The sequence below is a fragment of the Macaca mulatta genome, chromosome 6 (genome assembly GCF_049350105.2).
Source record: "Macaca mulatta isolate MMU2019108-1 chromosome 6, T2T-MMU8v2.0, whole genome shotgun sequence".
Classification (NCBI taxonomy): Eukaryota; Metazoa; Chordata; class Mammalia; order Primates; family Cercopithecidae; genus Macaca; species Macaca mulatta.
In genome coordinates this window covers 49200119-49272207 of record NC_133411.1, presented here as the reverse complement: position 1 = coordinate 49272207, position 72089 = coordinate 49200119, and positions in this window count along the sequence as shown.

The following is a 72089-nucleotide window of genomic DNA, read 5'->3' as shown; positions in this document are numbered from 1 at the left end:
TTAGCGAAAGGCTTCTTGAGGGGAAAGCTGTAACTCTGTGAGATGTTTTCACAGAACACAAAGAAGTTTCTCAGAAAGCTTCTTTCTCTTTGTTATCGGAGGATATTTCCTTTGGCCCTATAGACTTCAAAGGGATCCGAAATAACTGTTCTCAGATTCCACAGAAATAAGGCTAGCAAAGAGATCCACGAAATACAGATGTTACACTGTGAGTGGAAGTCACACATCATAGAGCAGTTTCTCAGAAAGCTTCTTTCCAGATTTCATATGAGGATATTTCCTTTTTCACCATAGCCCTCTAGGGGATTCCAAATATCACTTGGCCAATTCCACAAGAACTGTCTTAGTGAAAGGCTTCTTGAGGGAAAAGCTGTAACTCTGTGAGATGATTTCACAGAACGCAAAGAAGTTTCTCAGAAAGCTTCTTTTTTTGTTATCGGTGGATATTCCCTTTGGACCTATAGACTTCAAAGGGATCCGAAATAACTGTTCTCAGATTCCACAGAAATAAGGCTAGCAAAGAGATCCACGAAATACAGATGTAACTCTGTGAGTGGAAGTCACACATCACAGAGCAGTTTCTCAGAAAACTTCTTTCCAGATTTCATCTGAGGATATTTCCTTTTTCACCATAGCCCTCTATGGGCTTCAAAATATCACTTTGCCAATTCCACAAGAACTGTCTTAGTGAAAGGCTTCTTGAGGGGAAAGCTGTAACTCTGTGAGATGATTTCAGAGAACACAAAGACGTTTCTGAGAAAGCTTCTTTCTCTTTGATATCGCGGGATATTTCCATTGACCCAATAGTCTACAAAGGGATCCGAAATATCTGTTCTCAGATTGAACAGAAATAAGGCTAGCAAAGAGATCCACGAAATACAGATGTAACTCTGTGAGATGAATTAACAGAATACTAAGCAGTTCCTCAGAAAACTTCTTTCCAGATTTCATCTGAGGATATTTCCTTTTTCACCATAGCCCTCTAAGGGCTTCCAAATATCAGTTTGCCAATTCCACAAGAACTGCCTTAGCGAAAGTCTTCTTGAGGGGAAAGCTGTAACTCTGTGAGATGATTTCACAGAACACAAAGAAGTTTCTCAGAAAGCTTCTTTTTTTGTTATCGGAGGATATTTCCTTTGGCCCTATAGTCTTCAAAGGGATCCGAAATATCTGTTCTCAGATTCCACAGAAATAAGGCGAGCAAAGAGATCCACGAAATACCGACGTCACTCTGTGAGTGGAGGTCACACATCACAGAGCAGTTTTACAGAAACCTTCTTTCCAGATTTCATCTGAGAATATTTCCTTTTTCACCATAGCCCTCTATGGGCTTCCAAATATCACTTTACCAATTCAACAAGAACTGTCTTAGCGAAGGGCTTCTTGAGGGGAAAGCTGTAACTCTGTGAGATGATTTCACAGAACACAAAGAAGTTTCTCAGAAAGCTTCTTTCTCTTTGTTATCGGAGGATGTTTCCTTTGGCCCCATAGTCTTCAAAGGGATCCGAAATATCTGTTCTCAGATTCCACAGAAATAAGGCTCGCAAAGAGATCCACGAAATACAGATGTAACTCTGTGAATGGAAGTCACACATCACAGAGCAGTTTCTCAGAAAGCTTCTTTCCAGATTTCATCGGAGGATATTTCCTTTTTCAACATAGCCCTCAATGGGCTTCCAAATATCACTTTGCCAATTCCATAACAACTGTCTTAGCGAAAGGCTTCTTGAGGGGAAAGCTGTAACTCTGTGAGATGATTTCACAGAACAAAAAGAAGTTTCTAAGAAAGCTTCTTTCTCTTTGTTATCGGAGGATATTTCCTTTGGCCCTATGGTCTTCAAAGGGATCCGAAATATCGGTTCTCAGATTCCACAGAAATAAGGCTAGCAAAGAGATCCACGAAATACAGATGTAACTCTGTGAGTGGAAGTCACACATCACAGAGCAGTTTCTCAGAAAACTTCTTTCCAGATTTCATCGGAGGATATTTCCTTTTTCAACATAGCCCTCTATGGGCTTCCAAATATCACTTTGACAATTCCACAAGAACTGTCTTAGTGAAAGGCTTCTTGAGGGGAAAGCTGTAACTCTGTGAGATGATTTCACAGAACCCAATGAAGTTTCTCAGAAAGCTTCTTTCTCTTTGTTATAGAAGGATATTTCCTTTGGCCCTATAGTCTTCAAAGGGATCCGAAATATCTGTTCTCAGATTCCACAGAAATAAGGCTCGCAAAGAGATCCACGCAATACAGATGTAACTCAGTGAGATGAATTAAGAGAACACTAAGCAGTTTCTCAGAAAGCTTCTTTCCAGATTTCATCTGAGGATATTTCCTTTTTCACCATAGCCCTCTATGGGCTTCCAAATATAACTTTGCCAATTCCACAAGAACTGTCTTAGTGAAAGGATTCTTGAGGGAAAAGCTGTAACTCTGAGAGATGATTTGACAGAACACAAAGAAGTTTCTCAGAAAGCTTCTTTCTCTTTGTTATCGGAGGATATTTCCTTTGGCCCTATAGTCTTCCAAGGGATCCGAAATATCTGTTCTCAGATTCCACAGAAATAAGGCTAGCAAAGAGATCCACGAAATACCGATGTAACTCTGTGAGATGAATTAACAGAACACTAAGCAGTTTCTCAGAAAGCTTCCTTCCAGATTTCATCGGAGGGTATTTCCTTTTTCACCATAGCCCTCTACGGGCTTCCAAATATCACTTTGCCAATTCCACAACAACTGTCTTAGCGAAAGGCTTCTTGAGGGGAAAGCTGTAACTCTGTGAGATGATTTCAGAGAACACAAAGAAGTTTCTCAGAAAGCTTCTACCTCTTTGTTATCGGAGGATATTTCCTTTGGCCCTATAGTCTTCAAAGGGATGCGAAATATCTGTTCTCAGATTCCACAGAAATAAGGCTAGCAAAGAGATCCACGAAATACAGATGTAACTCTGTGAGATGAATTAAGAGAACACTAAGCAGTTTCTTAGAAAGCTTCTTTTCAAATTCCATCTGAGAATATTTCCTTTTTCACCATAGCCCTCTATGTACTTCCAAATATCACTTTGCCAATTCCAAAAGAAATGTCTTAGCGAAAGGCTTCTTTAACGGAAAGGTGTAACTCTGTGGGATTATTTCACAGAACACAAAGAAGTTTCTCAGAAAGCTTGTTTCTCTCTGTTATCGAAGGATATTTCCTTTGGCCCTATAGTCTTCAAAGGGATCCGAAATATCTGTTCTCAGATTCCACAGAAATAAGGCTCCCAAAGAGATCCACGAAATACAGACGTAACTCTATGAGTGGAAGTCACAGATCACAGAGCAGTTTCTCAGAAAGCTTCTTTCCAGATTTCATCTGAGGATATTTCCTTTTTCACCATAGCCCTCTATGGGCTTCCAAATATCACTTTGACAATTCCACAAGAACTGTCATAGCGAAAGGCTTCTTGAGGGGAAAGCTGTAACTCTGTGAGATGATTTCAGAGAACACAAAGACTTTTCTGAGAAAGCTTCTTTCTCTTTGATATCGGGGGATATTTCCCTTGGCCCAATAGTCTACAAAGGGATCCGAAATATCTGTTCTCAGATTGAACAGAAATAAGGCTAGCAAAGAGATCCACGAAATACAGATGTAACTCTGTGAGATGAATTAACAGAACACTAAGCAGTTTCTCAGAAAGCTTCTTTCCAGATTTCATCTGAGGATATTTCCTTTTTCACCATAGCCCTCTATGGGCTTCCAAATATCAGTTTGCCAATTCCACAAGAACTGTCTTAGCGAAAGGCTTCTTGAGGGGAAAGCTGTAACTCTGTGAGATGTTTTCACAGAACACAAAGAAGTTTCTCAGAAAGCTTCTTTCTCTTTGTTATCGGAGGATATTTCCTTTGGCCCTATAGACTTCAAAGGGATCCGAAATAACTGTTCTCAGATTCCACAGAAATAAGGCTAGCAAAGAGATCCACGAAATACAGATGTTACACTGTGAGTGGAAGTCACACATCATAGAGCAGTTTCTCAGAAAGCTTCTTTCCAGATTTCATATGAGGATATTTCCTTTTTCACCATAGCCCTCTAGGGGATTCCAAATATCACTTGGCCAATTCCACAAGAACTGTCTTAGTGAAAGGCTTCTTGAGGGAAAAGCTGTAACTCTGTGAGATGATTTCACAGAACGCAAAGAAGTTTCTCAGAAAGCTTCTTTTTTTGTTATCGGCGGATATTCCCTTTGGACCTATAGACTTCAAAGGGATCCGAAATAACTGTTCTCAGATTCCACAGAAATAAGGCTAGCAAAGAGATCCACGAAATACAGATGTAACTCTGTGAGTGGAAGTCACACATCACAGAGCAGTTTCTCAGAAAACTTCTTTCCAGATTTCATCTGAGGATATTTCCTTTTTCACCATAGCCCTCTATGGGCTTCCAAATATCACTTTGCCAATTCCACAAGAACTGTCTTAGTGAAAGGCTTCTTGAGGGGAAAGCTGTAACTCTGTGAGATGATTTCAGAGAACACAAAGACGTTTCTGAGAAAGCTTCTTTCTCTTTGATATCGGGGGATATTTCCATTGACCCAATAGTCTACAAAGGGATCCGAAATATCTGTTCTCAGATTGAACAGAAATAAGGCTAGCAAAGAGATCCACGAAATACAGATGTAACTCTGTGAGATGAATTAAAAGAATACTAAGCAGTTCCTCAGAAAGCTTCTTTCCAGATTTCATCTGAGGATATTTCCTTTTTCACCATAGCCCTCTAAGGGCTTCGAAACATCACTTTACCAATTCCTCAAGAACTGTCTTAGCGAAAGGCTTCTTGAGGGGAAAGCTGTAACTCTGTGAGATGATTTCAGAGAAAACAAAGACGTTTCTCAGAAAGCTTCTTTCTCTTTGATATCGGGGAATATTTCCTTTGGCCCTATAGTCTTCAAAGGGATCCGAAATATCTGTTCTCAGATTCCACAGAAATAAGGCTAGCAAAGAGATCCACGAAATACAGATGTAACTCTGTGAGTGGAAGTCACACATCACAGAGCAGTTTCTCAGAAACCTTCTTTCCAGATTTCATCTGAGGATATTTCCTTTTTCACCATAGCCCTCTATGGGCTTCCAAATATCAGTTTGCCTATTCAACAAGAACTGTCTTAGTGAAAGGCTTCTTGAGGGAAAAGCTGTAACTCTGTGAGATGATTTCAGAGAACACAAAGACGTTTCTCAGAAAGCTTCTTTCTCTTTGATATCGGGGGATATTTCCTTTGGCCCTGTAGTCTTCAAAGGGATCCGAAATATCTGTTCTCAGATTCCACAGAAATAAGGCTCGCAAAGAGATCCACGAAATACAGATGTAACTCTGTGAGATGAATTAACAGAACACTAAGCAGTTCCTCAGAAAACTTCTTTCCAGATTTCATCTGAGGATATTTCCTTTTTCACCATAGCCCTCTACGGGCTTCCAAATATCACTTTGCCAATTCCACAACAACTGTCTTAGCGAAAGGCTTCTTGAGGGGAAAGCTGTAACTCTGTGAGATGATTTCACAGAACACAAAGAAGTTTCTCAGAAAGCTTCTTTTTTTGTTATCGGAGGATATTTTCTTTGGACCTATCGTCTTCAAAGGTATCCGAAATATCTGTTCTCAGATTCCACAGAAAAAAGGCTAGCAAAGAGATCTACGAAATACCGATGTAACTCTGTGAGTGGAGGTCACACATCACAGAACAGTTTCTCAGAAAGCTTCTTTCCAGATTTCATCTGAGGATATTTCCTTTTTCACCATAGCCTTCTATGGGCTTCCAAGTATAACTTTGCCAATTCCACAAGAACTGTCTTAGCGAAAGGCTTCTTGAGGGGAAAGCTGTAATTCCGTGAGATGATTTCACAGAACACAAAGAAGTTTCTCACAAAGCTTCTTTCTCTTTGTTACCGGAGGATACTTCCTTTGGCCCTATAGTCTTCAAAGGGATCCGAAATATCTGTTCTCAGATGCCACATAAATAAGGCTAGCAAAGAGATCCACGAAATACAGATGTAAGTCTGTGAGATGAATTAACAGAACACTAAGCAGTTTCTCAGAAAGCTTCTTTCCAGATTTCATCGGAGGATATTTCCTTTTTCACCATAGCCCTCTATGGGCTTCCAAATATCACTTGTCCAATTCCACAAGAACTGTCTTAGCGAAAGGCTTCTTGAGGGGAAAGCTGTAGCTCTGTGAGAAGATTTCACAGAACACAAAGAAGTTTCTCAGAAATCTTCTTTCTCTTTGTTTTCGGAGGATATTTCCTTTGGACCTATAGACTTCAAAGGTATCCGAAATATCTGTTCTCAGATTCCACAGAAATAATGCTAGCAAAGAGATCCACGAAATACAGATGTATCTCTGTGAGAGGAAGTCACACATGACAGAGCAGATTCTCAGAAAGCTTCTTTCCAGATTTCATCGGAGGATATTTCCTTTTTCACCATAGCCCTCTCTGGGCTTACAAATATCACTTTGCCAATTCCACAAGAACTGTCTTAGCGAAAGGCTTCTTGAAGGGAAAGCTGTAATTCAGTGAGATGATTTCACAGAACACAAAGAAGTTTCTCAGAAAGCTTCTTTCTCTTTGTTACCGGAGGATACTTCCTTAGGCCCTATAGTCTTCAAAGGGATCCGAAATATCTGTTCTCAGATTCCACATAAATAAGGCTAGCAAAGAGATCCACGAAATACAGATGTAACTCTGTGAGATGAATTAACAGAACACTAAGCAGTTTCTCAGAAAGTTTCTTTCCAGATTTCATCTGAGGATATTTCCTTTTTCACCATACCCCTCGTTGGGCTTCCAAATATCACTTTGCCAATTCCACAAGAACTGTCTTAGCGAAAGGCTTCTTGAGGGTAAAACTGTAACTCTGTGAGATGATTTCACAGAACACAAAGAAGTTTCTCAGAAATCTTCTTTCTCTTTGTTATCGGAGGATATTTCCTTTGGCCCTATAGTCTTCAAAGGGATCCGAATTATCTGTTCTCAGATTTCACAGATATAAGACTAGTAAGAGATCCATGAAATACAGATGTCACTCTGTGAGTGGAAGTCACCCATCACAGAGCAATTTCTCAGAAAGCTTCTTTCCAGATTTCATCAGAGGATATTTCCTTTTTCACCATAGCCCTCTATGGGCTTCCAAATATCACTTTTCCAATTCCACAAGAACTGTCTTAGCGAAAGGCTTCTTGAGGGGAAGGCTGTAGCTCTGTGAGATGATTTCACAGAACACAAAGAAGTTTCTCAGAAAGCTTCTTTCTCTTTGTTATCGGAGGATATTTCCTTTGGCCCTATAGTCTTCAAAGGGATCCGAATTATCTGTTCTCAGATTTCACAGATATAAGACTAGTAAGAGATCCATGAAATACAGATGTCACTCTGTGAGTGGAAGTCACCCATCACAGAGCAATTTCTCAGAAAGCTTCTTTCCAGATTTCATCGGAGGATATTTCCTTTTTCACCATAGCCCTCTATGGGCTTCCAAATATCACTTTTCCAATTCCACAAGAACTGTCTTAGCGAAAGGCTTCTTGAGGGGAAGGCTGTAGCTCTGTGAGATGATTTCACAGAACACAAAGAAGTTTCTCAGAAAGCTTCTTTCTCTTTGTTTTCGGAGGATATTTCCTTTGGCCCTATAGTCTTCAAAGGGATCCGAAATATCTGTTCTCAGATTCCACAGAAAAAAGGCTAGCAAAGAGATCCACGAAATACAGATATAACTCTGTGGGATGAATTAACAGAATACTAAGCAGTTTCTCAGAAAGCTTCTTTCCAGGTTTCATCTGAGGATATTTCCTTTTTCACCATAGCCCTCTAGGGGCTTCCAAATATCACTTTGCCAATTCCACAAGAACTGTCTTAGCGAAAGGCTTCTTGAGGGAAAAGTTGTAACTCTGTGAGAAAATTTCCCAGAACACCAAGAAGTTTCTCAGAAAGCTTCTTTCTCTTTGTTATCGGAGGATATTTCGTTTGGGCCTATAGACTTCAAAAGGATCCGAAATATCTGTTCTCAGTTTCCACAGAAATAAGGCTAGCAAAGAGATACACAAAATACAGATGTAACTCTGTGAGTGGAAGTCACACATCACAGAGCAGTTTCTCAGAAAGCTTCTTTCCAGATTTCATCGGAGGATATTTCCTTTTTCAACATAGCCCTCAATGGGCTTCCAAATATCACTTTGCCAATTCCATAACAACTGTCTTAGCGAAAGGCTTCTTGAGGGGAAAGCTGTAACTCTGTGAGATGATTTCACAGAACAAAAAGAAGTTTCTAAGAAAGCTTCTTTCTCTTTGTTATCGGAGGATATTTCCTTTGGCCCTATGGTCTTCAAAGGGATCCGAAATATCGGTTCTCAGATTCCACAGAAATAAGGCTAGCAAAGAGATCCACGAAATACAGATGTAACTCTGTGAGTGGAAGTCACACATCACAGAGCAGTTTCTCAGAAAACTTCTTTCCAGATTTCATCGGAGGATATTTCCTTTTTCAACATAGCCCTCTATGGGCTTCCAAATATCACTTTGACAATTCCACAAGAACTGTCTTAGTGAAAGGCTTCTTGAGGGGAAAGCTGTAACTCTGTGAGATGATTTCACAGAACCCAATGAAGTTTCTCAGAAAGCTTCTTTCTCTTTGTTATAGAAGGATATTTCCTTTGGCCCTATAGTCTTCAAAGGGATCCGAAATATCTGTTCTCAGATTCCACAGAAATAAGGCTCGCAAAGAGATCCACGCAATACAGATGTAACTCAGTGAGATGAATTAAGAGAACACTAAGCAGTTTCTCAGAAAGCTTCTTTCCAGATTTCATCTGAGGATATTTCCTTTTTCACCATAGCCCTCTATGGGCTTCCAAATATAACTTTGCCAATTCCACAAGAACTGTCTTAGTGAAAGGCTTCTTGAGGGAAAAGCTGTAACTCTGAGAGATGATTTGACAGAACACAAAGAAGTTTCTCAGAAAGCTTCTTTCTCTTTGTTATCGGAGGATATTTCCTTTGGCCCTATAGTCTTCCAAGGGATCCGAAATATCTGTTCTCAGATTCCACAGAAATAAGGCTAGCAAAGAGATCCACGAAATACCGATGTAACTCTGTGAGATGAATTAACAGAACACTAAGCAGTTTCTCAGAAAGCTTCTTTCCAGATTTCATCGGAGGGTATTTCCTTTTTCACCATAGCCCTCTACGGGCTTCCAAATATCACTTTGCCAATTCCACAACAACTGTCTTAGCGAAAGGCTTCTTGAGGGGAAAGCTGTAACTCTGTGAGATGATTTCAGAGAACACAAAGAAGTTTCTCAGAAAGCTTCTACCTCTTTGTTATCGGAGGATATTTCCTTTGGCCCTATAGTCTTCAAAGGGATGCGAAATATCGGTTCTCAGATTCCACAGAAATAAGGCTAGCAAAGAGATCCACGAAATACAGATGTAACTCTGTGAGATGAATTAAGAGAACACTAAGCAGTTTCTTAGAAAGCTTCTTTTCAAATTCCATCTGAGAATATTTCCTTTTTCACCATAGCCCTCTATGTACTTCCAAATATCACTTTGCCAATTCCAAAAGAAATGTCTTAGCGAAAGGCTTCTTTAACGGAAAGGTGTAACTCTGTGGGATTATTTCACAGAACACAAAGAAGTTTCTCAGAAAGCTTGTTTCTCTCTGTTATCGAAGGATATTTCCTTTGGCCCTATAGTCTTCAAAGGGATCCGAAATATCTGTTCTCAGATTCCACAGAAATAAGGCTCCCAAAGAGATCCACGAAATACAGACGTAACTCTATGAGTGGAAGTCACAGATCACAGAGCAGTTTCTCAGAAAGCTTCTTTCCAGATTTCATCTGAGGATATTTCCTTTTTCACCATAGCCCTCTATGGGCTTCCAAATATCACTTTGACAATTCCACAAGAACTGTCATAGCGAAAGGCTTCTTGAGGGGAAAGCTGTAACTCTGTGAGATGATTTCAGAGAACACAAAGACTTTTCTGAGAAAGCTTCTTTCTCTTTGATATCGGGGGATATTTCCCTTGGCCCAATAGTCTACAAAGGGATCCGAAATATCTGTTCTCAGATTGAACAGAAATAAGGCTAGCAAAGAGATCCACGAAATACAGATGTAACTCTGTGAGATGAATTAACAGAACACTAAGCAGTTTCTCAGAAAGCTTCTTTCCAGATTTCATCTGAGGATATTTCCTTTTTCACCATAGCCCTCTATGGGCTTCCAAATATCAGTTTGCCAATTCCACAAGAACTGTCTTAGCGAAAGGCTTCTTGAGGGGAAAGCTGTAACTCTGTGAGATGTTTTCACAGAACACAAAGAAGTTTCTCAGAAAGCTTCTTTCTCTTTGTTATCGGAGGATATTTCCTTTGGCCCTATAGACTTCAAAGGGATCCGAAATAACTGTTCTCAGATTCCACAGAAATAAGGCTAGCAAAGAGATCCACGAAATACAGATGTTACACTGTGAGTGGAAGTCACACATCATAGAGCAGTTTCTCAGAAAGCTTCTTTACAGATTTCATATGAGGATATTTCCTTTTTCACCATAGCCCTCTAGGGGATTCCAAATATCACTTGGCCAATTCCACAAGAACTGTCTTAGTGAAAGGCTTCTTGAGGGAAAAGCTGTAACTCTGTGAGATGATTTCACAGAACGCAAAGAAGTTTCTCAGAAAGCTTCTTTTTTTGTTATCGGCGGATATTCCCTTTGGACCTATAGACTTCAAAGGGATCCGAAATAACTGTTCTCAGATTCCACAGAAATAAGGCTAGCAAAGAGATCCACGAAATACAGATGTAACTCTGTGAGTGGAAGTCACACATCACAGAGCAGTTTCTCAGAAAACTTCTTTCCAGATTTCATCTGAGGATATTTCCTTTTTCACCATAGCCCTCTATGGGCTTCCAAATATCACTTTGCCAATTCCACAAGAACTGTCTTAGTGAAAGGCTTCTTGAGGGGAAACCTGTAACTCTGTGAGATGATTTCAGAGAACACAAAGACGTTTCTGAGAAAGCTTCTTTCTCTTTGATATCGGGGGATATTTCCATTGACCCAATAGTCTACAAAGGGATCCGAAATATCTGTTCTCAGATTCCACAGAAATAAGGCTAGCAAAGAGATTCACGAAATACTGATGTAACTCTGTGAGATGAATTAAAAGAATACTAAGCAGTTCCTCAGAAAGCTTCTTTCCAGATTTCATCTGAGGATATTTCCTTTTTCACCATAGCCCTCTAAGGGCTTCGAAACATCACTTTACCAATTCCTCAAGAACTGTCTTAGCGAAAGGCTTCTTGAGGGGAAAGCTGTAACTCTGTGAGATGATTTCAGAGAAAACAAAGACGTTTCTCAGAAAGCTTCTTTCTCTTTGATATCGGGGAATATTTCCTTTGGCCCTATAGTCTTCAAAGGGATCCGAAATATCTGTTCTCAGATTCCACAGAAATAAGGCTAGCAAAGAGATCCACGAAATACAGATGTAACTCTGTGAGTGGAAGTCACACATCACAGAGCAGTTTCTCAGAAACCTTCTTTCCAGATTTCATCTGAGGATATTTCCTTTTTCACCATAGCCCTCTATGGGCTTCCAAATATCAGTTTGCCTATTCAACAAGAACTGTCTTAGTGAAAGGCTTCTTGAGGGAAAAGCTGTAACTCTGTGAGATGATTTCAGAGAACACAAAGACGTTTCTCAGAAAGCTTCTTTCTCTTTGATATCGGGGGATATTTCCTTTGGCCCTGTAGTCTTCAAAGGGATCCGAAATATCTGTTCTCAGATTCCACAGAAATAAGGCTCGCAAAGAGATCCACGAAATACAGATGTAACTCTGTGAGATGAATTAACAGAACACTAAGCAGTTCCTCAGAAAACTTCTTTCCAGATTTCATCTGAGGATATTTCCTTTTTCACCATAGCCCTCTACGGGCTTCCAAATATCACTTTGCCAATTCCACAACAACTGTCTTAGCGAAAGGCTTCTTGAGGGGAAAGCTGTAACTCTGTGAGATGATTTCACAGAACACAAAGAAGTTTCTCAGAAAGCTTCTTTTTTTGTTATCGGAGGATATTTTCTTTGGACCTATCGTCTTCAAAGGTATCCGAAATATCTGTTCTCAGATTCCACAGAAAAAAGGCTAGCAAAGAGATCTACGAAATACCGATGTAACTCTGTGAGTGGAGGTCACACATCACAGAACAGTTTCTCAGAAAGCTTCTTTCCAGATTTCATCTGAGGATATTTCCTTTTTCACCATAGCCTTCTATGGGCTTCCAAGTATAACTTTGCCAATTCCACAAGAACTGTCTTAGCGAAAGGCTTCTTGAGGGGAAAGCTGTAATTCCGTGAGATGATTTCACAGAACACAAAGAAGTTTCTCACAAAGCTTCTTTCTCTTTGTTACCGGAGGATACTTCCTTTGGCCCTATAGTCTTCAAAGGGATCCGAAATATCTGTTCTCAGATGCCACATAAATAAGGCTAGCAAAGAGATCCACGAAATACAGATGTAAGTCTGTGAGATGAATTAACAGAACACTAAGCAGTTTCTCAGAAAGCTTCTTTCCAGATTTCATCGGAGGATATTTCCTTTTTCACCATAGCCCTCTATGGGCTTCCAAATATCACTTGTCCAATTCCACAAGAACTGTCTTAGCGAAAGGCTTCTTGAGGGGAAAGCTGTAGCTCTGTGAGAAGATTTCACAGAACACAAAGAAGTTTCTCAGAAATCTTCTTTCTCTTTGTTTTCGGAGGATATTTCCTTTGGACCTATAGACTTCAAAGGTATCCGAAATATCTGTTCTCAGATTCCACAGAAATAATGCTAGCAAAGAGATCCACGAAATACAGATGTATCTCTGTGAGAGGAAGTCACACATGACAGAGCAGATTCTCAGAAAGCTTCTTTCCAGATTTCATCGGAGGATATTTCCTTTTTCACCATAGCCCTCTCTGGGCTTACAAATATCACTTTGCCAATTCCACAAGAACTGTCTTAGCGAAAGGCTTCTTGAAGGGAAAGCTGTAATTCAGTGAGATGATTTCACAGAACACAAAGAAGTTTCTCAGAAAGCTTCTTTCTCTTTGTTACCGGAGGATACTTCCTTAGGCCCTATAGTCTTCAAAGGGATCCGAAATATCTGTTCTCAGATTCCACATAAATAAGGCTAGCAAAGAGATCCACGAAATACAGATGTAACTCTGTGAGATGAATTAACAGAACACTAAGCAGTTTCTCAGAAAGTTTCTTTCCAGATTTCATCTGAGGATATTTCCTTTTTCACCATACCCCTCGTTGGGCTTCCAAATATCACTTTGCCAATTCCACAAGAACTGTCTTAGCGAAAGGCTTCTTGAGGGTAAAACTGTAACTCTGTGAGATGATTTCACAGAACACAAAGAAGTTTCTCAGAAATCTTCTTTCTCTTTGTTATCGGAGGATATTTCCTTTGGCCCTATAGTCTTCAAAGGGATCCGAATTATCTGTTCTCAGATTTCACAGATATAAGACTAGTAAGAGATCCATGAAATACAGATGTCACTCTGTGAGTGGAAGTCACCCATCACAGAGCAATTTCTCAGAAAGCTTCTTTCCAGATTTCATCAGAGGATATTTCCTTTTTCACCATAGCCCTCTATGGGCTTCCAAATATCACTTTTCCAATTCCACAAGAACTGTCTTAGCGAAAGGCTTCTTGAGGGGAAGGCTGTAGCTCTGTGAGATGATTTCACAGAACACAAAGAAGTTTCTCAGAAAGCTTCTTTCTCTTTGTTATCGGAGGATATTTCCTTTGGCCCTATAGTCTTCAAAGGGATCCGAATTATCTGTTCTCAGATTTCACAGATATAAGACTAGTAAGAGATCCATGAAATACAGATGTCACTCTGTGAGTGGAAGTCACCCATCACAGAGCAATTTCTCAGAAAGCTTCTTTCCAGATTTCATCGGAGGATATTTCCTTTTTCACCATAGCCCTCTATGGGCTTCCAAATATCACTTTTCCAATTCCACAAGAACTGTCTTAGCGAAAGGCTTCTTGAGGGGAAGGCTGTAGCTCTGTGAGATGATTTCACAGAACACAAAGAAGTTTCTCAGAAAGCTTCTTTCTCTTTGTTTTCGGAGGATATTTCCTTTGGCCCTATAGTCTTCAAAGGGATCCGAAATATCTGTTCTCAGATTCCACAGAAAAAAGGCTAGCAAAGAGATCCACGAAATACAGATATAACTCTGTGGGATGAATTAACAGAATACTAAGCAGTTTCTCAGAAAGCTTCTTTCCAGGTTTCATCTGAGGATATTTCCTTTTTCACCATAGCCCTCTAGGGGCTTCCAAATATCACTTTGCCAATTCCACAAGAACTGTCTTAGCGAAAGGCTTCTTGAGGGAAAAGTTGTAACTCTGTGAGAAAATTTCCCAGAACACCAAGAAGTTTCTCAGAAAGCTTCTTTCTCTTTGTTATCGGAGGATATTTCGTTTGGGCCTATAGACTTCAAAAGGATCCGAAATATCTGTTCTCAGTTTCCACAGAAATAAGGCTAGCAAAGAGATACACAAAATACAGATGTAACTCTGTGAGTGGAAGTCACACATCACAGAGCAGTTTCTCAGAAAGCTTCTTTCCAGATTTCATCGGAGGATATTTCCTTTTTCAACATAGCCCTCAATGGGCTTCCAAATATCACTTTGCCAATTCCATAACAACTGTCTTAGCGAAAGGCTTCTTGAGGGGAAAGCTGTAACTCTGTGAGATGATTTCACAGAACAAAAAGAAGTTTCTAAGAAAGCTTCTTTCTCTTTGTTATCGGAGGATATTTCCTTTGGCCCTATGGTCTTCAAAGGGATCCGAAATATCGGTTCTCAGATTCCACAGAAATAAGGCTAGCAAAGAGATCCACGAAATACAGATGTAACTCTGTGAGTGGAAGTCACACATCACAGAGCAGTTTCTCAGAAAACTTCTTTCCAGATTTCATCGGAGGATATTTCCTTTTTCAACATAGCCCTCTATGGGCTTCCAAATATCACTTTGACAATTCCACAAGAACTGTCTTAGTGAAAGGCTTCTTGAGGGGAAAGCTGTAACTCTGTGAGATGATTTCACAGAACCCAATGAAGTTTCTCAGAAAGCTTCTTTCTCTTTGTTATAGAAGGATATTTCCTTTGGCCCTATAGTCTTCAAAGGGATCCGAAATATCTGTTCTCAGATTCCACAGAAATAAGGCTCGCAAAGAGATCCACGCAATACAGATGTAACTCAGTGAGATGAATTAAGAGAACACTAAGCAGTTTCTCAGAAAGCTTCTTTCCAGATTTCATCTGAGGATATTTCCTTTTTCACCATAGCCCTCTATGGGCTTCCAAATATAACTTTGCCAATTCCACAAGAACTGTCTTAGTGAAAGGCTTCTTGAGGGAAAAGCTGTAACTCTGAGAGATGATTTGACAGAACACAAAGAAGTTTCTCAGAAAGCTTCTTTCTCTTTGTTATCGGAGGATATTTCCTTTGGCCCTATAGTCTTCCAAGGGATCCGAAATATCTGTTCTCAGATTCCACAGAAATAAGGCTAGCAAAGAGATCCACGAAATACCGATGTAACTCTGTGAGATGAATTAACAGAACACTAAGCAGTTTCTCAGAAAGCTTCTTTCCAGATTTCATCGGAGGGTATTTCCTTTTTCACCATAGCCCTCTACGGGCTTCCAAATATCACTTTGCCAATTCCACAACAACTGTCTTAGCGAAAGGCTTCTTGAGGGGAAAGCTGTAACTCTGTGAGATGATTTCAGAGAACACAAAGAAGTTTCTCAGAAAGCTTCTACCTCTTTGTTATCGGAGGATATTTCCTTTGGCCCTATAGTCTTCAAAGGGATGCGAAATATCGGTTCTCAGATTCCACAGAAATAAGGCTAGCAAAGAGATCCACGAAATACAGATGTAACTCTGTGAGATGAATTAAGAGAACACTAAGCAGTTTCTTAGAAAGCTTCTTTTCAAATTCCATCTGAGAATATTTCCTTTTTCACCATAGCCCTCTATGTACTTCCAAATATCACTTTGCCAATTCCAAAAGAAATGTCTTAGCGAAAGGCTTCTTTAACGGAAAGGTGTAACTCTGTGGGATTATTTCACAGAACACAAAGAAGTTTCTCAGAAAGCTTGTTTCTCTCTGTTATCGAAGGATATTTCCTTTGGCCCTATAGTCTTCAAAGGGATCCGAAATATCTGTTCTCAGATTCCACAGAAATAAGGCTCCCAAAGAGATCCACGAAATACAGACGTAACTCTATGAGTGGAAGTCACAGATCACAGAGCAGTTTCTCAGAAAGCTTCTTTCCAGATTTCATCTGAGGATATTTCCTTTTTCACCATAGCCCTCTATGGGCTTCCAAATATCACTTTGACAATTCCACAAGAACTGTCATAGCGAAAGGCTTCTTGAGGGGAAAGCTGTAACTCTGTGAGATGATTTCAGAGAACACAAAGACTTTTCTGAGAAAGCTTCTTTCTCTTTGATATCGGGGGATATTTCCCTTGGCCCAATAGTCTACAAAGGGATCCGAAATATCTGTTCTCAGATTGAACAGAAATAAGGCTAGCAAAGAGATCCACGAAATACAGATGTAACTCTGTGAGATGAATTAACAGAACACTAAGCAGTTTCTCAGAAAGCTTCTTTCCAGATTTCATCTGAGGATATTTCCTTTTTCACCATAGCCCTCTATGGGCTTCCAAATATCAGTTTGCCAATTCCACAAGAACTGTCTTAGCGAAAGGCTTCTTGAGGGGAAAGCTGTAACTCTGTGAGATGTTTTCACAGAACACAAAGAAGTTTCTCAGAAAGCTTCTTTCTCTTTGTTATCGGAGGATATTTCCTTTGGCCCTATAGACTTCAAAGGGATCCGAAATAACTGTTCTCAGATTCCACAGAAATAAGGCTAGCAAAGAGATCCACGAAATACAGATGTTACACTGTGAGTGGAAGTCACACATCATAGAGCAGTTTCTCAGAAAGCTTCTTTACAGATTTCATATGAGGATATTTCCTTTTTCACCATAGCCCTCTAGGGGATTCCAAATATCACTTGGCCAATTCCACAAGAACTGTCTTAGTGAAAGGCTTCTTGAGGGAAAAGCTGTAACTCTGTGAGATGATTTCACAGAACGCAAAGAAGTTTCTCAGAAAGCTTCTTTTTTTGTTATCGGCGGATATTCCCTTTGGACCTATAGACTTCAAAGGGATCCGAAATAACTGTTCTCAGATTCCACAGAAATAAGGCTAGCAAAGAGATCCACGAAATACAGATGTAACTCTGTGAGTGGAAGTCACACATCACAGAGCAGTTTCTCAGAAAACTTCTTTCCAGATTTCATCTGAGGATATTTCCTTTTTCACCATAGCCCTCTATGGGCTTCCAAATATCACTTTGCCAATTCCACAAGAACTGTCTTAGTGAAAGGCTTCTTGAGGGGAAACCTGTAACTCTGTGAGATGATTTCAGAGAACACAAAGACGTTTCTGAGAAAGCTTCTTTCTCTTTGATATCGGGGGATATTTCCATTGACCCAATAGTCTACAAAGGGATCCGAAATATCTGTTCTCAGATTGAACAGAAATAAGGCTAGCAAGGAGATCCACGAAATACAGATGTAACTCTGTGAGATGAATTAACAGAATACTAAGCAGTTCATCAGAAAGCTTCTTTCCAGATTTCATCTGAGGATATTTCCTTTTTCACCATAGCCCTCTAAGGGCTTCGAAATATCACTTTACCAATTCCTCAAGAACTGTCTTAGCGAAAGGCTTCTTGAGGGGAAAGCTGTAACTCTGTGAGATGATTTCAGAGAAAACAAAGACGTTTCTCAGAAAGCTTCTTTCTCTTTGATATCGGGGAATATTTCCTTTGGCCCTATAGTCTTCAAAGGGATCCGAAATATCTGTTCTCAGATTCCACAGAAATAAGGCTAGCAAAGAGATCCACGAAATACAGATGTAACTCTGTGAGTGGAAGTCACACATCACAGAGCAGTTTCTCAGAAACCTTCTTTCCAGATTTCATCTGAGGATATTTCCTTTTTCACCATAGCCCTCTATGGGCTTCCAAATATCAGTTTGCCTATTCAACAAGAACTGTCTTAGTGAAAGGCTTCTTGAGGGAAAAGCTGTAACTCTGTGAGATGATTTCAGAGAACACAAAGACGTTTCTCAGAAAGCTTCTTTCTCTTTGATATCGGGGGATATTTCCTTTGGCCCTGTAGTCTTCAAAGGGTTCCGAAATATCTGTTCTCAGATTCCACAGAAATAAGGCTCGCAAAGAGATCCACGAAATACAGATGTAACTCTGTGAGATGAATTAACAGAACACTAAGCAGTTCCTCAGAAAACTTCTTTCCAGATTTCATCTGAGGATATTTCCTTTTTCACCATAGCCCTCTACGGGCTTCCAAATATCACTTTGCCAATTCCACAACAACTGTCTTAGCGAAAGGCTTCTTGAGGGGAAAGCTGTAACTCTGTGAGATGATTTCACAGAACACAAAGAAATTACTCAGAAAGCTTCTTTTTTTGTTATCGGAGGATATTTCCTTTGGACATATCGTCTTCAAAGGGATCCGAAATATCTGTTCTCAGATTCCACAGAAATAAGGCTGGCAAAGAGATCCACGAAATACAGATGTAACTCTGTGAGTGGAAGTCACACATCACAGAGCTGTTTGTCAGAAAGCTTCTTTCCAGATTTCATCTGAGGATATTTCCTTTTTCACCATAGCCCTCTACGGGCTTCCAAATATCACTTTGCCAATTCCACAAGAACTGTCTTAGTGAAAGGCTTCTTGAGGGAAAAGCTGTAACTCTGTGAGATGATTTCAGAGAACACAAAGACGTTTCTCAGAAAGCTTCTTTCTCTTTGATATCGGGGGATATTTCCTTTGGCCCTGTAGTCTTCAAAGGGATCCGAAATATCTGTTTTCAGATTCCACAGAAATAAGGCTAGCAAAGAGATCCACGAAATACAGATGTAACTCTGTGAGATGAATTAACAGAACACTAAGCAGTTCCTCAGAAAACTTCTTTCCAGATTTCATCTGAGGATATTTCCTTTTTCACCATAGCCCTCTATGGTCTTCCAAATATCACTTGGCCAATTCCACAAGAACTGTCTTAGCGAAAGGCTTCTTGAGGGGAAAGCTGTAACTCTGTGAGATGATTTCACAGAACACAAAGAAGTTTCTCAGAAAGCTTCTTTTTTTGTTATCGGAGGATATTTTCTTTGGACCTATCGTCTTCAAAGGTATCCGAAATATCTGTTCTCAGATTCCACAGAAAAAAGGCTAGCAAAGAGATCTACGAAATACCGATGTAACTCTGTGAGTGGAGGTCACACATCACAGAACAGTTTCTCAGAAAGCTTCTTTCCAGATTTCATCTGAGGATATTTCCTTTTTCACCATAGCCTTCTATGGGCTTCCAAGTATAACTTTGCCAATTCCACAAGAACTGTCTTAGCGAAAGGCTTCTTGAGGGGAAAGCTGTAATTCCGTGAGATGATTTCACAGAACACAAAGAAGTTTCTCACAAAGCTTCTTTCTCTTTGTTACCGGAGGATACTTCCTTTGGCCCTATAGTCTTCAAAGGGATCCGAAATATCTGTTCTCAGATGCCACATAAATAAGGCTAGCAAAGAGATCCACGAAATACAGATGTAAGTCTGTGAGATGAATTAACAGAACACTAAGCAGTTTCTCAGAAAGCTTCTTTCCAGATTTCATCGGAGGATATTTCCTTTTTCAACATAGCCCTCTATGGGCTTCCAAATATCACTTGTCCAATTCCACAAGAACTGTCTTAGCGAAAGGCTTCTTGAGGGGAAAGCTGTAGCTCTGTGAGAAGATTTCACAGAACACAAAGAAGTTTCTCAGAAATCTTCTTTCTCTTTGTTTTCGGAGGATATTTCCTTTGGACCTATAGACTTCAAAGGTATCCGAAATATCGGTTCTCAGATTCCACAGAAATAATGCTAGCAAAGAGATCCACGAAATACAGATGTATCTCTGTGAGAGGAAGTCACACATGACAGAGCAGATTCTCAGAAAGCTTCTTTCCAGATTTCATCGGAGGATATTTCCTTTTTCACCATAGCCCTCTCTGGGCTTACAAATATCACTTTGCCAATTCCACAAGAACTGTCTTAGCGAAAGGCTTCTTGAAGGGAAAGCTGTAATTCAGTGAGATGATTTCACAGAACACAAAGAAGTTTCTCAGAAAGCTTCTTTCTCTTTGTTACCGGAGGATACTTCCTTAGGCCCTATAGTCTTCAAAGGGATCCGAAATATCTGTTCTCAGATTCCACATAAATAAGGCTAGCAAAGAGATCCACGAAATACAGATGTAACTCTGTGAGATGAATTAACAGAACACTAAGCAGTTTCTCAGAAAGTTTCTTTCCAGATTTCATCTGAGGATATTTCCTTTTTCACCATACCCCTCGTTGGGCTTCCAAATATCACTTTGCAATTCCACAAGAACTGTCTTAGCGAAAGGCTTCTTGAGGGTAAAACTGTAACTCTGTGAGATGATTTCACAGAACACAAAGAAGTTTCTCAGAAATCTTCTTTCTCTTTGTTATCGGAGGATATTTCCTTTGGCCCTATAGTCTTCAAAGGGATCCGAATTATCTGTTCTCAGATTTCACAGATATAAGACTAGTAAGAGATCCATGAAATACAGATGTCACTCTGTGAGTGGAAGTCACCCATCACAGAGCAATTTCTCAGAAAGCTTCTTTCCAGATTTCATCGGAGGATATTTCCTTTTTCACCATAGCCCTCTATGGGCTTCCAAATATCACTTTTCCAATTCCACAAGAACTGTCTTAGCGAAAGGCTTCTTGAGGGGAAGGCTGTAGCTCTGTGAGATGATTTCACAGAACACAAAGAAGTTTCTCAGAAAGCTTCTTTCTCTTTGTTATCGGAGGATATTTCCTTTGGCCCTATAGTCTTCAAAGGGATCCGAATTATCTGTTCTCAGATTTCACAGATATAAGACTAGTAAGAGATCCATGAAATACAGATGTCACTCTGTGAGTGGAAGTCACCCATCACAGAGCAATTTCTCAGAAAGCTTCTTTCCAGATTTCATCGGAGGATATTTCCTTTTTCACCATAGCCCTCTATGGGCTTCCAAATATCACTTTTCCAATTCCACAAGAACTGTCTTAGCGAAAGGCTTCTTGAGGGGAAGGCTGTAGCTCTGTGAGATGATTTCACAGAACACAAAGAAGTTTCTCAGAAAGCTTCTTTCTCTTTGTTTTCGGAGGATATTTCCTTTGGCCCTATAGTCTTCAAAGGGATCCGAAATATCTGTTCTCAGATTCCACAGAAAAAAGGCTAGCAAAGAGATCCACGAAATACAGATGTAACTCTGTGGGATGAATTAACAGAATACTAAGCAGTTTCTCAGAAAGCTTCTTTCCAGGTTTCATCTGAGGATATTTCCTTTTTCACCATAGCCCTCTAGGGGCTTCCAAATATCACTTTGCCAATTCCACAAGAACTGTCTTAGCGAAAGGCTTCTTGAGGGAAAAGTTGTAACTCTGTGAGAAAATTTCCCAGAACACCAAGAAGTTTCTCAGAAAGCTTCTTTCTCTTTGTTATCGGAGGATATTTCGTTTGGGCCTATAGACTTCAAAAGGATCCGAAATATCTGTTCTCAGTTTCCACAGAAATAAGGCTAGCAAAGAGATACACAAAATACAGATGTAACTCTGTGAGTGGAAGTCACACATCACAGAGCAGTTTCTCAGAAAGCTTCTTTCCAGATTTCATCGGAGGATATTTCCTTTTTCAACATAGCCCTCAATGGGCTTCCAAATATCACTTTGCCAATTCCATAACAACTGTCTTAGCGAAAGGCTTCTTGAGGGGAAAGCTGTAACTCTGTGAGATGATTTCACAGAACAAAAAGAAGTTTCTAAGAAAGCTTCTTTCTCTTTGTTATCGGAGGATATTTCCTTTGGCCCTATGGTCTTCAAAGGGATCCGAAATATCGGTTCTCAGATTCCACAGAAATAAGGCTAGCAAAGAGATCCACGAAATACAGATGTAACTCTGTGAGTGGAAGTCACACATCACAGAGCAGTTTCTCAGAAAACTTCTTTCCAGATTTCATCGGAGGATATTTACTTTTTCAACATAGCCCTCTATGGGCTTCCAAATATCACTTTGACAATTCCACAAGAACTGTCTTAGTGAAAGGCTTCTTGAGGGGAAAGCTGTAACTCTGTGAGATGATTTCACAGAACCCAATGAAGTTTCTCAGAAAGCTTCTTTCTCTTTGTTATAGAAGGATATTTCCTTTGGCCCTATAGTCTTCAAAGGGATCCGAAATATCTGTTCTCAGATTCCACAGAAATAAGGCTCGCAAAGAGATCCACGCAATACAGATGTAACTCAGTGAGATGAATTAAGAGAACACTAAGCAGTTTCTCAGAAAGCTTCTTTCCAGATTTCATCTGAGGATATTTCCTTTTTCACCATAGCCCTCTATGGGCTTCCAAATATAACTTTGCCAATTCCACAAGAACTGTCTTAGTGAAAGGCTTCTTGAGGGAAAAGCTGTAACTCTGAGAGATGATTTGACAGAACACAAAGAAGTTTCTCAGAAAGCTTCTTTCTCTTTGTTATCGGAGGATATTTCCTTTGGCCCTATAGTCTTCCAAGGGATCCGAAATATCTGTTCTCAGATTCCACAGAAATAAGGCTAGCAAAGAGATCCACGAAATACCGATGTAACTCTGTGAGATGAATTAACAGAACACTAAGCAGTTTCTCAGAAAGCTTCTTTCCAGATTTCATCGGAGGGTATTTCCTTTTTCACCATAGCCCTCTACGGGCTTCCAAATATCACTTTGCCAATTCCACAACAACTGTCTTAGCGAAAGGCTTCTGGAGGGGAAAGCTGTAACTCTGTGAGATGATTTCAGAGAACACAAAGAAGTTTCTCAGAAAGCTTCTACCTCTTTGTTATCGGAGGATATTTCCTTTGGCCCTATAGTCTTCAAAGGGATGCGAAATATCGGTTCTCAGATTCCACAGAAATAAGGCTAGCAAAGAGATCCACGAAATACAGATGTAACTCTGTGAGATGAATTAAGAGAACACTAAGCAGTTTCTTAGAAAGCTTCTTTTCAAATTCCATCTGAGAATATTTCCTTTTTCACCATAGCCCTCTATGTACTTCCAAATATCACTTTGCCAATTCCAAAAGAAATGTCTTAGCGAAAGGCTTCTTTAACGGAAAGGTGTAACTCTGTGGGATTATTTCACAGAACACAAAGAAGTTTCTCAGAAAGCTTGTTTCTCTCTGTTATCGAAGGATATTTCCTTTGGCCCTATAGTCTTCAAAGGGATCCGAAATATCTGTTCTCAGATTCCACAGAAATAAGGCTCCCAAAGAGATCCACGAAATACAGACGTAACTCTATGAGTGGAAGTCACAGATCACAGAGCAGTTTCTCAGAAAGCTTCTTTCCAGATTTCATCGGAGGGTATTTCCTTTTTCACCATAGCCCTCTACGGGCTTCCAAATATCACTTTGCCAATTCCACAACAACTGTCTTAGCGAAAGGCTTCTTGAGGGGAAAGCTGTAACTCTGTGAGATGATTTCAGAGAACACAAAGAAGTTTCTCAGAAAGCTTCTACCTCTTTGTTATCGGAGGATATTTCCTTTGGCCCTATAGTCTTCAAAGGGATGCGAAATATCGGTTCTCAGATTCCACAGAAATAAGGCTAGCAAAGAGATCCACGAAATACAGATGTAACTCTGTGAGATGAATTAAGAGAACACTAAGCAGTTTCTTAGAAAGCTTCTTTTCAAATTCCATCTGAGAATATTTCCTTTTTCACCATAGCCCTCTATGTACTTCCAAATATCACTTTGCCAATTCCAAAAGAAATGTCTTAGCGAAAGGCTTCTTTAACGGAAAGGTGTAACTCTGTGGGATTATTTCACAGAACACAAAGAAGTTTCTCAGAAAGCTTGTTTCTCTCTGTTATCGAAGGATATTTCCTTTGGCCCTATAGTCTTCAAAGGGATCCGAAATATCTGTTCTCAGATTCCACAGAAATAAGGCTCCCAAAGAGATCCACGAAATACAGACGTAACTCTATGAGTGGAAGTCACAGATCACAGAGCAGTTTCTCAGAAAGCTTCTTTCCAGATTTCATCTGAGGATATTTCCTTTTTCACCATAGCCCTCTATGGGCTTCCAAATATCACTTTGACAATTCCACAAGAACTGTCATAGCGAAAGGCTTCTTGAGGGGAAAGCTGTAACTCTGTGAGATGATTTCAGAGAACACAAAGACTTTTCTGAGAAAGCTTCTTTCTCTTTGATATCGGGGGATATTTCCCTTGGCCCAATAGTCTACAAAGGGATCCGAAATATCTGTTCTCAGATTGAACAGAAATAAGGCTAGCAAAGAGATCCACGAAATACAGATGTAACTCTGTGAGATGAATTAACAGAACACTAAGCAGTTTCTCAGAAAGCTTCTTTCCAGATTTCATCTGAGGATATTTCCTTTTTCACCATAGCCCTCTATGGGCTTCCAAATATCAGTTTGCCAATTCCACAAGAACTGTCTTAGCGAAAGGCTTCTTGAGGGGAAAGCTGTAACTCTGTGAGATGTTTTCACAGAACACAAAGAAGTTTCTCAGAAAGCTTCTTTCTCTTTGTTATCGGAGGATATTTCCTTTGGCCCTATAGACTTCAAAGGGATCCGAAATAACTGTTCTCAGATTCCACAGAAATAAGGCTAGCAAAGAGATCCACGAAATACAGATGTTACACTGTGAGTGGAAGTCACACATCATAGAGCAGTTTCTCAGAAAGCTTCTTTACAGATTTCATCTGAGGATATTTCCTTTTTCACCATAGCCCTCTATGGGCTTCCAAATATCACTTTGCCAATTCCACAAGAACTGTCTTAGTGAAAGGCTTCTTGAGGGGAAAGCTGTAACTCTGTGAGATGATTTCAGAGAACACAAAGACGTTTCTGAGAAAGCTTCTTTCTCTTTGATATCGGGGGATATTTCCATTGACCCAATAGTCTACAAAGGGATCCGAAATATCTGTTCTCAGATTGAACAGAAATAAGGCTAGCAAGGAGATCCACGAAATACAGATGTAACTCTGTGAGATGAATTAACAGAATACTAAGCAGTTCATCAGAAAGCTTCTTTCCAGATTTCATCTGAGGATATTTCCTTTTTCACCATAGCCCTCTAAGGGCTTCGAAATATCACTTTACCAATTCCTCAAGAACTGTCTTAGCGAAAGGCTTCTTGAGGGGAAAGCTGTAACTCTGTGAGATGATTTCAGAGAAAACAAAGACGTTTCTCAGAAAGCTTCTTTCTCTTTGATATCGGGGAATATTTCCTTTGGCCCTATAGTCTTCAAAGGGATCCGAAATATCTGTTCTCAGATTCCACAGAAATAAGGCTAGCAAAGAGATCCACGAAATACAGATGTAACTCTGTGAGTGGAAGTCACACATCACAGAGCAGTTTCTCAGAAACCTTCTTTCCAGATTTCATCTGAGGATATTTCCTTTTTCACCATAGCCCTCTATGGGCTTCCAAATATCAGTTTGCCTATTCAACAAGAACTGTCTTAGTGAAAGGCTTCTTGAGGGAAAAGCTGTAACTCTGTGAGATGATTTCAGAGAACACAAAGACGTTTCTCAGAAAGCTTCTTTCTCTTTGATATCGGGGGATATTTCCTTTGGCCCTGTAGTCTTCAAAGGGTTCCGAAATATCTGTTCTCAGATTCCACAGAAATAAGGCTCGCAAAGAGATCCACGAAATACAGATGTAACTCTGTGAGATGAATTAACAGAACACTAAGCAGTTCCTCAGAAAACTTCTTTCCAGATTTCATCTGAGGATATTTCCTTTTTCACCATAGCCCTCTACGGGCTTCCAAATATCACTTTGCCAATTCCACAACAACTGTCTTAGCGAAAGGCTTCTTGAGGGGAAAGCTGTAACTCTGTGAGATGATTTCACAGAACACAAAGAAATTTCTCAGAAAGCTTCTTTTTTTGTTATCGGAGGATATTTCCTTTGGACATATCGTCTTCAAAGGGATCCGAAATATCTGTTCTCAGATTCCACAGAAATAAGGCTGGCAAAGAGATCCACGAAATACAGATGTAACTCTGTGAGTGGAAGTCACACATCACAGAGCTGTTTGTCAGAAAGCTTCTTTCCAGATTTCATCTGAGGATATTTCCTTTTTCACCATAGCCCTCTACGGGCTTCCAAATATCACTTTGCCAATTCCACAAGAACTGTCTTAGTGAAAGGCTTCTTGAGGGAAAAGCTGTAACTCTGTGAGATGATTTCAGAGAACACAAAGACGTTTCTCAGAAAGCTTCTTTCTCTTTGATATCGGGGGATATTTCCTTTGGCCCTGTAGTCTTCAAAGGGATCCGAAATATCTGTTTTCAGATTCCACAGAAATAAGGCTAGCAAAGAGATCCACGAAATACAGATGTAACTCTGTGAGATGAATTAACAGAACACTAAGCAGTTCCTCAGAAAACTTCTTTCCAGATTTCATCTGAGGATATTTCCTTTTTCACCATAGCCCTCTATGGTCTTCCAAATATCACTTGGCCAATTCCACAAGAACTGTCTTAGCGAAAGGCTTCTTGAGGGGAAAGCTGTAACTCTGTGAGATGATTTCACAGAACACAAAGAAGTTTCTCAGAAAGCTTCTTTTTTTGTTATCGGAGGATATTTTCTTTGGACCTATCGTCTTCAAAGGTATCCGAAATATCTGTTCTCAGATTCCACAGAAAAAAGGCTAGCAAAGAGATCTACGAAATACCGATGTAACTCTGTGAGTGGAGGTCACACATCACAGAACAGTTTCTCAGAAAGCTTCTTTCCAGATTTCATCTGAGGATATTTCCTTTTTCACCATAGCCTTCTATGGGCTTCCAAGTATAACTTTGCCAATTCCACAAGAACTGTCTTAGCGAAAGGCTTCTTGAGGGGAAAGCTGTAATTCCGTGAGATGATTTCACAGAACACAAAGAAGTTTCTCACAAAGCTTCTTTCTCTTTGTTACCGGAGGATACTTCCTTTGGCCCTATAGTCTTCAAAGGGATCCGAAATATCTGTTCTCAGATGCCACATAAATAAGGCTAGCAAAGAGATCCACGAAATACAGATGTAAGTCTGTGAGATGAATTAACAGAACACTAAGCAGTTTCTCAGAAAGCTTCTTTCCAGATTTCATCGGAGGATATTTCCTTTTTCACCATAGCCCTCTATGGGCTTCCAAATATCACTTGTCCAATTCCACAAGAACTGTCTTAGCGAAAGGCTTCTTGAGGGGAAAGCTGTAGCTCTGTGAGAAGATTTCACAGAACACAAAGAAGTTTCTCAGAAATCTTCTTTCTCTTTGTTTTCGGAGGATATTTCCTTTGGACCTATAGACTTCAAAGGTATCCGAAATATCGGTTCTCAGATTCCACAGAAATAATGCTAGCAAAGAGATCCACGAAATACAGATGTATCTCTGTGAGAGGAAGTCACACATGACAGAGCAGATTCTCAGAAAGCTTCTTTCTAGATTTCATCGGAGGATATTTCCTTTTTCACCATAGCCCTCTCTGGGCTTACAAATATCACTTTGCCAATTCCACAAGAACTGTCTTAGCGAAAGGCTTCTTGAAGGGAAAGCTGTAATTCAGTGAGATGATTTCACAGAACACAAAGAAGTTTCTCAGAAAGCTTCTTTCTCTTTGTTACCGGAGGATACTTCCTTAGGCCCTATAGTCTTCAAAGGGATCCGAAATATCTGTTCTCAGATTCCACATAAATAAGGCTAGCAAAGAGATCCACGAAATACAGATGTAACTCTGTGAGATGAATTAACAGAACACTAAGCAGTTTCTCAGAAAGTTTCTTTCCAGATTTCATCTGAGGATATTTCCTTTTTCACCATACCCCTCGTTGGGCTTCCAAATATCACTTTGCCAATTCCACAAGAACTGTCTTAGCGAAAGGCTTCTTGAGGGTAAAACTGTAACTCTGTGAGATGATTTCACAGAACACAAAGAAGTTTCTCAGAAATCTTCTTTCTCTTTGTTATCGGAGGATATTTCCTTTGGCCCTATAGTCTTCAAAGGGATCCGAATTATCTGTTCTCAGATTTCACAGATATAAGACTAGTAAGAGATCCATGAAATACAGATGTCACTCTGTGAGTGGAAGTCACCCATCACAGAGCAATTTCTCAGAAAGCTTCTTTCCAGATTTCATCGGAGGATATTTCCTTTTTCACCATAGCCCTCTATGGGCTTCCAAATATCACTTTTCCAATTCCACAAGAACTGTCTTAGCGAAAGGCTTCTTGAGGGGAAGGCTGTAGCTCTGTGAGATGATTTCACAGAACACAAAGAAGTTTCTCAGAAAGCTTCTTTCTCTTTGTTATCGGAGGATATTTCCTTTGGCCCTATAGTCTTCAAAGGGATCCGAATTATCTGTTCTCAGATTTCACAGATATAAGACTAGTAAGAGATCCATGAAATACAGATGTCACTCTGTGAGTGGAAGTCACCCATCACAGAGCAATTTCTCAGAAAGCTTCTTTCCAGATTTCATCGGAGGATATTTCCTTTTTCACCATAGCCCTCTATGGGCTTCCAAATATCACTTTTCCAATTCCACAAGAACTGTCTTAGCGAAAGGCTTCTTGAGGGGAAGGCTGTAGCTCTGTGAGATGATTTCACAGAACACAAAGAAGTTTCTCAGAAAGCTTCTTTCTCTTTGTTTTCGGAGGATATTTCCTTTGGCCCTATAGTCTTCAAAGGGATCCGAAATATCTGTTCTCAGATTCCACAGAAAAAAGGCTAGCAAAGAGATCCACGAAATACAGATGTAACTCTGTGGGATGAATTAACAGAATACTAAGCAGTTTCTCAGAAAGCTTCTTTCCAGGTTTCATCTGAGGATATTTCCTTTTTCACCATAGCCCTCTAGGGGCTTCCAAATATCACTTTGCCAATTCCACAAGAACTGTCTTAGCGAAAGGCTTCTTGAGGGAAAAGTTGTAACTCTGTGAGAAAATTTCCCAGAACACCAAGAAGTTTCTCAGAAAGCTTCTTTCTCTTTGTTATCGGAGGATATTTCGTTTGGGCCTATAGACTTCAAAAGGATCCGAAATATCTGTTCTCAGTTTCCACAGAAATAAGGCTAGCAAAGAGATACACAAAATACAGATGTAACTCTGTGAGTGGAAGTCACACATCACAGAGCAGTTTCTCAGAAAGCTTCTTTCCAGATTTCATCGGAGGATATTTCCTTTTTCAACATAGCCCTCAATGGGCTTCCAAATATCACTTTGCCAATTCCATAACAACTGTCTTAGCGAAAGGCTTCTTGAGGGGAAAGCTGTAACTCTGTGAGATGATTTCACAGAACAAAAAGAAGTTTCTAAGAAAGCTTCTTTCTCTTTGTTATCGGAGGATATTTCCTTTGGCCCTATGGTCTTCAAAGGGATCCGAAATATCGGTTCTCAGATTCCACAGAAATAAGGCTAGCAAAGAGATCCACGAAATACAGATGTAACTCTGTGAGTGGAAGTCACACATCACAGAGCAGTTTCTCAGAAAACTTCTTTCCAGATTTCATCGGAGGATATTTCCTTTTTCAACATAGCCCTCTTTGGGCTTCCAAATATCACTTTGACAATTCCACAAGAACTGTCTTAGTGAAAGGCTTCTTGAGGGGAAAGCTGTAACTCTGTGAGATGATTTCACAGAACCCAATGAAGTTTCTCAGAAAGCTTCTTTCTCTTTGTTATAGAAGGATATTTCCTTTGGCCCTATAGTCTTCAAAGGGATCCGAAATATCTGTTCTCAGATTCCACAGAAATAAGGCTCGCAAAGAGATCCACGCAATACAGATGTAACTCAGTGAGATGAATTAAGAGAACACTAAGCAGTTTCTCAGAAAGCTTCTTTCCAGATTTCATCTGAGGATATTTCCTTTTTCACCATAGCCCTCTATGGGCTTCCAAATATAACTTTGCCAATTCCACAAGAACTGTCTTAGTGAAAGGCTTCTTGAGGGAAAAGCTGTAACTCTGAGAGATGATTTGACAGAACACAAAGAAGTTTCTCAGAAAGCTTCTTTCTCTTTGTTATCGGAGGATATTTCCTTTGGCCCTATAGTCTTCCAAGGGATCCGAAATATCTGTTCTCAGATTCCACAGAAATAAGGCTAGCAAAGAGATCCACGAAATACCGATGTAACTCTGTGAGATGAATTAACAGAACACTAAGCAGTTTCTCAGAAAGCTTCTTTCCAGATTTCATCGGAGGGTATTTCCTTTTTCACCATAGCCCTCTACGGGCTTCCAAATATCACTTTGCCAATTCCACAACAACTGTCTTAGCGAAAGGCTTCTGGAGGGGAAAGCTGTAACTCTGTGAGATGATTTCAGAGAACACAAAGAAGTTTCTCAGAAAGCTTCTACCTCTTTGTTATCGGAGGATATTTCCTTTGGCCCTATAGTCTTCAAAGGGATGCGAAATATCGGTTCTCAGATTCCACAGAAATAAGGCTAGCAAAGAGATCCACGAAATACAGATGTAACTCTGTGAGATGAATTAAGAGAACACTAAGCAGTTTCTTAGAAAGCTTCTTTTCAAATTCCATCTGAGAATATTTCCTTTTTCACCATAGCCCTCTATGTACTTCCAAATATCACTTTGCCAATTCCAAAAGAAATGTCTTAGCGAAAGGCTTCTTTAACGGAAAGGTGTAACTCTGTGGGATTATTTCACAGAACACAAAGAAGTTTCTCAGAAAGCTTGATTCTCTCTGTTATCGAAGGATATTTCCTTTGGCCCTATAGTCTTCAAAGGGATCCGAAATATCTGTTCTCAGATTCCACAGAAATAAGGCTCCCAAAGAGATCCACGAAATACAGACGTAACTCTATGAGTGGAAGTCACAGATCACAGAGCAGTTTCTCAGAAAGCTTCTTTCCAGATTTCATCTGAGGATATTTCCTTTTTCACCATAGCCCTCTATGGGCTTCCAAATATCACTTTGACAATTCCACAAGAACTGTCATAGCGAAAGGCTTCTTGAGGGGAAAGCTGTAACTCTGTGAGATGATTTCAGAGAACACAAAGACTTTTCTGAGAAAGCTTCTTTCTCTTTGATATCGGGGGATATATCCCTTGGCCCAATAGTCTACAAAGGGATCCGAAATATCTGTTCTCAGATTGAACAGAAATAAGGCTAGCAAAGAGATCCACGAAATACAGATGTAACTCTGTGAGATGAATTAACAGAACACTAAGCAGTTTCTCAGAAAGCTTCTTTCCAGATTTCATCTGAGGATATTTCCTTTTTCACCATAGCCCTCTATGGGCTTCCAAATATCAGTTTGCCAATTCCACAAGAACTGTCTTAGCGAAACGCTTCTTGAGGGGAAAGCTGTAACTCTGTGAGATGTTTTCACAGAACACAAAGAAGTTTCTCAGAAAGCTTCTTTCTCTTTGTTATCGGAGGATATTTCCTTTGGCCCTATAGACTTCAAAGGGATCCGAAATAACTGTTCTCAGATTCCACAGAAATAAGGCTAGCAAAGAGATCCACGAAATACAGATGTTACACTGTGAGTGGAAGTCACACATCATAGAGCAGTTTCTCAGAAAGCTTCTTTCCAGATTTCATATGAGGATATTTCCTTTTTCACCATAGCCCTCTAGGGGATTCCAAATATCACTTGGCCAATTCCACAAGAACTGTCTTAGTGAAAGGCTTCTTGAGGGAAAAGCTGTAACTCTGTGAGATGATTTCACAGAACGCAAAGAAGTTTCTCAGAAAGCTTCTTTTTTTGTTATCGGTGGATATTCCCTTTGGACCTATAGACTTCAAAGGGATCCGAAATAACTGTTCTCAGATTCCACAGAAATAAGGCTAGCAAAGAGATCCACGAAATACAGATGTAACTCTGTGAGTGGAAGTCACACATCACAGAGCAGTTTCTCAGAAAACTTCTTTCCAGATTTCATCTGAGGATATTTCCTTTTTCACCATAGCCCTCTATGGGCTTCCAAATATCACTTTGCCAATTCCACAAGAACTGTCTTAGTGAAAGGCTTCTTGAGGGGAAAGCTGTAACTCTGTGAGATGATTTCAGAGAACACAAAGACGTTTCTGAGAAAGCTTCTTTCTCTTTGATATCGGGGGATATTTCCATTGACCCAATAGTCTACAAAGGGATCCGAAATATCTGTTCTCAGATTGAACAGAAATAAGGCTAGCAAAGAGATCCACGAAATACAGATGTAACTCTGTGAGATGAATTAACAGAATACTAAGCAGTTCCTCAGAAAACTTCTTTCCAGATTTCATCTGAGGATATTTCCTTTTTCACCATAGCCCTCTAAGGGCTTCCAAATATCAGTTTGCCAATTCCACAAGAACTGCCTTAGCGAAAGTCTTCTTGAGGGGAAAGCTGTAACTCTGTGAGATGATTTCACAGAACACAAAGAAGTTTCTCAGAAAGCTTCTTTTTTTGTTATCGGAGGATATTTCATTTGGCCCTATAGTCTTCAAAGGGATCCGAAATATCTGTTCTCAGATTCCACAGAAATAAGGCGAGCAAAGAGATCCACGAAATACCGACGTCACTCTGTGAGTGGAGGTCACACATCACAGAGCAGTTTTACAGAAACCTTCTTTCCAGATTTCATCTGAGAATATTTCCTTTTTCACCATAGCCCTCTATGGGCTTCCAAATATCACTTTACCAATTCAACAAGAACTGTCTTAGCGAAGGGCTTCTTGAGGGGAAAGCTGTAACTCTGTGAGATGATTTCACAGAACACAAAGAAGTTTCTCAGAAAGCTTCTTTCTCTTTGTTATCGGAGGATGTTTCCTTTGGCCCCATAGTCTTCAAAGGGATCCGAAATATCTGTTCTCAGATTCCACAGAAATAAGGCTCGCAAAGAGATCCACGAAATACAGATGTAACTCTGTGAATGGAAGTCACACATCACAGAGCAGTTTCTCAGAAAGCTTCTTTCCAGATTTCATCGGAGGATATTTCCTTTTTCAACATAGCCCTCTATGGGCTTCCAAATATCAGTTTGCCTATTCAACAAGAACTGTCTTAGTGAAAGGCTTCTTGAGGAAAAAGCTGTAACTCTGTGAGATGATTTCACAGAACACAAAAGAAGTTTCTCAGAAAGCTTCTTTCTCTTTGTTATCGGAGGATATTTCCTTTGGTCCTACAGTCTTCAAAGGGATCCGAAATATCTGTTCTCAGATTCTCCAGAAATAAGGCTAGCAAAGAGATCCACGAAATACAGATGTAACTCTGTGAGATGAATTAACAGAACACTAAGCAGTTCCTCAGAAAGTTTCTGTCCAGATTTTATCTGAGTATATTTCCTTTTTCACCATAGCCCTCTATGGGCTTCCAAATATCACTTTACCAATTCAACAAGAACTGTCTTAGCGAAGGGCTTCTTGAGGGGAAAGCTGTAACTCTGTGAGATGATTTCACAGAACACAAAGAAGTTTCTCAGAAAGCTTCTTTCTCTTAGTTATCGGAGGATATTTCCTTTGGCCCTATAGTCTTCAAAAGGATCCGAAATATCTGTTCTCAGATTCCACAGAAATAAGGCTAGCAAAGAGATCCACGAAATACAGATGTAACTCTGTGAGATGAATTAACAGAATACTAAGCAGTTTCTCAGAAACCTTCTTTCCCGATTTCATCGGAGGATATTTCCTTTTTCATCATAGCCCTCTATGGGCTTCCAAATATCACTTTGCCAATTCCACAAGAACTGTCTTAGTGAAAGGCTTCTTGAGGGAAAAGCTGTAACTCTGTGAGATGATTTCAGGGAACACAAAGACGTTTCTCAGAAAGCTTCTTTCTCTTTGATATTGGGGGATATTTCCTTTGGCCCTACAGTCTTCAAAGGGATCCGAAATATCTGTTTTCAGATTGAACAGATAAGGCTAGCAAAGAGATCCACGAAATACAGATGTAACTCTGTGAGATGAATTAACAGAATACTAAGCAGTTCCTTAGAAAACTTCTTTCCAGATTTCATCTGAGGAGATTTCCTTTTTCACCATAGCCCTCTATGGGCTTCCAAATATCAGTTTGCCAATTCCACAAGAACTGTCTTAGCGAAAGTCTTCTTGATGGGAAAGCTGTAACTCTGTGAGATGATTTCACAGAACACAAAGAAGTTTCTCAGAAAGCTTCTTTTTTTGTTATCGGAGGATGTTTCCTTTGGCCCTATAGTGTTCAAAGGGATCTGAAATATCTCTTCTGAGATTCCACAGAAATAAGGCTAGCAAAGAGATCCATGAAATACCGATGTAACTCTGTGAGTGGAGGTCACACATCACAGAGCAGTTTCTCAGAAAGCTTCTTTCCAGATTTCATCTGAGGATATTTCCTTTTTCACCATTGCCCTCTATGGGCTTCCAAATATAACTTTGCCAATTCAACAAGAACTGTCTTAGTGAAAGGCTTCTTGAGGGAAAAGCTGTAACTCTGTGAGATGATTTCACAGAACACAAAGATGTTTCTCAGAAAGCTTCTTTCTCTTTGTTATCGGAGGATATTTCCTTTGGCCCTATAGTCTTCAAAGGGATCCGAAATATCTGTTCTCAGATTCCACAGAAATAAGGCTCGCAAAGAGATCCACGAAATACAGATGTAACTCTGTGAGTGGAAGTCACACATCACAGAGAAGTTTTCAGAAATCTTCTTTCCTGATTTCATCTGAGGATATTTCCTTTTTCACCATAGCCCTCTATGGGCTTCCAAATATCACTTTGCCAATTCCACAGGAACTGTCTTAGTGAAAGGCTTCTTGAGGGAAAAACTGTATGTACGTGAGATTATTTCACAGAACACAAAGAAGTTTCTCAGAAAGCTTCTTTCTCTTTGTTACCGGAGGATACTTCCTTTGGCCCTATAGTCTTCAAAGGGATCCGAAATATCTGTTCTCAGATTTCACAGAAATAATTCTAGCAAAGAGATCCACGAAATACAGATGTAACACTGTGAGTGGAAGTCACACATCACAGAGCAGTTTCTCAGAAACCTTCTTTCCAGATTTCATCGGAGGATATTTCCTTTTTAACCATAGCCCTCTATGGGCTTCCAAATATAACTTTGCCAATTCCACAAGAACTGTCTTAGCGAAAGGATTCTTGAGTGGAAAGCTGTAACTCTGTGAGATGATTTCAAAGAACGCAAAAAAGTTTCTCAGAAAGCTTCTTTCTCTTTGTTATCGGAGGATATTTCCTTTGGCCCTATAGTCTTCAAATGGATCCGAAATATCTGTTCTCAGATTCCACAGAAATAAGGCTCGCAAAGAGATCCACGAAATACAGATATAACTCTGTGAGTGGAAGTCACACATCGCAGAGCTGTTTCTCAGAAAGCTTCTTTCCAGATTTCATCTGAGGATATTTCGTTTTTCACCATCCCCACTATGGGCTTCCAAATATCACTTTGCCAATTCCACAAGAACTGTCTTAGTGAAAGGCTTCTTGAGGGAAAAGTTGTAACTCTGTGAGGTGATTTCACAGAACACAAAGAATTTTCTCAGAAAGCTTCTTTCTCTTTGTTATCGGAGGATATTTCCTTTGGCCCTATAGTCTTCAAAGGGATCCGAAATATCTGTTCTCAGATTGAACAGAAATAAGGCTAGCAAAGAGATCCACGAAATACAGATGTAAGTCTGTGAGATGAATTAACAGAATACTAAGCAGTTTCTCAGAAACCTTCTTTCCAGTTTTCATCGGAGGATATTTCCTTTTTCAACATAGCCCTGTATGGACTTCCAAATATCACTTTGCCAATTCCACAAGAACTGTCTTAGTGAAAGGCTTCTTGAGGGAAAAGCTGTAACTCTGTGAGATGATTTCAGAGAACACAAAGACGTTTCTCAGAAAGCTTCTTTCTCTTTGTTATCGGGGGATATTTCCTTTGGCCCTATAGTCTTCAAAGGGATCCGAAATATCTGTTCTCAGATTCCACAGAAATAAGGCTAGCAAAGAGATCCAAGAAATACAGATGTAACTCTGTGAGTGGAAGTCACACATCACAGAGCAGTTTCTCAGAAAGCTTCTTTCCAGATTTCATCTGAGGATATTTCCTTTTTCACCAAAGCCCTCAATGAGCTTCCAAATATCAGTTTGCCAATTCTACAAGAACTGTCTTAGCGAAAGGCTTCTTGAGGGGAAAGCTTAACCTCTGTGAGATGATTTCACAGAACACAAAGAAGTTTCTCAGAAAGCTTCTTTTTTTGTTATCGGTGGATATTTCCTTTGGCCCTATAGTCTTCAAAGGAATCCGAAATATCTGTTCTCAGATTCCACAGAAATAAGGGTAGCAAAGAGATCCACGAAATACCGATGTAACTCTGTGAGTGGAGGTCACACATCACAGAGCAGTTTCTCAGAAAGCTTCTTTCCAGATTTCATCTGAGGATATTTCCTTTTTCACCATAGCCCTCTATGGGCTTTCAAATATAACTTTGCCAATTCCACAGGAACTGTCTTAGTGAAAGGCTTCTTGAGGGAAAAGCTGTAACTCTGTGAGATGATTTCACAGAACACAAAGATGTTTCTCAGGAAGCTTCTTTCTCTTTGTTATCGGAGGATATTTCCTTTGGCCCTATAGACTTCAAAGGGATCCGAAATATCTGTTCTCAGATTCCACAGAAATAAGGCTAGCAAAAAGATCCACGAAATACCGATGTAACTCTGTGAGTGGAAGTCACACATCACAGAGCAGTTTTTCAGAAATCTTCTTTCCAGATTTCATCGGAGGATATTTCCTTTTTCACCATAGCCATCTATGGGCTTCCAAATACAACTTTGCCAATTCCACAAGAACTGTCTTAGCGAAAGGCTTCTTGAGGGGTAAGCTGTAACTCTGTGAGATGATTTCACAGAACACAAAGAAGTTTCTCAGAAAGCTTCTTTCTCTTTGTTATCGGAGGATATTTCCTTTGGCCCTATAGTCTTCAAAGAGATCCGAAATATCTGATTTCAGATTCCACAGAAATAAGGCTAGCAAACAGATCCACGAAATACAGATGGAACTCTGTGAGATGAATTAACAGAATACGAAGCAGTTTCTCTGAAACCTTCTTTCCAGATTTCATCTGAGGATATTTCCTTTTTCACCATAGCCCTCTATGGGCTTCCAAATATCACTTTGCCAATTCCACAAGAACTGTCTTTGAGAAAGGCTTCTTGAGGGGAAAGCTGTAACTCTGTGAGATGATTTCACAGAACACAAAGAAGTTTCTCAGAAAGCTTCTTTTTTTGTTATCGGAGGATATTTCCTTTGGCCCTATACTCTTCAAAGGGATCCGAAATATCTGTTCTCAGATTGAACAGAAATAAGGATAGCAAAGAGATCCACGAAATACCGATGTAACTCTGTGAGTTGAATTAACAAAACACTAAGCAGTTTCTCAGAAAGCTTCTTTTCAGATTCCATCTGAGGATATTTCCTTTTTCACCATAGCCCTCTATGGGCTTCCAAATATCACTTTGCCAATTCCACAAGAACTGTCTTAGCGAAAGGATTCTTGTGGTTACAGCTTAACCACTGTGAGATGATTTCACAGAACACAAAGAAGTTTCTCAGAAAGCTTCTTTCTCTTTGTTATTAGAGGATATTTCCTTCGGCCCTATGGTCTTCAAAGGGATCCGAAATATCTGTTTTCATATTCCACAGAAATAAGGATAGCAAAGAGACCCACGAAATACTGATGTAACTCTGTGAGATGAATTAACAGAACACTAAGCAGTTTCTCAGAAAGCTTCTTTCTCTTTGTTATCGGAGGATATTTCCTTTGGACCTATAGTCTTCAAAGGGATCAGAATTATCTGTTCTCAGATTCCACATAAATAAGGCTAGCAAAGATATCCACGAAATACAGATGTAACTCTGTGAGATGAATTAACAGAATACTAAGCAGTTTGTCAGAAACCTTCTTTCCAGATTTCATCTGAGGATATTTCCTTTTTCACCATAGCCCACAATGGGCTTCCAAATATCACTTTGCCAATTCCATAAGAAGTGTCTTATTGAAAGGCTTCTTGAGGGAAAAGCTGTAACTCTGTGAGATGATTTCACAGAACACAAAGAAGTTTCTCAGAAAGCTTCTTTCTCTTTGTTATCGGAGGATATTTCCTCTGACCATATAGTCTTCAAAGGGATCCGAAATATCTGTTCTCAGATTGAACAGAAACAAGGCTAGCAAAGAGATCCACGAAATACAGATGTAACTCTGTGAGATGAATTAACAGAACACTAAGCAGTTCCTCAGAAAACTTCTTTCCAGATTTCATCTGAGGATATTTCCTTTTTCACCATAGCCCTCTATGGGCTTCCAAATATCACTTTGCCCATTCCACAAGAACTGTCTTAGCGAAAGGCTTCCTGAGGGGAAAGTTTTAACTCTGTGAGATGATTTCACAGAACACAAACAAGTTTCTCAGAAAGCTTCTTTCCCTTTGTTATCGGAGGATATTTCTTTTGGCCCTATAGCCTTCAAAGTTATCCGTAATATCTGTTCTCAGATTCCACAGAAATAAGGCTAGCAAAGAGATCCACGAAATACCGATGTAACTCTGTGAGTGGAGGTCACACATCACAGAGCAGTTTCTCAGAAAGCTTCTTTCCAGATTTCATCGGAGGATATTTCCTTTTTCACCATAGCACTCTAAGATCTTCCAAATATTACTTTGCCAATTCCACAAGAACTGTCTTAGTGAAAGGCTTCTTGAGGGGACAGCTGTAACTCTGTGATATGATTTCACAGAACACAAAGAAGTTTCTCAGAAAGCTTCTTTCTCTTTGTTACCGGAGGATATTTCCTTTGCCCTATAGTCTTCAAAGATATCCGAAATATCTCTTCTCAGAATCCACAGAAATAAGGCTAGCAAAGAGATCCACGAAATACAGATGTAACTCTGTGAGACGAATTAACAGAACACTAAGCAGTTTCTCAACAAGCTTATTTTCAGATTCCATCTGAGGATATTTACTTTTTCACCATAGCACTCTCTGGGCTTCCAAATATCACTTTGCCAATTCCACAAGAACTGTCTTAGCGAAAGGCTTCTTTAGCAGAAAGGTGTAACTCTGTGAGATGATTTCACAGAACACAAAGAAGTTTCTCAGAAAGCTTCTTTCTCTTTGTTGTCGTAGCTTATTTCCTTTGGACTTATAGTGTTCAAAGGGATCAGAAATATCTGTTCTCAGATTCCACAGAAATAAGGCTAGCAAAGAGATCCACGAAATACAGATGAAACTCTGTGAGTGGAGGTCACACATCACAGAGCAGTTTCTCAGAAAGCTTCTTTCCAGATTTCATCGGAGGATATTTCCTTACTCACCATAGCGTTTTAAGGTTTTCCAAATATTACTTTGTCAATTTCACAAGAACTGTCTTAGTGAAAGGCTTCTTGAGGGAAAAGCTGTAACTCTGTGAGATGATTTCACAGAACACAAAGATGTTTCTCAGAAAGCTTCTTTCTCTTTGTTATCGGAGGATATTTCCTTTGGCCCTATAGTCTTCAAAGGGATCCGAAATATCTGTTCTCAGATTCCACAGAAATAAGGCTAGCAAAGAGATCAACGAAATACAGATGTAACTCTGTGAGTGGAAGTCACCAATCACAGAGCAGTTTCTCAGAAAGCTTCTTTCCAGATTTCATCTGAGGATATTTCCTTTTTCACCGTAGCCCTCTAGGGGATTCCAAATATCACTTGGCCAATTCCACAAGAACGGTCTCAGCCAAAGGCTTCTTGAGGGGAAAGCTGTAACTCTGTGAGGTGATTTCACAGAACACAAAGAATTTTCTCAGAAAGCTTCTTTCTCTTTGTTATCGGAGGATATTTCCTTTGGCCTTATAGTCTTCAAAGGGATCCGAAATATCTGTTCTCAGATTGAACAGAAATAAGGCTAGCAAAGAGATCCACGAAATACAGATGTAAATCTGTGAGATGAATTAACAGAACACTAAGCAGTTTCTCAGAAAGCTTCTTTTCAGATGCCATCTGAGGATATTTCCTTTTTCACCATAGCCCTCTATGGGCTTCCAAGTATAACTTGGCCAATTCCACAAGAACTGTCTTAGCAAAAGGATTCTTGAGGGGAAAACTTTAACTCTGTGAGATGATTTCACAGAACACAAAGAAGTTTCTCAGAAAGTTTCTTTCTCTTTGTTATCGGAGAATATTTCCTTTGGCCCTATAGTCTTCAAAGGGATCCGAAATATCTGTTGTCAGATTCCACAAAATAAGGGTTGCAAAGAGATCCACGAAATACTGATGTCACTCTGTGAGATGAATTAACAGAACACTAAGCACTTTCTCAGAAAGCTTCTTTCCAGATTTCATCTGAGGATATTTCCTTTTTCACCATAGCCCTCTATGGGCTTCCAAATATCACTTGGCCAATTCCACATGAACTGTCTTAGTGAAAGGCTTCTTGAGGGAAAAGCTGTAACTCTGTGAGATGATTTCACAGAACACAAAGATGTTTCTCAGAAAGCTTCTTTCTCTTTGTTATCGGAGGATATTTCCTTTGGCCCTATAGTCTTCAAAGGGATCCGAAATATCTGTTCTCATATTCCACAGAAATAAGGATAGCAAAGAGATCCACGAAATACAGATGTAACTCTATGAGTGGAAGTCACAGATCACAGAGCAGTTTCTCAGAAAGCTTCTTTCCAGATTTCATCTGAGGATATTTCCTTTTTCACCGTAGCCCTCTAGGGGATTCCAAATATCACTTGGCCAATTCCACAAGAACGGTCTTAGCGAAAGGCTTCTTGAGGGGAAAGCTGTAACTCTGTGAGGTGATTTCACAGAACACAAAGAATTTTCTCAGAAAGCTTCTTTCTCTTTGTTATCGGAGGATATTTCCTTTGGCCTTATAGTCTTCAAAGGGATCCGAAATATCTGTTCTCAGATTGAACAGAAATAAGGCTAGCAAAGAGATCCACGAAATACAGATGTAAATCTGTGAAATGAATTAACAGAACACTAAGCAGTTTCTCAGAAAGCTTCTTTTCAGATGCCATCTGAGGATATTTCCTTTTTCACCATAGCCCTCTATGGGCTTCCAAGTATAACTTGGCCAATTCCACAAGAACTGTCTTAGCAAAAGGATTCTTAAGGGGAAAGCTTTAACTCTGTGAGATGATTTCACAGAACACAAAGAAGTTTCTCAGAAAGTTTCTTTCTCTTTGTTATCGGAGAATATTTCCTTTGGCCCTATAGTCTTCAAAGGGATCCGAAATATCTGTTGTCAGATTCCACAAAATAAGGGTAGCAAAGAGATCCACGAAATACTGATGTCACTCTGTGAGATGAATTAACAGAACACTAAGCACTTTCTCAGAAAGCTTCTTTCCAGATTTCATCTGAGGATATTTCCTTTTTCACCATAGCCCTCTATGGGCTTCCAAATATCACTTGGCCAATTCCACATGAACTGTCTTAGTGAAAGGCTTCTTGAGGGAAAAGCTGTAACTCTGTGAGATGATTTCACAGAACACAAAGAAGTTTCTCAGAAAGCTTCTTTCTCTTTGTTATCGGAGGATATTCCTTTGGCCCTATAGTCTTCAAAGGGATACGAAATATCTGTTCTCAGATTCCACAGAAATAAGGCTAGCAAAGAGATCCACGAAATACAGATGTAAATCTGTGAGATGAGTTAAGAGAACACTAAGCAGTTTCTCAGAAAGCTTCTTTTCAAATGCCATCTGAGGATATTTCCTTTTTCACCATAGCCCTCTATGGGCTTCCAAATATAACTTTGCCAATTCCACAAGAACTGTCTTAGCGAAAGGATTCTTGAGGGGAAAGCTTTAACTCTGTGAGATGATTTCACAGAACACAAAGAAGTTTCTCAGAAAGCTTCTTTCTCTTTCTTATCGGAGGATATTTCCTTTGGCATAAGGTCTTCAAAGGGATCCGAAATATCTGTTCTCAGATTCCACAGAAATAAGGACAGCAAAGAGATCCACGAAATACTGATGTAACTCTGTGAGATGAATTAACAGAACACTAAGCAGTTTCTCAGAAAGCTTTTTCCAGATTTTATCAGAGGATATTTCCTTTTTCACCATAGCCCTCTATGGGCTTCTAATATCACTTTGCCAATTCCACAAGAACTGTCTTAGCGAAAGACTTCTTGAGGGGAAAACTGTAACTCTGTGAGATGATTTCACAGAACACAAAGAAGTTTCCTAGAAAGCTTCTTTCTCTTTGTTATCGGAGGATATTTCCTTTGGCCCTCTATTCTTCAAAGGGAGCCGAAATATCTGTTCTAAGATTCCACAGAAATAAGGCTAGCAAAGAGATCCACGAAATACAGATGTAACTCTGTGTGATGATTTCACAGAACACAAAGAAGTTTCTCAGACAGCTTCTTTCTCTTTGTTATCGGAGGATATTTCCTATGGCCCTATAGTCTTCAAAGGGTTCCGAAATATCTGTTCTCAGATTCCACAGAAATAAGGCTAGCAAAGAGATCCACGAAAAACAGAAGTAACTCTGTGAGATGAATTAACAGAATACTAAGCAGTTTCTCAGAAACCTTCTTTCCAGATTTCATCTGAGGATATTTCCTTTTTCACCATAGCCCACAATGGGCTTCCAAATATCACTTTGCCAATTCCACAAGAAGTGTCTTATTAAAAGGCTTCTTGAGGGAAAAGCTGTAACTCTGTGAGATGATTTCACAGAACACAAAGAAGTTTCTCAGAAAGCTTCTTTCTCTTTGTTATCGGAGGATATTTCCTCTGACCCTATAGTCTTCAAAGGGATCCGAAATATCTGTTCTCAGATTCCACAGAAACAAGGCTAGCAAAGAGATCCACGAAATACAGATGTAACTCTGTGAGATGAATTAACAGAACACTAAGCAGTTCCTCAGAAAACTTCTTTCCAGATTTCATCTGAGGATATTTCCTTTTTCACCATAGCCCTCTATGGGCTTCCAAATATCACTTTGCCCATTCCACAAGAACTGTCTTATCGAAAGGCTTCTTGAGGGGAAAGCTTTAATTCTGTGAGATGATTTCACAGAACACAAAGAAGTTTCTCAGAAAGCTTCTTTCCCTTTGTTATCGGAGGATATTTCTTTTGGCCCTATAGCCTTCAAAGGGATCCGAAATATCTGTTCTCAGATTCTACAGAAATAAGGCTAGCAAAGAGATCCACGAAATACAGATGTAACTCTGTGAGTGGAGGTCACACATCTCAGAGCAGTTTCTCAGAAAGATTCTTTCCAGATTTCATCGGAGGATATTTCCTTTTTCACCATAGCCCTCTAAGGTCTTCCAAATATTACTTTGCCAATTCCACAAGAACTGTCTTAGTGAAAGGCTTCTTGATGGAAAAGCTGTAACTCTGTGAGATGATTTCACAGAACACAAAGATGTTTCTCAGAAAGCTTCTTTCTCTTTGTTATCGGAGGATATCTCCTTTGGACCTATAGTCTTCAAAGGGATCCGAAATATCTGTTCTCAGATTCCACAGAAATAAGGCTAGCAAAGAGATCCAGGAAATACAGATGTAACTCTGTGAGTGTAGGTCACACATCACAGAGCAGTTTCTCAGAAAGCTTCTTTCCAGATTTCATCGGAGGATATTTCCTTTCTCACCATAGCCCTCTAAGGTTTTCCAGATATTACTTTGCCAATTCAACAAGAACTGTCTTAGTGAAAGGCTTCTTGAGGGAAAAGCTGTAACTCTGTGAGATGATTTCACAGAACACGAAGAAGTTTCTCAGAAAGCTTCTTTCTCTTTGTTATCGGAGGATATTTCCTTTGGCCCTATAGTCTTCAAAGGGATCCGAAATATCCGTTCTCAGATTCCACAGAAATAAGGCTAGCAAAGAGATCCACGAAATACAGATGTAACTCTGTGAGATTAATAAACAGAATACTAAGCAGTTTCTCAGAAACCTTCTTTCCAGATTTCATCTGAGGATATTTCCTTTTTCACCATAGCCCTCTATGGGCTTCCAAATATCACTTTGCCAATTCCACAAGAACTGTCTTAGAGAAAGGATTCTTGTGGGGAAAGCTTTAACTCTGTGAGATGATTTCACAGAACACAAAGAAGTTTCTCAGAAAGCTTCTTTCTCTTTGTTATCGGAGGATATTCCTTTGGCCCTATAGTCTTCAAAGGGATACCAAATATCTGTTCTCAGATTCCACAGAAATAAGGATAGCAAAGAGATCCACGAAATACAGATGTAACTCTGTGAGTGGAAGTCACACATCACAGAGCAGTTTCTCAGAAAGCTTCTTTCCAGATTTCATCGGAGGATATTTCCTTTTTCACCATAGCCCTCTATGGGCTTCCAAATATCACTTTGCCAATTCCACAAGAACTGTCTTAGTGAAAGGCTTCTTGAAGGGACAGCTGTAACTCTGTGAGATGATTTCACAGAATACAAAGAAGTTTCGCAGAAAGCTTCTTTCTCTTTGTTACCGGAAGATATTTCCTTTGGCCCTATAGTCTTCAAAGATATCCTAAATATCTGTTCTCAGAATCCACAAAAATAAGGCTACCGAAGAGATCCACGAAATACAGATGTAACTCTGTGAGACGAATTAACAGAACACTAAGCAGTTTCTCAACAAGGTTCTTTTCAGATTCCATCTGAGGATATTTACTTTTTCACTATAGCACTCTATGGGCTTCCAAATATCACTTTGCCAATTCCACAAGAACTGTCTTAGCGAAAGGCTTTTTTAGCGGAAAGGTGTAACTCTGTGATATGATTTCACAGAACCCAAAGAAGTTTCTCAGAAAGCTTCTTTCTCTTGGTTGTCGGAGGATATTTCCTTTGGCCTTATAGTGTTCAAAGGGATCCGAAATATCTGTTCTCAGATTCCACAGAAATAAGGTTAGCAAAGAGATCCACGAAATACAGATGTATCTCCGTGAGTGGAAGTCACAAATCACAGAGTAGTTTCTCAAAAAGCTTCTTTCCAGATTTCATCTGAGGATATTTCCTTTTTCACCATAGCCCTCTATGGGCTTCCAAATATCACTTTGCCAATTCCACAAGAACTGTCTTAGCGAAAGGCTTCTTGAGAGGAAAACTGTATCTCTGTGAGATGATTTCACAGAACACAAAGAAGTTTCTCAGAAAGCTTCTTTCTCTTTGTTATCGAAGGATATTTCCTTTGGCCCGATAGTCCTCAAGGGGATCCGAAATATCTGTTCTCAGATTCTACAGAAATAAGGCTCGCAAAGAAATCCACGAAATACAGTTGTAACTCTGTGAGTAGAAGACACACATCACAGAGCTGTTTCTCAGAAAGCTTCTTTCCAGATTTCATCTGAGGATATTTTCTTTTTCACCATAGCCCTCTATGCGCTTGCAAATATCACTTTGCCAATTCCACAAGAACTGTCTTAGTGAAAGGCTTCTTGAGGGGAAATTTGTAACTCTTTGAGATGATTTCACAGAACACAAAGAAGTTCCTCAGAAAGCTTCTTTCTCTTTGTTATCGGAGGATATTTCCTTTGGACCTATAGTCTTCAAATGGATCCGAAATATCTGTTCTCAGAATCCACAGAAATAAGGCTAGCAAAGAGATCCACGAAATACAGATGTAACTCTGTGAGACGAATTAACAGAACACTAAGCAGTTTCTCAACAAGCTTTTTTTCAGATTCCCTCTGAGGATATTTACTTTTTCACCATAGCGCTCTATGGGCTTCCAAATATCACTTTGCCAATTCCACAAGAAGTGTCTTAGCGAAAGGCTCATTTAGCAGAAAGGTGTAACTCTGTGAGATGATTTCACAGAACACAAAGAAGTTTCTCAGAAAGCTTCTTTCTCTTTGTTATCGGAGGATATTTCCTTTGGCCTTATAGTGTTCATAGGGATCCGAAATATCTGTTCTCAGATTCCACAGAAATAAGGTTCGCAAAGAGTTCCACGAAATACAGATGTAACTCCGTGAGTGGAAGTCACACATCACAGAGCAGTTTCTCAAAAAGCTTCTTTCCAGATTTCATCTGAAGATATTTTCTTTTTCACCGTAGCCCTCTATGGGCTTCCAAATATCACTTTGCCAATTCCACAAGAACTGTCTTAGCAAAAGGCTTCTTGAGGGGAAAACTGTAACTCTGTGACATGATTTCACAGAACACAAAGAAGTTTCACAGAAAGCTTCTTTCTCTTTGTTATCGGAGGATATTTCCTTTGGCCCTATAGTCTTCAAAGGGATCCGAAATATCTGATCTCAGATTCCACAGAAATAAGGCTAGCAAAGAGATCCACGAAATACAGATGTAACTCTGTGAGATGAATTAACCGAATACTAAGCAGTTTCTCAGAAACCTTTTTTCCAGATTTCATCTGAAGATATTTCCTTTTTCACCATAGCCCTCTATGGGCTTCCAAATATCACTTTGCCAATTCCACAAGAACTGTCTTAGTGAACGGCTTCTTGAGGGAAAAGCTGTAACTCTGTGAGATGATTTCACAGAACTCAAAGAAGTTTCCCAGAAAGCTTCCTTCTCTTTGTTATCGGAGGATATTTCCTTTGGCCCTCTAGTCTTCAAAGGGATCCGAAATATCTGTTCTCAGATTCCACAGAAATAAGGCTAGCAAAGAGATCCACGAAATACAGATGTAACTCTGTGAGTGGAAGTCACACATCACAGAGCAGTTTCTCAGAAAGCTTCATTTCAGATTTCATCTGAGGATAATTCCTTTTACACCATAGCCCTCTATGGACTTCCAAATATCCCTTTGCCAATTCCACAAGAACTGTCTTAGCGAAAGGCTTCTTGTGTGGAAAGCTTTAACTCTGTGAGATGATTTCACAGAACACAAAGAAGTTTCTCAGAAAACTTCTTTCTCTTTGTTATCGGAGGATATTTCCTTTGGCCCTATAGTCTTCAAAGGGAACCGAAATATCTGTTCTCAGATTCTACAGAAATAAGGCTAGCAAAGAGATCCACGAAATACAGATGTAACTCTGTGAGATGAATTAACAGAACACTAAGCAGTTTCTCAGAAAGCTTCTTTTCAGATTCCATCTGAGGATATTTCCTTTTTCATCATAGCCCGCTATGGGCTTCCAAATATCACTTTGCCAATTCCACAAGAACTGTCTTAGCGAAAGGATTCTTGAGGGAAATGTTGTAACTCTGTGAGATGATTTCACAGAACACAAAGATGTTTCTCAGAAAGCTTCTTTCTCTTTGTTATCGAAGGATATTTCCTTTGGCCCTATAGTCTTCAAAGGGATCCGAAATATCTGTTCTCAGATTCCACAGAAATAAGGCGAGCAAATAGATCCACGAAATACTGATGTAACTCTGTGAGTGGAAGTCACACATCACAGAGCAGTTTCTCAGAAAGCTTCTTTCCAGATTTCATCGGAGGATATTTCCTTTTTCACCATAGCCCTCTATGGGCTTCCAAATATCACTTTGCCAATTCTATAAGAACTGTCTTAGTGAAAAGCTTCTTGAGGGGACAGCTGTAACTCTGTGAGATGATTTCACAGAACACTAAGAAGTTTCTCAGAAAGCTTCTTTCTCCTTGTTACCGGAAGATATTTCCTTTGGCACTATAGTCTTCAAAGATATCCGAAATATCTATTCTCAGAATCCACAGAAATAAGGCTAGCAAAGAGATCCACGAAATACAGATGTAACGCTGTGAGACGAATTAACAGAACACTAAGCAGTTTCTCAACAAGCTTCTTTTCAGATTCCATCTGAGGATATTTACTTTTTCACCATAGCACTCTATGGGCTTCCAAATATCACTTTGCCAATTCCACAAGAACTGTCTTAGCGAAAGGCTTTTTTAGCGGAAAGGTGTAACTCTGTGAGATGATTTCACAGAACACAAAGATGTTTCTCAGAAAGCTTCTTTCTCTTTGTTATCGGAGGATATTTCCTTTGGCCCTATAGTCTTCAAAGGGATCGGAAATATCTGTTCTCAGATTCCACAGAAATAAGGTGAGCAAATAGATCCACGAAATACAGATGTAACTCTGTGAGTGGAAGTCACACATCACAGAGCAGTTTCTCAGAAAGCTTCTTTCCAGATTTCATCGGAGGATATTTCCTTTTTCACCATAGCCCTCTATGGGCTTCCAAATATCACTTTGCCAATTCCACAAGAACTGTCTTAGTGACATGCTTCTGGAGGGGACAGCTGTAACTCTGTGAGATGATTTCACAGAACACAAAGAAGTTTCTCAGAAAGCTTCTTTCTCTTTGTTACCGGAGGATATTTCCTTTGGCCCTATAGTCTTCAAAAGTATCCGAAATATCTGTTCTCAGAATCCACAGAAATAAGGCTAGCAAAGAGATCCACGAAATACAGATGTAACTCTGTGAGACGAATTAACAGAACACTAAGCAGTTTCTCAACAAGCTTCTTTTCAGATTCCATCTGAGGATATTTACTTGTTCACCATAGCACTCTATGGGCTTCCAAATATCACTTTGCCAATTCCACACGAACTGTCTTAGCGAAAGGCTTCTTCAGGGGAATACTTTAACTCTGTGAGATGATTTCACAGAACACAAAGAAGTTTCTCAGAAAGCTTCCTTCTCTTTGTTATCGGAGGATATTTCCTTTGGCCTTATAGTGTTCAAAGGGATCCGAAATATCTGTTCTCAGATTCCACAGAAATAAGGTTAGCAAAGAGATCCACGAAATACAGATGTAACTCCGTGAGTGGAATTCACACATCACAGAGCACTTTCTCAGAAAGCTTCTTTCCAGATTTCATCGGAGGATATTTCCTTTTTCACCATAGCCCTCTATGGGCTTCCAAATATCACTTTGCCAATTCCACAAGAACTGTCTTAGCGAAAGACTTCTTGAGGGGAAAGCTGTAACTCTGTGAGAGGATTTCACAGAACACAAAGAAGTTTCTCAGAAAGCTTCTTTCTCTTTGTTACCGGAGGATATTTCCTTTGGCCCTATAGTCTTCAAAAGTATCCGAAATATCTGTTCTCAGAATCCACAGAAATAAGGCTAGCAAAGAGATCCACGAAATACAGATGTAACTCTGTGAGACGAATTAACAGAACACTAAGCAGTTTCTCAACAAGCTTCTTTTCAGATTCCATCTGAGGATATTTACTTGTTCACCATAGCACTCTATGGGCTTCCAAATATCACTTTGCCAATTCCACACGAACTGTCTTAGCGAAAGGCTTCTTCAGGGGAATACTTTAACTCTGTGAGATGATTTCACAGAACACAAAGAAGTTTCTCAGAAAGCTTCCTTCTCTTTGTTATCGGAGGATATTTCCTTTGGCCTTATAGTGTTCAAAGGGATCCGAAATATCTGTTCTCAGATTCCACAGAAATAAGGTTAGCAAAGAGATCCACGAAATACAGATGTAACTCCGTGAGTGGAATTCACACATCACAGAGCACTTTCTCAGAAAGCTTCTTTCCAGATTTCATCGGAGGATATTTCCTTTTTCACCATAGCCCTCTATGGGCTTCCAAATATCACTTTGCCAATTCCACAAGAACTGTCTTAGCGAAAGGCTTCTTGAGGGGAAAACTGTAACTCTGTGAGATGATTTCACAGAACACAAAGAAGTTTCTCAGAAAGCTTCTTTCTCTTTGTTATCGGGGGATATTTCCTTTGTCCCTATAGTCTTCAAAGGGATCCGAAATATCGGTTCTCAGATTCCACAGAAATAAGGCTAGCAAAGAGATCCACGAAATACTGATGTAACTCTGTGAGTGGAAGTCACACTTCACAGAGCAGTTTCTCAGAAAGCTTCTCTCCAGATTTCATCTGAGGATATTTCCTTTTTCACCATAGCCCTCTATGGGCTTCCAAATATCACTTTGCCAATTCCACAAGAACTGTCTTAGCGAAAGGTTTCTTGAGGGGAAAACTGTAACTCTGTGAGATGATTTCACAGAACACAAAGAAGTTTCTCAGAAAGCTTCTTTCTCTTTGTTATCGGAGGATATTTCCTTTGGCCCTATAGTCTTCAAAGGGATCCGAAATATCTGTTCTCAGATTCCACAAAATAAGGCTAGCAAAGAGATCCACGAAATACAGATGTAACTCTGTGAGATGAATTAACAGAAAATAAGCAGTTTCTCAGAAACCTTCTTTCCAGATTTCATCGGAGGATATTTCCTTTTCACCATAGCCCTCTATGGGCTTCCAAATATCACTTGGCCAATTCCACATGAACTGTCTTAGTGAAAGGCTTCTTGAGGGAAAAGCTGTAACTCTGTGAGATGATTTCACAGAACACGAAGAAGTTTCTCAGAAAGCTTCTTTCTCTTTGTTATCGGAGGATATTTCCTTTGGCCCTATAGTCTTCAAAGGGATCCGAAATATCCGTTCTCAGATTCCACAGAAATAAGGCTAGCAAATAGATCCACGAAATACAGATGTAACTCTGTGAGATGAATTAACAGAATACTAAGCAGTTTCTCAGAAACCTTCTTTCCAGATTTCATCGGAGGATATTTCCTTTTTCACCATAGCCCTCTATGGGCTTCCAAATATTAGCTTGCCAATTCCACATGAACTGTCTTAGTGATAGGCTTCTTGAGGGAAAAGCTGTAACTCTGTGAGATGATTTCACAGAACACAAAGAAGTTTCTCAGAAAGCTTCTTTCACTTTCTTATTGGAGGATATTTCCTTTGGCCCTGTAGTCTTCAAAGGGATCTGAAATATCTGTTCTCAGATTGAACAGAAATAAGGCTAGCAAAGAGATCCACGAAATACCGATGTAACTCTGTGAGTTGAATTAACAGAACACTAAGCAGTTCCCGGGAAAACTTCTTTCCAGATTTCATCTGAGGATATTTCCTTTTTCACCGTAGCCCTCTATGGGCTTCCAAATATCACTTTGCCAATTCCACAAGAACTGTCTTTGCGAAAGGCTTCTTGAAGGGAAAGCTGTAACTCTGTGAGATGATTTCACAGAACAAAAAGAAGTTTCTCAGAAAGCTTCTTTTTTTGTTAACGAAGGATATTTCCTTTGGCCCTATAGTCTTCAAAGGGATCCGAAATATCTGTTCTCAGATTTCACAGAAATAAGGCTAGCAAAGAGATCCACGAAATACCGATGTAACTCTGTGAGTGGAGGTCACACATCACAGAGCAGTTTCTCAGAAAGCTTCTTTCCAGATTTCATCTGAGGATATTTCCTTTTTCACCATAGCCCTCTATGGGCTTCCAAATGTCACTTTGACAATTCCACAAGAACTGTCTTAGCGAAAGGCTTCTTGAGGGGAAAGCTGTAACTCTGTGAGATGATTTCACAGAACACAAAGAAGTTTCTCAGAAAGCTTCTTTCTCTTTGTTATCGGAGGATATTTCCTTTGGCCCTATAGTCTTCAAAGGGATCCGAAATATCTGTTCTCAGATTCCACAAAATAAGGGTAGCAAAGAGATCCACGAAATACTGATGTAACTCTGTGAGATGAATTAACAGAACACTAAGCACTTTCTCAGAAAGCTTCTTTCCAGATTTCATCTGAGGATATTTCCTTTTTCACCATAGCCCTCTATGGGCTTCCAAATATCACTTGGCCCATTTCACATGAACTGTCTTAGAGAAAGGCTTCTTGAGGGAAAAGCTGTAACTCTGTGAGATGATTTCACAGAACACGAAGAAGTTTCTCTGAAAGCTTCTTTCTCTTTGTTATCGGAGGATACTTCCTTTGGCCCTGTAGTCTTCAAGGGGATCTGAAATATCTGTTCTCAGATTGAACAGAAGTAAGGCTAGCAAAGAGATCCACGAAATACAGATGTAAATCTGTGAGATGAATTAACAGAACACAAAGCAGTTTCTCAGAAAGCTTCTTTTCAGATTTCTTCTGAGGATATTTCCTTTTTCACCGTAGCCCTCTATGGGCTTCCAAATATCACTTTGCCAATTCCACAATAACTGTCTTAGTGAAAGGATTCTTGAGGGGAAAGCTTTAACTCTGTGAGATGATTTCACAGTACACAAAGAAGTTTCTCAGAAAGCTTCTTTCTCTTTGTTATCGGAGGATATTCCTTTGGCCCTATAGTCTTCAAAGGGAAACGAAATATCTGTTCTCAGATTCCACAGAAATAAGGCTAGCAAAGAGATCCACGAAATACTGATGTAACTCTGAGAGATGAATTAACAGAACACTAAGCAGTTTCTCAGAAAGCTTCTTTCCAGATTCCATCTGAGGATATTTCCTTTTTCACCATAGCACTCTATGGGCTTCCAAATATCACCTTGCCAATTCCACAAGATTGTCTTAGCGAAAGGCTTCTTGAGGGGAAAACTGTAACTCTGTGAGATGATTTCACAGAACACAAAGAAGTTTCTCAGAAAGCTTCTTTCTCTTTGTTATCGGAGGATATTTCCTTTGGCCCGATAGTCCTCAAAGGGATCCGAAATATCTGTTCTCAGATTTCACAGAAATAAGGCTCGCAAGAAATCCACGAAATACAGATGTAACTCTGAGAGTGGAAGACACACATCACAGAGCTGTTTCTCAGAAAGCTTCTTTCCAGATTTCATCTGAGGATATTTTCTTTTTCACCATAGCCCTCTATGCGCTTCCAAATATCACTTTGCCCATTCCACAAGAACTGTCTTAGTGAAAGGCTTCTTGAGGGAAAATTTGTAACTCTGTAAAATGATTTCACAGAACACAAAGAAGTTTATCAGAAAGCTTCTTTCTCTTTGTAATCGTAGGATATTTCCTTTGGACCTATAGTCTTCAAAGGGATCCGAAATATCTGTTCTCAGATTCCACAGAAATAAGGCTAGCAAAGAGATCCACGAAATACCGATGTAACTCTGTGAGTGGACGTCACACATCACAGAGCAGTTTCTCAGAGAGCTTCTTTCCAGATTTCATCGGAGGATATTTCCTTTTTCACCATAGCCCTCTAAGGTCTTCCAAATATGACTTTGCCAATTCCACAAGAACTGTCTTAGTGAAAGGCTTCTTGAGGGAAAAGCTGTAACTCTGTGACATGATTTCAGAACACAAAAGAAGTTTCTCAGAAAGCTTCTTTCTAATTGTTATCGGAGGATATTTCCTTTGGCCCTATAGTCTTCAAAGGGATCCGAAATATCTGTTCTCAGATTCCACAGAAATAAGGCTAGCAAAGAGATCCACGAAATACAGATGTAACTCTGTGAGTGGAGGTCACACATCACAGAGCAGTTTCTCAGAAAGCTTCTTTCCAGATTTCATCGGAGGATATTTCCTTTTTCACCATAGCCCTCTAAGGTCTTCCAAATATTACTTTGCCAATTCCACAAGAACTGTGTTAGTGAAAGGCTTCTTGAGGGAAAAGCTGTAACTCTCTGAGATGATTTCACAGAACACAAAGATGTTTCTCAGAAAGCTTCTTTCTCTTTGTTACCGGAGGATATTTCCTTTGGCCCTATAGTCTTCAAAGGGATCCGAAATATCTGTTCTCAGAATCCACAGAAATAAGGCTAGCAAAGAGATCCACGAAATACAGATGTAACTCTGTGAGACGAATTAACAGAACACTAAGCAGTTTCTCAGAAAGCTTCTTTTCAGATTCCATCTGAGGATATTTCCTTTTTCACCATAGCCCTCTATGGGCTTCCAAATATCACTTTGCCAATTCCACAAGAACTGTCTTAGTGAAATGCTTCTGGAGGGAAAAGCTGTAACTCTGTGAGATGATTTCACAGAACACAAAGAAGTTTCTCAGAAAGCTTCTTTCTCTTTGTTATCGTAGGATATTTCCTTTCGCCCTATAGTCTTCAAAGGGATCGGAAATATCTGTTCTCAGATTGAACAGAAATAAGGCTAGCAAAGAGATCCACGAAATACAGATGTAACTCTGTGAGATGAATTAACAGAACACGAAGCAGTTCCTCAGAAAACTTCTTTCCAGATTTCATCTGAGGATATTTCCTTTTTCACCATAGCCCTATATGGGCTTCCAAATATCACTTTGCCAATTCCACAAGAAGTGCCTTAGTGAAAGGCTTCATGAGTGGAAAGCTGTATCTCTGTGAGATGATTTCACAGAACACAAAGAAGTTTCTCAGAAAGCTTCTTTTTTTGTTATCGGCGGATATTTACTTTGACCCTATACTCTTCAAAGGGATCCGAAATATCTGTTCTCAGATTTCACAGAAATAAGGCTAGCAAAGAGATCCACGAAATACCGATGTAACACTGTGAGTGGAGGTCACACATCACAGAGCAGTTTCTCAGAAAGCTTCTTTTCAGATTCCATCTGAGGATATTTCCTTTTTCACCATAGCCCTCTATGGGCTTCCAAATATCACTTTGCCAATTCCACAAGAACTGTCTTAGCGAAAGGATTCTTGAGGTTAAAGCTTAACCTCTGCGAGATGATTTCACAGAACACAAAGAAGTTTCTCAGAAAGCTTCTTTCTCTTTGTTATTGGAGGATATTTCCTTTGGCCCTATAGTCTTCAAAGGGATCCGAAATATCTGTTTTCATATTCCACAGAAATAAGGATAGCAAAGAGATCCACGAAATACTGATGTAACTGTGTGAGTGGAAGTCACACATCACAGAGCAGTTTCTCAGAAAGCTTCTTTCCAGATTTCATCGGAGGATATTTCCTTTTTCACCATAGCCCTCTATGGGCTTCCAAATATCACTTTGCCAATTCTATAAGAACTGTCTTAGTGAAAAGCTTCTTGAGGGGACAGCTGTAACTCTGTGAGATGATTTCACAGAACACAAAGAAGTTTCTCAGAAAGCTTCTTTCTCCTTGTTACCGGAAGATATTTCCTTTGGCACTATAGTCTTCAAAGATATCCGAAATATCTATTCTCAGAATCCACAGAAATAAGGCTAGCAAAGAGATCCACGAAATACAGATGTAACTCTGTGAGACGAATTAAGAGAACACTAAGCAGTTTCTCAACAAGCTTCTTTTCAGATTCCATCTGAGGATATTTACTTTTTCACCATAGCACTCTATGGGCTTCCAAATATCACTTTGCCAATTCCACAAGAACTGTCTTAGCGAAAGGCTTTTTTAGCGGAAAGGTGTAACTCTGTGAGATGATTTCACAGAACACAAAGATGTTTCTCAGAAAGCTTCTTTCTCTTTGTTATCGGAGGATATTTCCTTTGGCCCTATAGTCTTCAAAGGGATCGGAAATATCTGTTCTCAGATTCCACAGAAATAAGGTGAGCAAATAGATCCACGAAATACAGATGTAACTCTGTGAGTGGAAGTCACACATCACAGAGCAGTTTCTCAGAAAGCTTCTTTCCAGATTTCATCGGAGGATATTTCCTTTTTCACCATAGCCCTCTATGGGCTTCCAAATATCACTTTGCCAATTCCACAAGAACTGTCTTAGTGACATGCTTCTGGAGGGGACAGCTGTAACTCTGTGAGATGATTTCACAGAACACAAAGAAGTTTCTCAGAAAGCTTCTTTCTCTTTGTTACCGGAGGATATTTCCTTTGGCCCTATAGTCTTCAAAAGTATCCGAAATATCTGTTCTCAGAATCCACAGAAATAAGGCTAGCAAAGAGATCCACGAAATACAGATGTAACTCTGTGAGACGAATTAACAGAACACTAAGCAGTTTCTCAACAAGCTTCTTTTCAGATTCCATCTGAGGATATTTACTTGTTCACCATAGCACTCTATGGGCTTCCAAATATCACTTTGCCAATTCCACACGAACTGTCTTAGCGAAAGGCTTCTTCAGGGGAATACTTTAACTCTGTGAGATGATTTCACAGAACACAAAGAAGTTTCTCAGAAAGCTTCCTTCTCTTTGTTATCGGAGGATATTTCCTTTGGCCTTATAGTGTTCAAAGGGATCCGAAATATCTGTTCTCAGATTCCACAGAAATAAGGTTAGCAAAGAGATCCACGAAATACAGATGTAACTCCGTGAGTGGAATTCACACATCACAGAGCACTTTCTCAGAAAGCTTCTTTCCAGATTTCATCGGAGGATATTTCCTTTTTCACCATAGCCTTCTATGGGCTTCCAAATATCACTTTGCCAATTCCACAAGAACTGTCTTAGCGAAAGACTTCTTGAGGGGAAAGCTGTAACTCTGTGAGACGATTTCACAGAACACAAAGAAGTTTCTCAGAAAGCTTCTTTCTCTTTGTTACCGGAGGATATTTCCTTTGGCCCTATAGTCTTCAAAAGTATCCGAAATATCTGTTCTCAGAATCCACAGAAATAAGGCTAGCAAAGAGATCCACAAAATACAGATGTAACTCTGTGAGACGAATTAACAGAACACTAAGCAGTTTCTCAACAAGCTTCTTTTCAGATTCCATCTGAGGATATTTACTTGTTCACCATAGCACTCTATGGGCTTCCAAATATCACTTTGCCAATTCCACACGAACTGTCTTAGCGAAAGGCTTCTTCAGGGGAATACTTTAACTCTGTGAGATGATTTCACAGAACACAAAGAAGTTTCTCAGAAAGCTTCCTTCTCTTTGTTATCGGAGGATATTTCCTTTGGCCTTATAGTGTTCAAAGGGATCCGAAATATCTGTTCTCAGATTCCACAGAAATAAGGTTAGCAAAGAGATCCACGAAATACAGATGTAACTCCGTGAGTGGAATTCACACATCACAGAGCACTTTCTCAGAAAGCTTCTTTCCAGATTTCATCGGAGGATATTTCCTTTTTCACCATAGCCCTCTATGGGCTTCCAAATATCACTTTGCCAATTCCACAAGAACTGTCTTAGCGAAAGGCTTCTTGAGGGGAAAACTGTAACTCTGTGAGATGATTTCACAGAACACAAAGAAGTTTCTCAGAAAGCTTCTTTCTCTTTGTTATCGGGGGATATTTCCTTTGTCCCTATAGTCTTCAAAGGGATCCGAAATATCGGTTCTCAGATTCCACAGAAATAAGGCTAGCAAAGAGATCCACGAAATACTGATGTAATTCTGTGAGTGGAAGTCACACTTCACAGAGCAGTTTCTCAGAAAGCTTCTCTCCAGATTTCATGTGAGGATATTTCCTTTTTCACCATAGCCCTCTATGGGCTTCCAAATATCACTTTGCCAATTCCACAAGAACTGTCTTAGCGAAAGGTTTCTTGAGGGGAAAACTGTAACTCTGTGAGATGATTTCACAGAACACAAAGAAGTTTCTCAGAAAGCTTCTTTCTCTTTGTTATCGGAGGATATTTCCTTTGGCCCTATAGTCTTCAAAGGGATCCGAAATATCTGTTCTCAGATTCCACAAAATAAGGCTAGCAAAGAGATCCACGAAATACAGATGTAACTCTGTGAGATGAATTAACAGAAAATAAGCAGTTTCTCAGAAACCTTCTTTCCAGATTTCATCGGAGGATATTTCCTTTTTCACCATAGCCCTCTATGGGCTTCCAAATATTACCTTGCCAATTCCACATGAACTGTCTTAGTGATAGGCTTCTTGAGGGAAAAGCTGTAACTCTGTGAGATGATTTCACAGAACACAAAGAAGTTTCTCAGAAAGCTTCTTTCACTTTCTTATTGGAGGATATTTCCTTTGGCCCTGTAGTCTTCAAAGGGATCTGAAATATTTGTTCTCAGATTGAACAGAAATAAGGCTAGCAAAGAGATCCACGAAATACCGATGTAACTCTGTGAGTTGAATTAACAGAACACTAAGCAGTTCCCGGGAAAACTTCTTTCCAGATTTCATCTGAGGATATTTCCTTTTTCACCGTAGCCCTCTATGGGCTTCCAAATATCACTTTGCCAATTCCACAAGAACTGTCTTTGCGAAAGGCTTCTTGAAGGGAAAGCTGTAACTCTGTGAGATGATTTCACAGAACAAAAAGAAGTTTCTCAGAAAGCTTCTTTTTTTGTTAACGAAGGATATTTCCTTTGGCCCTATAGTCTTCAAAGGGATCCGAAATATCTGTTCTCAGATTCCACAAAATAAGGGTAGCAAAGAGATCCACGAAATACTGATGTAACTCTGTGAGATGAATTAACAGAACACTAAGCACTTTCTCAGAAAGCTTCTTTCCAGATTTCATCTGAGGATATTTCCTTTTTCACCATAGCCCTCTATGGGCTTCCAAATATCACTTGGCCCATTTCACATGAACTGTCTTAGAGAAAGGCTTCTTGAGGGAAAAGCTGTAACTCTGTGAGATGATTTCACAGAACACGAAGAAGTTTCTCTGAAAGCTTCTTTCTCTTTGTTATCGGAGGATACTTCCTTTGGCCCTGTAGTCTTCAAGGGGATCTGAAATATCTGTTCTCAGATTGAACAGAAGTAAGGCTAGCAAAGAGATCCACGAAATACAGATGTAAATCTGTGAGATGAATTAACAGAACACAAAGCAGTTTCTCAGAAAGCTTCTTTTCAGATTTCTTCTGAGGATATTTCCTTTTTCACCGTAGCCCTCTATGGGCTTCCAAATATCACTTTGCCAATTCCACAATAACTGTCTTAGTGAAAGGATTCTTGAGGGGAAAGCTTTAACTCTGTGAGATGATTTCACAGTACACAAAGAAGTTTCTCAGAAAGCTTCTTTCTCTTTGTTATCGGAGGATATTCCTTTGGCCCTATAGTCTTCAAAGGGAAACGAAATATCTGTTCTCAGATTCCACAGAAATAAGGCTAGCAAAGAGATCCACGAAATACTGATGTAACTCTGAGAGATGAATTAACAGAACACTAAGCAGTTTCTCAGAAAGCTTCTTTCCAGATTCCATCTGAGGATATTTCCTTTTTCACCATAGCACTCTATGGGCTTCCAAATATCACCTTGCCAATTCCACAAGATTGTCTTAGCGAAAGGCTTCTTGAGGGGAAAACTGTAACTCTGTGAGATGATTTCACAGAACACAAAGAAGTTTCTCAGAAAGCTTCTTTCTCTTTGTTATCGGAGGATATTTCCTTTGGCCCGATAGTCCTCAAAGGGATCCGAAATATCTGTTCTCAGATTTCACAGAAATAAGGCTCGCAAGAAATCCACGAAATACAGATGTAACTCTGTGAGTGGAAGACACACATCACAGAGCTGTTTCTCAGAAAGCTTCTTTCCAGATTTCATCTGAGGATATTTTCTTTTTCACCATAGCCCTCTATGCGCTTCCAAATATCACTTTGCCCATTCCACAAGAACTGTCTTAGTGAAAGGCTTCTTGAGGGAAAATTTGTAACTCTGTAAAATGATTTCACAGAACACAAAGAAGTTTATCAGAAAGCTTCTTTCTCTTTGTAATCGTAGGATATTTCCTTTGGACCTATAGTCTTCAAAGGGATCCGAAATATCTGTTCTCAGATTCCACAGAAATAAGGCTAGCAAAGAGATCCACGAAATACCGATGTAACTCTGTGAGTGGACGTCACACATCACAGAGCAGTTTCTCAGAGAGCTTCTTTCCAGATTTCATCGGAGGATATTTCCTTTTTCACCATAGCCCTCTAAGGTCTTCCAAATATGACTTTGCCAATTCCACAAGAACTGTCTTAGTGAAAGGCTTCTTGAGGGAAAAGCTGTAAGTCTGTGACATGATTTCAGAACACAAAAGAAGTTTCTCAGAAAGCTTCTTTCTAATTGTTATCGGAGGATATTTCCTTTGGCCCTATAGTCTTCAAAGGGATCCGAAATATCTGTTCTCAGATTCCACAGAAATAAGGCTAGAAAAGAGATCCACGAAATACAGATGTAACTCTGTGAGTGGAGGTCACACATCACAGAGCAGTTTCTCAGAAAGCTTCTTTCCAGATTTCATCGGAGGATATTTCCTTTTTCACCATAGCCCTCTAAGGTCTTCCAAATATTACTTTGCCAATTCCACAAGAACTGTGTTAGTGAAAGGCTTCTTGAGGGAAAAGCTGTAACTCTGTGAGATGATTTCACAGAACACAAAGATGTTTCTCAGAAAGCTTCTTTCTCTTTGTTACCGGAGGATATTTCCTTTGGCCCTATAGTCTTCAAAGGGATCCGAAATATCTGTTCTCAGAATCCACAGAAATAAGGCTAGCAAAGAGATCCACGAAATACAGATGTAACTCTGTGAGACGAATTAACAGAACACTAAGCAGTTTCTCAGAAAGCTTCTTTTCAGATTCCATCTGAGGATATTTCCTTTTTCACCATAGCCCTCTATGGGCTTCCAAATATCAGTTTGCCAATTCCACAAGAACTGTCTTAGCGAAAGGCTTCTTGAGGGGAAAGCTGTAACTCTGTGAGATGATTTCACAGAACACAAAGAAATTTCTCAGAAAGCTTCTTTTTTTGTTATCGGAGGATATTTCCTTTGGACATATCGTCTTCAAAGGGATCCGAAATATCTGTTCTCAGATTCCACAGAAATAAGGCTGGCAAAGAGATCCACGTAATACAGATGTAACTCTGTGAGTGGAAGTCACACATCACAGAGCTGTTTGTCAGAAAGCTTCTTTCCAGATTTCATCTGAGGATATTTCCTTTTTCACCATAGCCCTCTACGGGCTTCCAAATATCACTTTGCCAATTCCACAAGAACTGTCTTAGTGAAAGGCTTCTTGAGGGAAAAGCTGTAACTCTGTGAGATGATTTCAGAGAACACAAAGACGTTTCTCAGAAAGCTTCATTCTCTTTGATATCGGGGGATATTTCCTTTGGCCATGTAGTCTTCAAAGGGATCCGAAATATCTGTTTTCAGATTCCACAGAAATAAGGCTAGCAAAGAGATCCACGAAATACAGATGTAACTCTGTGAGATGAATTAAAAGAACACTAAGCAGTTCCTCAGAAAACTTCTATCCAGATTTCATCTGAGGATATTTCCTTTTTCACCATAGCCCTCTATGGTCTTCCAAATATCACTTGGCCAATTCCACAAGAACTGTCTTAGCGAAAGGCTTCTTGAGGGGAAAGCTGTAACTCTGTGAGATGATTTCACAGAACACAAAGAAGTTTCTCAGAAAGCTTCTTTTTTTGTTATCGGAGGACATTTCCTTTGGACCTATCGTCTTCAAAGGTATCCGAAATATCTGTTCTCAGATTCCACAGAAAAAAGTCTAGCAAAGAGATCTACGAAATACCGATGTAACTCTGTGAGTGGAGGTCACACATCACAGAACAGTTTCTCAGAAAGCTTCTTTCCAGATTTCATCTGAGGATATTTCCTTTTTCACCATAGCCTTCTATGGGCTTCCAAGAATAACTTTGCCAATTCCACAAGAACTGTCTTAGCGAAAGGCTTCTTGAGGGGAAAGCTGTAATTCCGTGAGATGATTTCACAGAACACAAAGAAGTTTCTCACAAAGCTTCTTTCTCTTTGTTACCGGAGGATACTTCCTTTGGCCCTATAGTCTTCAAAGGGATCCGAAATATCTGTTCTCAGATGCCACATAAATAAGGCTAGCAAAGAGATCCACGAAATACAGATGTAAGTCTGTGAGATGAATTAACAGAACACTAAGCAGTTTCTCATAAAGCTTCTTTCCAGATTTCATCTGAGGATATTTCCTTTTTCAGCATAGCCCTCTATGGGCTTCCAAATATCACTTTGCCAATTCCACAAGAACTGTCTTAGTGAAAGGCTTCTTGAGGGAAAAGTTGTAACTCTGTGAGAAAATTTCACAGAACACGAAGAAGTTTCTCAGAAAGTTTCTTTCTCTTTGTTATCGGAGGATATTTCCTTTCGACCTATAGACTTCAAATGAATCCGAAATATCTGTTCCCAGATTCCACAGAAATAAAGCTAGCAAAGAGATCCACGAAATACAGATGTATCTCTATGAGTGGAAGTCACACATGACAGAGCAGATTCTCAGAAAGATTCTTTCCAGATTTCATCGGAGGATATTTCCATTTTCACCATAGCCCTCTATGGGCTTCCAAATATCACTTCGCCAATTCCACAAGAACTGTCTTGGCGAAAGACTTCTTGAGGGGAAAGCTGTAACTCTGTGAGATGATTTCACAGAACACAAAGAAGTTTCTCAGAAAGCTTCTTTCTCTTTGTTATGGGAGGATATTTCCTTTGGCCCTATAGTCTTCAAAGGGATCCGAAATATCTGATCTCAGATTCCACAGAAATAAGGCTAGCAAAGAGATCCACGAAATACAGACATAACTCTGTGAGATGAATTAACAGAACACTAAGCAGTTCCTCAAAAAGCTTCTTTCCAGATTTCATCGGAGGATATTTCCTTTTTCACCATAGCCCTCTATGGGCTTCCAAATATCACTTGTCCAATTCCACAAGAACTGTCTTAGCGAAAGGCTCCTTGAGGGGAAAGCTGTAGCTCTGTGAGATGATTTCACAGAACACAAAGAAGTTTCTCAGAAATCTTCTTTCTCTTTGTTTTCGGAGGATATTTCCTTTGGCCCTATAGTCTTCAAAGGGATCCGAAATATCTATTCTCAGATTGCACAGAAATTAGGCTAGGAAAGAGATCCAAGAAATACTGATGTATCTCTGTGAGATGAATTAACAGAACACTAAGCAGTTTCTCAGAAAGCTTCTTTCCAGATTTCATCTGAGGATATTTCCTTTTTCACCATAGCCCTCTTTGGGCTTCCAAATATCACTTCGCCAATTCCACAACAACTGTCTTAGCGAAAGGCTTCTTGACGGGAAAGCTGTAACTCTGTGAGATGATTTCACAGAACACAAACAAGTTTCTCATAAAGTTTCTTTCTCTTTGTTATCGGAGGATATATCCTTTGGCCCTATAGTCTTCAAAGGGATCCGAAATATCTGTTCTCAGATTCCACAGAAATAAGGCTAGCAAAGAGATCCACGAAATACAGATGTAACTCTGTGAGATGAATTAACAAAATACTAAGCAGTTTCTCAGAAAGCTTCCTTCCAGATTTCATCTGAGGATATTTCCTTTTTCACCATAGCCCTCTAGGGGCTTCCAAATATCACTTTGCCAATTCCACAACAACTGTCTTAGCGAAAGGCTTCTTGAGGGGAAAGCTGTAACTCTGTGAGATGATTTCACAGAACAAAAAGAAGTTTCTCAGAAAGCTTCTTTCTCTTTGTTATCGGAGGATATTTCCTTTGGACCTATAGACTTCAAAGGGATCCGATATATCTGTTCTCAGATTCCACAGAAATAAGGCTAGCAAAGAGATCCACGAAATACAGATGTAACGCTGTGAGTGGAAGTTACACATCACAGAGCAGTTTCTCAGAAAGCTTCTTTCCAGATTTCATCGGAGGATATTTCCTTTTTCACCATAGCCCTCTATGGGCTTCCAAATATCACTTTGCCAATTCCACAAGAACTGTCATAGCGAAAGGCTTCTTGAGGGGAAAGCTGTAAATCTGTGAGATGATTTCACAGAACACAAAGAAGTTTCTCAGAAAGCTTCTTTCTCTTTGTTATCGGAGGATATTTCCTTTACCCTATAGTCTTCAAAGGGATCCGAAATATCTGTTCTCAGATTCCACAGAAATAAGGCTAGCAAAGAGATCCACGACATACCGATGTAACTCTGTGAGATGAATTATCAGAACACTAAGCTGTTCCTCAGAAAGCTTCTTTCCAGATTTCATCTGAGGATATTTCCTTTTTCACCATAGCCCTCTATGGGCTTCCAAATATCACTTTGCCAATTCCACAAGAACAGTCTTAGCGAAAGGCTTCTTGAGGGGAAAGCTGTAACTCTGTGAGAAGATTTCAAAGAACACAAAGAAGTTTCTCAGAAAGCTTCTTTCTCTTTGTTATCGGAGGATATTTCCTTTGGCCCTATAGTCTTCAAAGGGATCCGAAATATCTGTTCTCAGATTCCACAGAAATAAGGCTAGCAAAGAGATCCACGAAATACAGATGTAACGCTGTGAGTGGAAGTCACACATCACAGAGCTGTTTCTCAGAAAGCTTCTTTCCAGATTTCATCTGAGGATATTTCCTTTTTCACCATAGCCCTCTAAGGGCTTCCAAATATCACTTTGCCAATTCCACAAGAACTGTCTTAGTGAAAGGCTTCTTGAGGGAAAAGTTGCAACTCTGTGATAAAATTTCACAGAACACAAAGAAGTTTCTCAGAGAGTTTCTTTCTCTTTGTTATCGGAGGATATTTCCTTTGGACCTATAGACTTCAAAGGTATCCGAAATATCTGTTCTCAGATTCCACAGAAATAAGGCTAGCAAAGAGATCCACGAAATACAGATGTATCTCTGTGAGAGGAAGTCACACATGACAGAGCAGATTCTCAGAAAGCTTCTTTCCAGATTTCATCGGAGGATATTTCCTTTTTCACCATAGCCCTCTCTGGGCTTACAAATATCACTTTGCCAATTCCACAAGAACTGTCTTAGCGAAAGGCTTCTTGAGGGGAAAGCTGTAATTCAGTGTGATGATTTCACAGAACACAAAGAAGTTTCTCAGAAAGCTTCTTTCTCTTTGTTACCGGAGGATACTTCCTTAGGCCCTATAGTCTTCAAAGGGATCCGAAATATCTGTTCTCAGATTCCACATAAATAAGGCTAGCAAAGAGATCCACGAAATACAGATGTAACTCTGTGAGATGAATTAACAGAACACTAAGCAGTTTCTCAGAAAGTTTCTTTCCAGATTTCATCTGAGGATATTTCCTTTTTCACCATACCCCTCGTTGGGCTTCCAAATATCACTTTGCCAATTCCACAAGAACTGTCTTAGCGAAAGGCTTCTTGAGGGTAAAACTGTAACTCTGTGAGATGATTTCACAGAACACAAAGAAGTTTCTCAGAAATCTTCTTTCTCTTTGTTATCGGAGGATATTTCCTTTGGCCCTATAGTCTTCAAAGGGATCCGAATTATCTGTTCTCAGATTTCACAGATATAAGACTAGGAAAGAGATCCATGAAATACAGATGTCATTCTGTGAGTGGAAGTCACACATCACAGAGCAATTTCTCAGAAAGCTTCTTTCCAGATTTCATCGGAGGATATTTCCTTTTTCAACATAGCCCTCTGTGGGCTTCCAAATATCACTTTTCCAATTCCACAAGAACTGTCTTAGCGAAAGGCTTCTTGAGGGGAAGGCTGTAGCTCTGTGAGATGATTTCACAGAACACAAAGAAGTTTCTCAGAAAGCTTCTTTCTCTTTGTTTTCGGAGGATATTTCCTTTGGCCCTATAGTCTTCAAAGGGATCCGAAATATCTGTTCTCAGATTCCACAGAAATAAGGCTAGCAAAGAGATCCACGAAATACAGATGTAACTCTGTGGGATGAATTAACAGAATACTAAGCAGTTTCTCAGAAAGCTTCTTTCCAGGTTTCATCTGAGGATATTTCCTTTTTCACCATAGCCCTCTAGGGGCTTCCAAATATCACTTTGCCAATTCCACAAGAACTGTCTTAGCGAAAGGCTTCTTGAGGGAAAAGTTGTAACTCTGTGAGAAAATTTCCCAGAACACCAAGAAGTTTCTCAGAAAGCTTCTTTCTCTTTGTTATCGGAGGATATTTCGTTTGGGCCTATAGACTTCAAAAGGATCCGAAATATCTGTTCTCAGTTTCCACAGAAATAAGGCTAGCAAAGAGATACACAAAATACAGATGTAACTCTGTGAGTGGAAGTCACACATCACAGAGCAGTTTCTCAGAAAGCTTCTTTCCAGATTTCATCGGAGGATATTTCCTTTTTCAACATAGCCCTCAATGGGCTTCCAAATATCACTTTGCCAATTCCATAACAACTGTCTTAGCGAAAGGCTTCTTGAAGGGAAAGCTGTAACTCTGTGAGATGATTTCACAGAACAAAAAGAAGTTTCTAAGAAAGCTTCTTTCTCTTTGTTATCGGAGGATATTTCCTTTGGTCCTATGGTCTTCAAAGGGATCCGAAATATCGGTTCTCAGATTCCACAGAAATAAGGCTAGCAAAGAGATCCACGAAATACAGATGTAACTCTGTGAGTGGAAGTCACACATCACAGAGCAGTTTCTCAGAAAACTTCTTTCCAGATTTCATCTGAGGATATTTCCTTTTTCACCATAGCCCTCTATGGGCTTCCAAATATCACTTTGACAATTCCACAAGAACTGTCTTAGTGAAAGGCTTCTTGAGGGGAAAGCTGTAACTCTGTGAGATGATTTCACAGAACCCAATGAAGTTTCTCAGAAAGCTTCTTTCTCTTTGTTATAGGAGGATATTTCCTTTGGCCCTATAGTCTTCAAAGGGATCCGAAATATCTGTTCTCAGATTCCACAGAAATAAGGCTAGCAAAGAGATCCACGCAATACAGATGTAACTCAGTGAGATGAATTAACAGAACACTAAGCAGTTTCTCAGAAAGCTTCTTTCCAGATTTCATCAGAGGGTATTTCCTTTATCACCATAGCCCTCTATGGGCTTCCAAATATCACTTTGCCAATTCCACAAGAATTGTCTTAGCGAAAGGCTTCTTGAGGGGAAAGCTGTAACTCTGTGAGATGATTTCACAGAACACAAAGAAGTTTCTCAGAAAGCTTCTTTCTCTTTGTTATCGGAGGATATTTCTTTGGCCCTATAGTCTTCAAAGGGATCCGAAATATCTGTTCTCAGATTCCACAGAAATAAGGCTAGGAAAGAGATCCACGAAATACAGATGTAACTCTGTGAGATGAATTAACAGAACACTAGTCAGTTTCTCAGAAAGCTTCTTTCCAGATTTCATCTGAGGATATTTCCTTTTTCACCATAGCCCTCTAAGGGCTTCGAAATATCACTTTACCAATTCCTCAAGAACTGTCTTAGCGAAAGGCTTCTTGAGGGGAAAGCTGTAACTCTGTGAGATGATTTCAGAGAAAACAAAGACGTTTCTCAGAAAGCTTCTTTCTCTTTGATATCGGGGAATATTTCCTTTGGCCCTATAGTCTTCAAAGGGATCCGAAATATCTGTTCTCAGATTCCACAGAAATAAGGCTAGCAAAGAGATCCACGAAATACAGATGTAACTCTGTGAGTGGAAGTCACACATCACAGAGCAGTTTCTCAGAAAACTTCTTTCCAGATTTCATCTGAGGATATTTCCTTTTTCACCATAGCCCTCTATGGGCTTCCAAATATCAGTTTGCCTATTCAACAAGAACTGTCTTAGTGAAAGGCTTCTTGAGGGAAAAGCTGTAACTCTGTGAGATGATTTCAGAGAACACAAAGACGTTTCTCAGAAAGCTTCTTTCTCTTTGATATCGGGGGATATTTCCTTTGGCCCTGTAGTCTTCAAAGGGATCCGAAATATCTGTTCTCAGATTCCACAGAAATAAGGCTCGCAAAGAGATCCACGAAATACAGATGTAACTCTGTGAGATGAATTAACAGAACACTAAGCAGTTCCTCAGAAAACTTCTTTCCAGATTTCATCTGAGGATATTTCCTTTTTCACCATAGCCCTCTATGGGCTTCCAAATATCAGTTTGCCAATTCCACAAGAACTGTCTTAGCGAAAGGCTTCTTGAGGGGAAAGCTGTAACTCTGTGAGATGATTTCACAGAACACAAAGAAATTTCTCAGAAAGCTTCTTTTTTTGTTATCGGAGGATATTTCCTTTGGACATATCGTCTTCAAAGGGATCCGAAATATCTGTTCTCAGATTCCACAGAAATAAGGCTGGCAAAGAGATCCACGAAATACAGATGTAACTCTGTGAGTGGAAGTCACACATCACAGAGCTGTTTGTCAGAAAGCTTCTTTCCAGATTTCATCTGAGGATATTTCCTTTTTCACCATTGCCCTCTACGGGCTTCCAAATATCACTTTGCCAATTCCACAAGAACTGTCTTAGTGAAAGGCTTCTTGAGGGAAAAGCTGTAACTCTGTGAGATGATTTCAGAGAACACAAAGACGTTTCTCAGAAAGCTTCTTTCTCTTTGATATCGGGGGTTATTTCCTTTGGCCCTGTAGTCTTCAAAGGGATCCGAAATATCTGTTTTCAGATTCCACAGAAATAAGGCTAGCAAAGAGATCCACGAAATACAGATGTAACTCTGTGAGATGAATTAACAGAACACTAAGCAGTTCCTCAGAAAACTTCTTTCCAGATTTCATCTGAGGATATTTCCTTTTTCACCATAGCCCTCTATGGTCTTCCAAATATCACTTGGCCAATTCCACAAGAACTGTCTTAGCGAAAGGCTTCTTGAGGGGAAAGCTGTAACTCTGTGAGATGATTTCACAGAACACAAAGAAGTTTCTCAGAAAGCTTCTTTTTTTGTTATCTTAGGATATTTCCTTTGGACCTATCGTCTTCAAAGGTATCCGAAATATCTGTTCTCAGATTCCACAGAAAAAAGGCTAGCAAAGAGATCTACGAAATACCGATGTAACTCTGTGAGTGGAGGTCACACATCACAGAACAGTTTCTCAGAAAGCTTCTTTCCAGATTTCATCTGAGGATATTTCCTTTTTCACCATAGCCTTCTATGGGCTTCCAAGTATAACTTTGCCAATTCCACAAGAACTGTCTTAGCGAAAGGCTTCTTGAGGGGAAAGCTGTAATTCCGTGAGATGATTTCACAGAACACAAAGAAGTTTCTCACAAAGCTTCTTTCTCTTTGTTACCGGAGGATACTTCCTTTGGCCCTATAGTCTTCAAAGGGATCCGAAATATCTGTTCTCAGATGCCACATAAATAAGGCTAGCAAAGAGATCCACGAAATACAGATGTAAGTCTGTGAGATGAATTAACAGAACACTAAGCAGTTTCTCAGAAAGCTTCTTTCCAGATTTCATCTGAGGATATTTCCGTTTTCACCATACCCCTCTTAGGGCCTCCAAATATCACTTTGCCAATTCCACAAGAACTGTCTTAGCGAAAGGCTTCTTGAGGGGAAAACTGTAACTCTGTGAGATGATTTCACAGAACACAAACAAGTATCTCAGAAATCTTCTTTCTCTTTGTTATCGGAGGATATTTCCTTTGGCCCTATAGTCTTCAAAGGGATCCGAAATATCTGTTCTCAGATTCCATAGAAATAAGGCTCGCAAAGAGATCCACGAAATACAGATGTAACTCTGTGAGTGGAAGTCACACATCACGGAGCTGTTTCTCAGAAAGCTTCTTTCCAGATTTCATCTGAGGATATTTCCTTTTTCAGCATAGCCCTCTATGGGCTTCCAAATATCACTTTGCCAATTCCACAAGAACTGTCTTAGTGAAAGGCTTCTTGAGGGAAAAGTTGTAACTCTGTGAGAAAATTTCACAGAACACGAAGAAGTTTCTCAGAAAGTTTCTTTCTCTTTGTTATCGGAGGATATTTCCTTTCGACCTATAGACTTGAAATGTATCCGAAATATCTGTTCCCAGATTCCACAGAAATAAAGCTGGCAAAGAGATCCACGAAATACAGATGTATCTCTATGAGTGGAAGTCACACATGACAGAGCAGATTCTCAGAAAGCTTCTTTCCAGATTTCATCGGAGGATATTTCCATTTTCAACATAGCCCTCTATGGGCTTCCAAATATCACTTCGCCAATTCCACAAGAACTGTCTTGGCGAAAGACTTCTGGAGGGGAAAGCTGTAACTCTGTGAGATGATTTCACAGAACACAAAGAAGTTTCTCAGAAAGCTTCTTTCTCTTTGTTATCGGAGGATATTTCCTTTGGCCCTATAGTCTTCAAAGGGATCCGAAATATCTGATCTCAGATTCCACAGAAATAAGGCTAGCAAAGAGATCCACGAAATACAGACATAACTCTGTGAGATGAATTAACAGAACACTAAGCAGTTCCTCAAAAAGCTTCTTTCCAGATTTCATCGGAGGATATTTCCTTTTTCACCATAGCCCTCTATGGGCTTCCAAATATCACTTTGCCAATTCCACAAGAACTGTCTTAGCGAAAGGCTTCTTGAGGGGAAAGCTGTAGCTCTGTGAGAAGATTTCACAGAACACAAAGAAGTTTCTCAGAAATCTTCTTTCTCTTTGTTTTCGGAGGATATTTCCTTTGGACTTATAGACTTCAAAGGTATCCGAAATATCTGTTCTCAGATTCCACAGAAATAATGCTAGCAAAGAGATCCACGAAATACAGATGTATCTCTGTGAGAGGAAGTCACACATGACAGAGCAGATTCTCAGAAAGCTTCTTTCCAGATTTCATCGGAGGATATTTCCTTTTTCACCATAGCCCTCTCTGGGCTTACAAATATCACTTTGCCAATTCCACAAGAACTGTCTTAGCGAAAGGCTTCTTGAAGGGAAAGCTGTAATTCAGTGAGATGATTTCACAGAACACAAAGAAGTTTCTCAGAAAGCTTCTTTCTCTTTGTTACCGGAGGATACTTCCTTAGGCCCTATAGTCTTCAAAGGGATCCGAAATATCTGTTCTCAGATTCCACATAAATAAGGCTAGCAAAGAGATCCACGAAATACAGATGTAACTCTGTGAGATGAATTAACAGAACACTAAGCAGTTTCTCAGAAAGTTTCTTTCCAGATTTCATCTGAGGATATTTCCTTTTTCACCATACCCCTCGTTGGGCTTCCATATATCACTTTGCCAATTCCACAAGAACTGTCTTAGCGAAAGGCTTCTTGAGGGTAAAACTGTAACTCTGTGAGATGATTTCACAGAACACAAAGAAGTTTCTCAGAAATCTTCTTTCTCTTTGTTATCGGAGGATATTTCCTTTGGCCCTATAGTCTTCAAAGGGATCCGAATTATCTGTTCTCAGATTTCACAGATATAAGACTAGGAAAGAGATCCATGAAATACAGATGTCACTCTGTGAGTGGAAGTCACACATCACAGAGCAATTTCTCAGAAAGCTTCTTTCCAGATTTCATCGGAGGATATTTCCTTTTTCACCATAGCCCTCTATGGGCTTCCAAATATCACTTTTCCAATTCCACAAGAACTGTCTTAGCGAAAGGCTTCTTGAGGGGAAGGCTGTAGCTCTGTGAGATGATTTCACAGAACACAAAGAAGTTTCTCAGAAAGCTTCTTTCTCTTTGTTTTCGGAGGATATTTCCTTTGGCCCTATAGTCTTCAAAGGCATACGAAATATCTGTTCTCAGATTCCACAGAAAAAAGGCTAGCAAAGAGATCCACGAAATACAGATGTAACTCTGTGGGATGAATTAACAGAATACTAAGCAGTTTCTCAGAAAGCTTCTTTCCAGGTTTCATCTGAGGATATTTCCTTTTTCACCATAGCCCTCTAGGGGCTTCCAAATATCACTTTGCCAATTCCACAAGAACTGTCTTAGCGAAAGGCTTCTTGAGGGAAAAGTTGTAACTCTGTGAGAAAATTTCCCAGAACACCAAGAAGTTTCTCAGAAAGCTTCTTTCTCTTTGTTATCGGAGGATATTTCGTTTGGGCCTATAGACTTCAAAAGGATCCGAAATATCTGTTCTCAGTTTCCACAGAAATAAGGCTAGCAAAGAGATACACAAAATACAGATGTAACTCTGTGAGTGGAAGTCACACATCACAGAGCAGTTTCTCAGAAAGCTTCTTTCCAGATTTCATCGGAGGATATTTCCTTTTTCAACATAGCCCTCAATGGGCTTCCAAATATCACTTTGCCAATTCCATAACAACTGTCTTAGCGAAAGGCTTCTTGAGGGGAAAGCTGTAACTCTGTGAGATGATTTCACAGAACAAAAAGAAGTTTCTAAGAAAGCTTCTTTCTCTTTGTTATCGGAGGATATTTCCTTTGGCCCTATGGTCTTCAAAGGGATCCGAAATATCGGTTCTCAGATTCCACAGAAATAAGGCTAGCAAAGAGATCCACGAAATACAGATGTAACTCTGTGAGTGGAAGTCACACATCACAGAGCAGTTTCTCAGAAAACTTCTTTCCAGATTTCATCGGAGGATATTTCCTTTTTCAACATAGCCCTCTTTGGGCTTCCAAATATCACTTTGACAATTCCACAAGAACTGTCTTAGTGAAAGGCTTCTTGAGGGGAAAGCTGTAACTCTGTGAGATGATTTCACAGAACCCAATGAAGTTTCTCAGAAAGCTTCTTTCTCTTTGTTATAGGAGGATATTTCCTTTGGCCCTATAGTCTTCAAAGGGATCCGAAAT